Source organism: Uloborus diversus, chromosome 4, assembly GCF_026930045.1.
Source record: "Uloborus diversus isolate 005 chromosome 4, Udiv.v.3.1, whole genome shotgun sequence".
Lineage (NCBI taxonomy): Eukaryota > Metazoa > Arthropoda > Arachnida > Araneae > Uloboridae > Uloborus > Uloborus diversus.
In genome coordinates, this window is record NC_072734.1 from 140,498,988 (window position 1) to 140,571,076 (window position 72,089).

Here is a 72,089-nt window from a genome sequence, read left to right on the forward strand (position 1 = left end):
TTTGCAGCAGTCACCGATATTTACTTTTCAGAAATCTTCGAAATTCGCCAAAAAATTTATTAGAACAAATGGGATGACTAATTAAATTATTTATTTTTATTTCGTACCTTTTTCTGTAGTTTTCACAGTTGCTCAAAATTTATTTTTCCATTTATTTCATTAAACATGCCTCAGAGACTTCTATCAAATATACAGGTCCGGATCTATACATTTTGGGCCTCCCTGTAACAAAATCTGTAGGATCTCTCCCCCCCAGAGGCCAGCAGTGTCTAATTGCAACGTTAATAAGTCTTAGTGCTAGTCTTTTTTTTTTTTTTTTTTCAATTTCTTGAGCCGTTGGGTCCCTTAAGGACTTGGCCCCTCCCCCGCACTGCGGGGTCTGCCAGTACGTAAATCCGGGCCTGCAAATATAAATTTTAAGAGTCTATTCCTTCATTTTACTTAGTTCGAAAATAAGAGAATAGTTTCAAAGTTCTTGCCACCAAAAATTATGATTGATGTCTCAGTTTTTATTGTTTAATTCGTTGCATTCAGTTGCAAGCTTACTGCTTATGTTGACATTCGAATATTTTCGATTTTAAGTAAATGTATGTCGAGTGCTTTATCTTTTCATGTAATTTAAATTATATTATTCAATTTGAAGATAATACATTTTGAATTGCTCTTATTGGGCTATGCTAGGACAGCTAAATTTTAGTTATAAATTGGATAACATATGCACACAGTCAAATCAACCTCACTTCCTATAAATACATGTTATAGAAGACAGTTATGTATATAGAATCATTAGTCTTCGTTACTAGATGCATATACAATGATGACTTGCTTTGTTAATATGCATGCATATATGAAGCATCAAAGGGATGTGAGCGTCAAAATTAAAAATTTTTTTTTCAGTGGTAAGCCTACCTAGGATCTGAACTGAAAACGCGTTTTACTTAAAACTTTAAAATGTTCATTTACACCCTTTTGCTTCTCGCTGCTTTTTTATAATAACTAGTGTTTGTTACTATGCATGTATACATAATAATGACTAACGTTCGTTATTATAGTATTGTGCGGCTCTGAGAAGTTGAGCTCCAACTCTGACAATGTTTACCTCTGTTGAGGGGTAATTGGCGCTAAGCTGAGTTGAGAAACTTTCCTAATAGTTTTTCAAAAATATTCCAACTAAAATCCGAGCCAATAACACGCCTATTTTTCACTAAGTTCCCCTAAAACAGGTAAACATAGTCATGACCACAGCTCAACTAACCAGAGCTGCACTATATATGCATAGGTAATGATGACTAACGCTTTTTTTTTTTTTTTTTTTTTGACGGGGTACGGCACCTTGTTGCCTTTTGAAGCGCCTTGCTGCGTTTTGAAGTACTTTGTTGCCCTTTCGAAGTAACTTGGTGTCCATTTTAAGAAGTGCCTTGGTGCCCTTTTGAAGCTCTTTGATATGCTTTGAAGCTCCTTCTGAAAATAGCTGCTTCAACAAGCGTGCCCTAGTTGAAACAATTAACTATCTGGATCCTTTCATTCCAGAGTAAACACGAAATATTGTTTTCTTTTTTTTAAATAGTAGTTCGTAACATTTTTTTTTTCATCATTGATGATTTAATTTCGAACATCGATGTTTTGTCATCAAAGGCGCATTGCTATTCTTACTGGACAAAATCACTTTTGAATTGTATACACCCGTTGACACCTGGAAAAATTCGAAATGACGGGTCTTTAAGAAAGGTAAAACTACCAACAGTACCACTAGTACTTGACACTGCTCTTGCAGTTGACAATTAGAAAGGAAAAATAAATTACTAAGAGAAACACTGGTGTCAAAATTATCAGCTAAGAATAAACTAAAAGGTAACCATTTAAAATTTAGTCACCATTTTATAATTTTTAATATTTGTGCACGTTAAAATTTCTCTTTGTATTTTTTTTTTTAAATTTATAAGCGTCTTCTACTAATGCATTTTCAACTACTAGTGCGAACGACAACTACTGATGTTTTTCACATTATAGGCGTTTCGACTAAACTTATTATTTTGTTTTAAAGTTATTAAATTATTGGATTTGATTTAAATTATGAATTCTTGTTTTGTTTTACAATGTGAAAAAGAAAGAAAAATATTATTTTTTAAAACTGCAGTTTACTCTTTTTTTAGATATGAATTCTTTGGATTTTGACATTTGACAAAAATTATTAAAAAAAAAAAGTCAAACCATGATAGTTGACTAAAAGATTCTCGGTACTATATTTTAAGAATGATTCATTGATTCGATGATTATGCTTGGGTGAAAAATGATGTTTGCAAAAGAACGTACAGGAGAAACTTATATATCGTTTCTTTACTCATTAACTGTGAAACAAAGGTAAAAATGCACTGAAAACGAAATTTTCCGAAAAATGTGAAAGGAAATATTGTGAACAGTTCATTGAAATCTTCAGGAAGAAGCAGCATGTGGGAAATGTGCCTAAAAATTAGGGCAATTAAGTGGTTTATAATTATTTCGTGGCAGAAACACTAAGCGTTTACACTTCTTAATGCTGAAAGAAACATCAAATACTTACACTGCTTAATGTTTCTGTTTTTCAGACAAAAATTATTTCTGAGCTTTCCTTCATATTCACAAGATATTCAAGTCCTTTGTCTCATTGTTGAAAACCTACGCGCAGCTGAAGTAGGAGGTAATGACACTTCACTCCTCCTTTCACTTTGCATTTGATGTCACAAGGTTGCTCGCTTCTGCTCATGCGCGGCGTGAAAGTGATGAAATGGTGGAATGAGTTTGGAACATGTTATTTTTTAGTTTTAATTGATGATAGGGACTTCATGGTCACTCGCACTACTTTTAACGGATGGGAACAAATGTTTTGAAATGTTTTTCTTCCTCTCATTGCGAACTTATTTTTTTGATTTAACTTGATTAGGCTTCTCAAATAATGAACAATAGTTTAATTAACAGAGCTTATTTTTGTGTTAAAATCTTTCAGCTGAACTCGAAGGCGGATCCAAAAAATTTTCAAGGAGGGGGTGATTGTTTTTTACTCTTCATTTGTAGGAATTTCTAAAAATTTTCGGAGGAATGTACCTACTGAACTCCATCATTTGCATAGTTGTGTTTCTTTAGAAAAATATTCAAGATGAGCCCTCGAATATACCTCTAATGCCGTTTAAGATTGTCTAAAATTGAAGTTTTCGAACTTGAGTTTCGAAAAAATCCTGTAGAAAGTTCCGGTCTCTATTTCTAGAGCAATAAAAGATGGGCTACGGTTTCGTTTTCAAGACTTCAATTGCGGAAGAATTCTGGGGAAGAGCTCTCTTTTTCCTTACACCATCGACGATTATGTAAAATTGCGTTTTTGAACTTTTGTATCAAAAATATACTTAAAGACCCCTACCCTGTATCTCGGCTAAAGGAGGAGGGGGGGGGCACCCCTTCCTTTGTATCAGTCCTTGACTGAACTTGAATTTCAGCTCATTCTGTAGAGTTATATAAAATTACTTGAAAAAAAAAAAGCTAACGTCAGTTTTTGAGGGAAAGGATGAGGAATTGGAGCGTGGAAAAAATTGGTACATGAACTCATGTACACACGCTATAAGTTACACATCTAAAAATCATAGTTTTTAATAAAATTTTTAATTTTTGTGAATTTTCAGTTGCGATGAGTGTTATTAGCCTACTTTCCCAGTAAAAATCAGAAAAAGAAGAAAAAAGCATGAAAGAAGGCTTAATGCATCTTAAAAATATCCTGAAAAACAAAAAAAAGTCAAAAATAAATAAAATAATTAAATAAATATCGAAAAAATTAAAAATTGGAAAGTAGGGTATTGAGATGGGGAAAAATGTCTGTCGGTCTGTCTGTCTGTCCCCCCCTAATAACTTTTGAATGAATAGTCCGATTCGAACAAACTTTTTTTTGTTCGAAAGATCTCGGCAAGGACACCTCATTCCCATATTTCACTTTTTGGTTTGAACTATTTTTGTTCAATTTTGAACAGTTCAAAAAAACTTAACATTAGCTCCTACGGGGAAATTCAAGGCAATTCCGAACTGTGAGGCGAATTTGCTTCAAACAAACTTTGTAGGAAAAAGCTTTTGATGAAAAACTTGTATATAAAATATCTTTTTGATTTGAACAATTTTCTGTTCAATTTTGAACAGTTCAAATACCTTAACATTAGCGCCTACGGGGAAACTGAAAGTCAATGTAGATTCCGTACTTGAAGGCGGATTTACTTCAAACAAATTTTGTTGGAAATAGCTCTTGACGCCGAACTCCAGACTCCGACTCCGAGAATTTAGGGGCACCTGAATCCGAATCCGACTCCTGTGCCCGATAATTAATCGGACTCCGACTCCCCGACTTCGACTATGACTTCCTAGCTTTGGCAAAAATTTATACACGGACAAATGACTGACTCCGATTCTTGGATATTCGACTCCGACTCCTTCATCCCAAAATTAGATTGACTCCGACTCCGACGCTATGGTTTTAACTGTGAAATAATTATTGTTGATGTGATTTGTTTTTATTTTAACGCTAAAGTTTTTATTTAGGTATTCAGTTTTCGGTACTCTCGAACTCGAAGTCATTTATGTTTCTACATAAAGATACGCGCAGACGATTTTTTTTTTGACAATGAAAAGTATTTCTTTACGTTGACATTTTATTGTTTTTTATTTATCTTGATAAGTGCATTAATTCATTTAAAAAATTATTTTTGTCAACAGGGGAAAAAGAAACGATTTTTTTTTTTTTGATATGATGTATTTATTTTAATAAGCTTATTAATTTTTATTATTTTTTTTTTTCGTTTTGAAAGCTGTTGAAGAATTTTTTTTTAAATGGAAAAAAGTGTATTAGCTGCTTGGTTTAAAAGTTGCTGCTATTTTATTTGTTCGTTTTGTTTGTTTTTTTTTCTTTTTTTTTTACGCATCTAATTTTTTTAGATGAGTGAGGAATATTTTATTCCTAGAAAGTAGCTTAAAATATTGGAAAAATATGTTTGAAACAATTTGCGATTTTAGCTATTTTGAGAACATTGATCAGGTACTAGAAAGTAGTATGGGTATACGGGAAAGTAGGCTCGTCTAGTTCTAGACAGAACTTCTTGTTTTAATATGCAACAAAAGTTTTTTTTTTTTTTTTTTAATAAAGTCTACAGCATTATAAAGCTAACTATTTGTCACAGTTTGTAAATAAGTCATGTCATTCGATTTAATTAGCTACAGGGTAATCCAAAAGTCAGCAGACTATTCTGAACCTTATAATTATTGAACTAGTTACAATAAAACTATGTATAAAACGATATATATATTAGTTATCTTTTTGACTATAAGTTTGGTGCTAGTGTTTTAAGTAGAATTCAATTTTATCCTGCGTGAAGAAAATAAACAAATTAATTACATATTATCTAAACTTTCAGGATGTTGATAAATTCCTTTGTGCACGAAAAGTGTAATAAGGAATAACAACGTTTGATTGCACAAATTGTAGATTACTGCAGACACGTGTTTCTGTTTTGGCGTTACAAGGAATGCCTCTTTCAGTGCGAAAGAATTCATCTTATGGATGAAAAGCTATCCGACAAAAGCAATCCGATTTTGCCGGATGTCTTTTCATCCATAAGTTCCAATTCTTTTGCACTGAAAAATGCGTGCTTTGTAACGCCGAAACACGAGCCTACCGTTAACTGCAATCAAGTAAACGTTGTTATTTCTCATTTCACTTCTCAGGATGTTGATTTGATGTTGCTTTGTGCAAGCGATTTTCGAAGTTTAAAAAACTTGAATTTCAAATGAATTTTGTTAAATTTTACCGTGAACTTCTGTGTTTAGATATTCTATCTTTGCTTGAGAAATCTTTATCAGAAAAACTTTTTCAGAAATAAAGAATCCGCAAGAATGGCCCCCAGAACTTACACCTTGTGATTTCTGTGATTGTGGGGCCATTTCAAGTCGCGTGTGTGGGAGTTGAGCAGATCCTAAGTTGCAACAATAATATAACGTGAGTTCCTTATACTGGAGAGGCAGAGAGCTCATGGTCTTACAATATGCTTCTCACTCTTACATTAAATTCTCTTTTTTTTGAGTTTTTAGAATTTTTTGATTTTTAAGCTTTTAGATATTTAAATATTTATTCTTGAATTTTAATATTGTGTTTTTATGGTTATGTTTTCACCTAATTGATTTTTATCGTGTTTATTTGATTTTAAAAATTCTCTTGGTTTATTAGCAAGCGCACTGTAAAAAAATTCCGAAATATTACCAATCATTTCCGTGGAACGTTTCGGGATTTCCCTAATTTTCATCCACTTCCTGTGAAAATCATGTATCTTCGTCAAAACGATTCCTGAATCGCTACAAGCTGCACAAATGCAGAATTCGGACTCCTCTGTGCTGTGAAAAATATTTTTAGTTACCAGTTTAAAGATTAACTGAGCTTATTTATTAAGTGTATCGACTTTTGACTATAGTTCGATTACGGCAAGTCCAGACTGACCAAGCTGCCAATGAGAGCGAATAAGTCTCTTGATTCCGTAGCTTTGCAAGAACTGCAGGTGAGCTTGGTTCTTGATACTTACTTGCAGTTCTGTCTTATCTTCGGCCATGTTTGCAATAATGCTTTTGGAGCTTTCGTGCTAATTAGGAAGGTACCAAGCTATTGTATTAAACTTACTTAAAATTGCTCTGAAGGTTCAAGAGACATGACTGGCTAAAACCGAGGAGGAAAAAAGAGTACTTCAGAAAGATTCCAGGATAACTATAGCGGAAAACATTCCTGTTCGTTAGAAGATAATTATGTTACTTGCGTCAATTGGGCACATTAGCTGTCCATTATTTCCCAGAAACGTTACTGAACTGTTTTTACAGTGCAGGGCCGACGAGAGGCCATGTGTGCCTAGTCGGAAACTAAGGGTCCGTTCGTTGAGGAGACCCGGCTCGGAATCAGAGTGTTACAAATTTGACGAGTTTTATGTGGGGGGGGGGGGGGGGAAGGTGGCGGTGACTGATTAGAAAAAGGGCCTGTGTTGACTTTCCGCTGCCTTGTTGGTAAGGGGTAACTTGATTTTATATGGACTTAAGGTTCCAAATTGCCATATGAAACAACAAGATATTATAAGTTGCTCGGTCACAAATTAATTCTTGCAGTGACGTCGTAGAGCAGTCACATATAACATGTCACAATTATATAATTTTGTAACTGTGACCATTGTGATTTGCAGTGACGTCCCTGTAACTTTACACTATCATTTTGTTTTATCATTTTTGTTAATTTAAAAAAAAATATATATATAATATTGATGAAACTAATGTAAATGTCTACGGTTTTTCTTCCATGCTAACAGCAAACAGCTCTCCATTTTGAAACAAAATCAAATGATTAAGAAGCTTGAAAAGCAATTTTCGAAATGTATAACTTGTTTTCCTCGGAAAAGCTGGACCCATCCTTTTTATTTGTTCTAAATAAAATAAAATAAAAATGAAAAAATAAAAATAAAAAAAATTCTAGTCCACGACATAACATTCTCCTTTTTATTCCTACCGCTACCGCAGTATTTTGACGCCTCTGCCAACTTCCACAATTATGCTTTGGCTGAACCATTAGAATAACATGAGCACAAGGGGAAGAATAAAAATATTTCCGAACGCTCGCATACAAAAAGACATCTCGAACGCCACGTGAATTCCAGAAGGGCCTAGATACAGAGCACAATATGACCCAGATACACGCGGCTGCAAAGACTCGATCGATACTTTGTGCGTAAAACATCCAGACTGCGTTTAGGGGAAAAAGTCAATAAAAACGCGCGCTTCGGAAAGGAACAGCTAGCATGAAAGGATTTCCTCCCTCGTCGCAAGATGAAGAGAAGTGAAAAAGGAAAAAAAAAAGGAAGGAATTTTATTTTGGGATGCTAAAAATGCGAAATCTCTGGATTCTGATGCGAAGACTATGATGCTTAATCGATTAGGGCATGATATCGAAGATATAATTGTCGACCGGCGGTCCGGGTTTGTGGTTCTAGTATATAAAAACGGTAAAATGGTTTTGGAAATTGCTTTTGCACAGGAATTTAAGGATATTTGCTAATAAAGCGACTTAAAACGCTTATGTTACAAAAATAATACTACTAATAATAAACAATACTGATCATTCATTATAATTCTCATTTAAGGACGTTTAAATCTGTGCAATTTCCGTCGCAAATTTATTGGATAAGTTCTGTTGAAGTTCAAATCATATCTGATCACGGTTTTAGATGGATGGCGCAACTAGAAAAAATTCTGGTAGGAATTTTCAAAACCGAAAATTCTCACTTTCGTTTTCATTCATATTTGAAAATGTTAGTCAAATGTTAGCCAAACTGTTTCTATGCACTATTAGACCATTTATCTTAAAATCCCATCTCTTGAAGCCATTTTATCCCTCTTATACAGGTAGAGGGGCCAAACACGGAATATTACTTATATGTTTAAGAATCGGAGAATAATTTGTGACTTGTTTCCGCTCAGTGAGCTACTCCGATAAATCTTAGCCCGTTTAGAAAAGCTTCAATTATTTTCTTTCTTTTAAAAAGAAAAAAAGAAAGTAAAAAAAAAGAGAAAAGATGGATGTGTTGAAGTTCTAAAGTTTTTTTTAAAACCCCAACTCCCCTACCATAGCTGCGCCACTGGGGGTGTGGGGTTGCGCTTTTGGAGATCTGAAATATGTTTCCATTTACATGTGTCCACCCATATCGATGGATTACAAGTACAAAGTGGGACCATTGGGTCCTGGTCGAAATTGCACAATGCATGGAGGAGAGAAGATTGCCAGAGCTTCCAAGGAGATTGTACTGCTTCGTGCTTCTTCCCAGAAGCACTCCATCCCTGTCTTAAACTGTAATCGTGCTATCTCTACAGCCATTGCCAGACGGAGGATCAAACACTTCAAGGGCATGAGGATACATCCCGATGGCCATCGAAGCTATAAGAGCTGTCCTCACTGCACAGACATTGAACTCTCTCCTAACCACATCTTTGACAGCCCTGCCATTTTGGCGAAGCTCTTCAGAATCCATCTTGCTCCCCCACATCAACTCTATTCCTCAGAAGTTATAGATGTGGCCGGGGCTGTTTTGAATACTTTTGGATCAGTTTGGTTCCACCGCACTATTCCACTGAACAGGACAACAACAACAACATTGGGTCCTGGTAATCTGGGAATTTTGGAGCCTATGGGTACCGCAAACTGCGAGTTTTAAAATTCTGAACTTCCACAACTGATTGTACTACATTCGATAGTACGTATATGATCAGATGGTAGTTTCCTAATTCTGTTTTCGCAGAAGCGACGATTACAACGAAATCTCTGTCGCTGGTCTGTAAATCTCTGTCGCATTTCTGCTTTCCTTAAGATTTGAAATCAGTCCAACTTTCGATGCGGTCAATCTTACACTCCAAATTCTCAGAACAGATTGAAACACATGTGGACAATTTTAATACAGAAAAAGTGTCCAGTTTTCTGAATATGCACTAAAATGAGCTCCAAATGTGCTCCGTTAAAAGGAAAGTGCACTAAAATGTTCTCCGATTTTTTCTAAACGTGTCCCGCTCAGGATAATTGTTGGATTTTAAGTTTACAATACATTATAGTACAGATTGGGGACATATTTGAAAGTAGATTGGGTACACTTGTGAAAACCTCGCTTTTTTACGTACAAATATAATTTCAACAGCTTTTTTCAACTACAAGTCAATTTTATCTATCGGTATGATTCTACTAGAAATTTTGTTGCAGTGAATCGCTGTCGGTTGGTGTCGCGAATGCTTCTAAAAATTATGGACTTTCCTGGTCGAAGACCGTTTATTGCGAAGCGGCAGTTTACAACTGCCCCTCGAGCTATCTGTAAAGTTAACAGCAAAAACTACTAGTACAATCAAAGGAGTATCCCATAAGTAATGCAAAAAGTATGCTATAAAGTGTTCTAAAAGAAGAGACAATTGTTAATGTTTAAAAAATTTTCTTACATACGTCCCCAAAATTGTTAAAACAGTGTGCTGATCCAGATAAGTGTTCTGAAAAATGTTCAAAAAAGTGTGCTTAACCAAACAAATGTCCTGGAAAATGTCCGAAAAGGTGTACTTCAAAGAGTCAAAAGGGGACAATGTACGTGTTCAAAAGGTGCCTGAAGATTTGCAGTGTATCAGAGTATACTTTTAAATACCGTAAACGCGGGATACTTTGACCCAAACAGAGAAAAAAATACGAATTTCTCCGTCAAACTACAGAAAGCAATTTTTAAGCGTATTTTAACAGAAACCGCTAGAGAGCATCCCCAAGCACTCAGTAATGTGTTCCAAGCAGTTCCATTGTTCTGTTTAAGGAGCAACACTAGTGGCTCTGCGTTCCTTGTGCTAACATGTGTCTTCATAACCTCTCAAACTTTCCCCATTATCAGTTCTACATCAGCTAAGAGTTTTTTAAGTACATATTCATGAGCAATATTTAGTACTCTATGCTGTAGTATATGGTACTTGTCATTTCTGTTAAGGTTTTTATTTAAAAATTAGACAATGACAACATATCTCTTAACCCCAAAATTACGACCTACTTTGGCCCTGCATAAAAACTTGAAAAAATCCATCAGAGAGGTTTGGAAAAGTAAAGAATAGCTAAAGGTAAGACCCTAAACAGGAAAAACACAACAAATAACCTGGAATTCTCGGCAATGGATAAAGAGAGAGATGGCAGACTGGATTCATCGGACTCAGTTACTAGGCTTTCAATATGAAAAATGAAGAGGAACTGTAATGTGTAGCAGTTTTAGAAAAAGTTGACCTAGTTGCATCTAATTCTTAGAAATTGTATTAAATTTGTTGAAAAGTTGTTGGAATTTCGTTGTTGTAAAATGAATGGGTTCAGGTCTTCAGGGATAACTATTAATGTGAGAGAAGAAGGAGTTTACGTTGAAAGTATAGAGCGCACCAGCTAGTTCTCCTAAGTCAGGGCTAAGGCAGAACTATATGGCTTAGGCTTAGGAGCGGTAACTTACTGCTAAACACCAAAGCTTTGCCTTCAGTTCACGAGTTGAACCGCACCATGCTGCGGACACTAGCTGGTGAGATAAATTCACACTATCTACCATTTTGTTGGCACTCTCAGCTTCAATGAGATGACATCTGCCTCCAGCTCGGTTATTCACTAATCCAGACTGATGAGTTCTAATAAGAACGAAACTGCAGTCTCAGGATGTGATAACCAGGCTGTCTGGTAGACTGCATGTAGTTGTGCCTTAGCCCTGGTTAAGGGGCGGTAACTTACTGCTGGATCATGCGTGTTTATTGCATAAGCATTTTTTGCGCTTTTAATGAAACGTCAGCGTAAACAACCTAATGCATTTTTTCTTATTATTGATTCTGATTCAATAAATGAGTCTATATGACAAGAAGATACACTATATATTAAAAAAATCTTGTTGTTTCACTACAAAAGTACATCCTCCCCCCCCCCCCCAATAATTTTTTGATTACGCCTGGTAAAAGCACCTTTTCCGACTGCACCACTACACCTGGGAATAGTAGTAAAGGTCAATAAGACTTTCTACTTGTAAATTTTGTTGGAATGGTTTCCTGATAGTGCGGTGGATAATGGGTTGACTAGAATTACTGAAATTTCTAATTGTTTCTAGAATAATTATTGCAGCAGTGAGCAATCTCTACTCCATCCTATGACAATTTCAATTCAGAGCAGAATATAACTGCTCGAATTGTTGTGAACTTACAGACAAAGCAGAGCGAAGTTTATTTCCTAAATAAAAGAATGGATTACTGAATAGTTACAAATTTGATGCATTCTCTTTGCACGTTACATGCTACTTCTTTAACTAGTTGTATTTTTTTATTACTTTTGGAAGAAGGAGAAAATGAAGCTACTACCTTCCTGTTTTTTGACAATTCCATATCAAATCGAAAGAAAGTCTGAAAACCCTTTCGTCTCAAAGACTGAAAGCTTTTAGTTCACCTGTAGTATACTGAACCGTGCAACTATTTTCTCATATGCTTTTCAAACCTTTTCCATCCCTAAAGTTTTGAATCGGTTTTTAAAGACATTTCTAGAATAAGTTAAGGAATTGGTTTTTGTTATTTTTATAACACATTTAAGTACATATCTTTACACTGAAGAATCTTTTACCTAAAACCTGTAAGAAAATAAAATAAATTATTACAATTAAAAAGAGTACATTTGTACATTTTCCCCTGTTATAACAATCAAATCATTCTCTGCGCTAAGCTTTTCAGTTTCAGTTTTGTGATAATAGAGAATATTATTCAGTTAATTGAATTATTCAGTTAATATTCCTCCTTCCTCCCCTCACCTCAAGTTCATTATTCCTATTTACGATTTTCATATTTTGAGTGTCCCATTTCATGCTTATACATGTTTTCCTTTCTTTTTTTTCTTTTTTTTTTGCTGCTTTTTACTTCCTTTTACAAAAAAGGAAGTATTGTATTCGCGAAAAAATTTTCACTCAAAAATCGGCCTTAATTTCCATTTTGCTCACCCCCAAATGAATGTTGAGTTTTTTTTTTCGATTCGACCACATGCGGAAAAGTGCCTAAGAATGTATAGACACGCGAAATATCCATTTTGACCATCACCGAGGTAATTACAACGACTTTTCTCGTGACGTCTGTATGTATGTGCGTATGTGTGTATGTGCGTATGTGCGTATGTGCGTATGTGCGTATGTATCTCGCATAACTCAAAAATGGTATGTCCTAGAAAGTTGAAATTTGGTACATAGACTCGTAGTGGGGTCTAGTTGTGCACCTCCCCTTTTGGTTGCTTTCGGATGTTCCTAAGGGGGTCTTTTGCACCTTTTTGGGGGGAAATCATTGTTAATTTCGATGTAAACTCAAGTGGCGTTATAATTTGTCGGACACTTGGCGATATATCGCCAGTCTTTTGGTCACCAAGTTTTGTCGCCAACTTGGCGACAAATTTGGCGGAGGTTTTTTTTTTTTTTTTTTTGGTTTCAATTTGGCCATTGTTGGTGATATTTAGAGAATAAATATTGAATCACATTAAAATAGCGAATAATGGGGAAATGACATTAAATTGGAGTAAAAGGAAGTCATGTGATGCACACATCAGCTCGTTTCATTACAGATTTCTATAAAATACTGAAGTTTCTTTGCTACATATTCAACGAAATGTAACCAGGCTCATTCAGTTTTCCTGTTCGCAGAAGACCATTAGAAACGCGATTCCTTTGAATACAGAACGACGAGATTTTTTTCAATCCTCTTCTCAAGAACAACTAAAATGAACTTGAATACTTATCCCTAATCGATGCTAAATTCCTAAGTATGCTTCAAAATCATACTCTCCATTATCATCTTACTGGCACTCATCCAAAGTATCGTTTCCTAAAAAATAAATTTATTCTCCCTGTTCCGGAAAAAATCAATTAATACTGTTTGAGAAGAAAATTGCGCTTAATTTATCGTTACTTAAACTTAATTATTCGGAACAAGTCCTTAAGTTGAATACATTCTCATTATTACAGACTTGCAATTATTATCTTGATAAATGAATAATGCTCAACGAAAGCCAATGTTCTAAGCTTGTTATAACGTAGTTATTCAATTAACATAAAAACTTTTCAAAATTTAAATAAAAAAGAATGAATGAAGTTCAACTAATGTGACATTTATTAAATTTGCCATAAAATTATTTCTAATACCTTTTTCTTTTTGAAATAATTTTAGGTGAAATATGGCATATGCAAAATCGATTTCCTGCTCTAGTATCTTTATGGAAATGATTTTAAATTGAGTAACACATAAAACTAAACCCTGAGATTTGATCTAAGTAACGGACAATAATCTATTTTGCAATTCTGTTAAAGAGTTACACTTTATACTTCTTTCGCATATTAAAAACATTCATGGATATTTCAAGATAAAATGTTTAATTTGTTTAACTTAATGTGCACATACCTCAACTGAAATTTGGAATAATCATTTTGAATACGAACAGGGTACTGAATACAGTTACAGTAAAACCTGTAAAGTTGACCATCTTCGTAAGTCGACCACCTTTGTAAGCTAACCACCTATCTGCGTAAGTTGACTCCTTTTTTTTCCAGTACAGAAATAGTTCTGTATCATATAAATCAACCTCTATAAGTCGATCGCTAAAGTAGTGCACCGCAAATGGTCAACTTATGCAGGTTTCATTGTACAGTATATCCTCGAATTAACAATTGTCCGGTGACTGGAAAAAAGTTACCGTTAAATCAAGGATATCTTTAAATCGAGGAATAGATAGATAACACGGACCAGTGAAATACATCATTAAATTGAGGAAATAGGGTATAGTTAAATCGAAGTTATACTGTATTAGTAATGATTGTCATCATTCACACATCATCAATATTTAACTAGCTAAGAGTCACAAATAATGGTTGACTTTATGCTGCTGATTTTATATTGTTTAAAGTCACAAACAATAGTAATTTTTTGTGAAGTATTTTATGATGAAGAGTAATACCGGTCTAGTAGTAAATAGAATCGATAACTGCGTCGTTATTTCCTATATGAGCTCGATGAGGCATTGGGACCAATGGGAAGCTTGACGTATCTTATACTCCTGAATAATTCACCAGAATTTGAGAAAATTAGATGAAAGTCAGTCTGGGGGCTTAAATATCTATCTCAGTTGCACTCCAAAAGTAATTCCTTTCAACGAAGTTGGGCGACTCTGATAACTATGAGATTTATATCCAACTATGTGGATACAATTCCACGGCCCATTTTCTTGATAAATGAGTCTTTGCAGAAGGTTGTTGAAAACTGACATGTGTTAACAGGTGCACAAGGACATGCCGTGAAGAGTCTTACGTGAGAGATGATGTCACATGCAGAAGGGGTCCAATTTTAGCCGATATGAGCAGTATCCAGAGCAGTATCCCAGCAGTATATGACGTTTGCCACTTCCAGCTACAAGTAGGAAGATTCCTTCACTTGTAGCTTGTCAACTTTAGATCACTTCCTTCTGCCATTGATAAACAACAGGGTGAATCTTGACTCATAGCTTTGGGCATCACTTTTACATATCGGAGGTTTATTCCTGCACTATGCTAGTCGGCAGAGGGATCTCAGTGGGTCTCACATTAGTGGCGACTTTGTATCCTACAGATCACACATGGTTTCCGAGTATGAGGGAGTTTATACGTTGTTCTGCTTCTGTTTCAATAAGTTGACAAGTGATCTTTTTTGACGCATTCCGTCTCCATGCGTCACAAAAACGTGGCTGATCCAGAAGTGCCCACATGCTGTTGTCCACGGCAACCACCGATGACCCCCTCATCTACATACTGTTGTCTGTGGCAATTGCCGATGACCCCCAACAGTTCATATGCTGTTGTAATCAACACTGACAGGAATAGTGTTACCAGAATCTATGTACTTACAATGCACGCTTGGCATATTGATTTCCAAGTGCCTGCACTACTTTTACAATAAAACGGTTCACGGTTCAAGTTTACATAAAATCAGTTGTTTTTAATTCAATTGTAATTCAGTAAAAATGTAATATATCTTTTAATTTGGAAGTTTTGTTTTAAATTGATTAAGTTCTCTAAAATTGGTTGATTCCATTCTTGCAACTTGTTCAAATTATTCAAATTCATGAAGAATGCCATGAAATAATATTATTAACTCGTTGGGCTAATAGTTCTGACTCTGAGAAAAATACTGATGTTGCAGCATTAAAATTTTAGTCACTTGGACTTAGAGATTTGAATAGCAATCTGTTTCAAAAATGTTTAAGTTTTAATATATAAATCTCTTAAATTAATATCGAAGTGACTTAATTTGCCTTATAAAACACTTCTCATAATTATATTTTTTATTTCCTTAAAAAAAGTAGAAGAAGAAGGAAAAAAAAAAGAATCCTACACTCTCTGCCCTTTTTTTTATGTAGACAGAATTTTCGAGAAAGCAGGGGAAGAGGAAGTGTTAACCTTTATGTCCATTCTATGGGTTCCTTTTATGGTATGCGTTCAATTATGAAGACAAATTATGGCAAAGATAGTATCTTCTGAATTTTTAATGGTGATCTTTCAAGATGGTTATGAAAACCCAATGGTTTTCAAAGTCGTGGTTATGCTTTCATTATAATATATCTATTTTATTTCTTGAAAGTAAAAAATTTATACAAAAACAATCCTAATTCAGTCTGTCGTAGAAAAGGCGGAATTCCACTTCTATTTATATCTAGGGAGCATGTGCGTACCCATCAGTATTAAAAAATAAACTATAAACCATGCAATGATTGTTCCTTGAATTAAGAGCTCCCTATTTTAGACAAACACAGTGGGAAAAATTGAAATGGTTACAAGAGTTTATGAAAATGACTTATTGGAAATTCGTTTTTGAGTTGTAAATGATGACTTCCGAGAGTTGATGATCCAAATGATTGCTTTCCCGTTGTTGTTCCACCCTTCCATTACCGTCCGAGTTTGAAACCAATGGCACTTATTTTCCAGGAGGCGGTTCAGGTCGGCTCATGATCTCTTCTATCCAGTCGGCGAAGTAGCTCACCCTGGTGTAAATGTCCGGGAAACCTTCTTTAGCACATCCAGAACCAAAGGAAGTGATTCCTGCAACGTAGTAGCGTCCGTTCATCAGGCACTGCAATGGCCCGCCGGAGTCACCCTGGAAATTTTGCAAGATTCAACATCAGAAAGGACAGAAGTGGTAAAAAAAAGCAGAATTTTAATGTTTCAACTTTAAATGACTTTTTCTCTTTTCCATAAGTTAAGACATAAAATGTTGCTCATTTTAGCATTAAGTGTAGTCTTGAAAGTGTGTCCAAGTCCAAGACTACACTTTCTGAGAGTAATTGTGTATGAAAATGTGACTTTATGACTGAAGTTGATGTAGGTAAATAATCGTACTATAAATACTCAGTTAAGAAGCTAAAGAAGTTCTACACCAACAAATACTCAATCTTTGTAAATTTAGGTTTCATTCCAACATTTATAAATCGATTGAATTTAAGAAAAATCCCATACGCTTTTTTCCCCATAAAACTTTTAAAACTTGATCCGATTTAACTAAAAAAAAAAAAAAAATCGATCAAAGAGACAAATATCAAATTAAACTTTTGTTCAACATTTTAAACTTCATTGAAGTCACGAATTAAGTCACTGCTTGGGAGCTCACATTTTGAGAGCTTTGTTCGGTCTACTTGAAACAATGTTTACTTAATCAACTATTCTAATGCTAATTTAAAATTTCAACCATTTTAACTCTAATAAAGTAACAATTAAGTAATACTTAGCTTCAGAACCTTGTTAAATTCAATTAAATCATATTATTTCACTTGATAGGTGCCATAACCATTATTTGAATACCAATTTCTTATTCTGGTCATAATCACAAATATGCAGTATCATTTCAAACAAACATTTTTAATCGATCAAAGCTACAAATATTCGAGGAACCATGTTTGTGCAGCCTAAGTCAAAACTTGTAATGAGTGCCAACACACAAGCATGCGAAGAAGATACCAATTGATTGTGGATCAATATTAGGGCTCTCCGTGTGAAGTATGCTAAGGGACACCATAACTTCTGTTGTGAGTATGGTGGGCTGATGAAAAGCCACATACGTACTTTCCACTCATGCACATGATTGTCATCACTTCCCAAATTCAATCTAGGTTCGTTGCTGAAGATGACTTGGTTGCATTTGATTGCAGTTCAATCCCGTAAAACCCGATTCTCCAAACAGGCGTGACAATCTGAAAGCTCAAATCATGCATTTGTTTTCAACGACAAACCGCATCTGTAGCCCTGGTGTGTTATGGGATGCCATCACATGCGATGCACGATCACAAGCAGCGTTGATTCACAATACTATGACAGCTCTGAGAAGCGTTCGTCACATGCATATGTTTCAGTCTTGTAGGGCTTCACCCATGGTAGGGCTCCAGGATCCATTTTTCAGCAAGACAATGCCTGGCCAGACACAGTGATGGTGTCACAGGACTTCTCCCATCCATAATCATTTTCTCTGGCCAGCTCGATTTCCTGATTTGTCACAAATCGAGCATATCTGGAATTACTTGAAACGGTAAGTTGGACAACCTGAGATTTGATCAAATTAGAGACGCGTTTACTGTAACTGTAGAACGAGATGACGGAGGACATGGAATTGAGCTTTTATGCCTCAATGCTTGCCATTATCGCCTTACAAATGACCCAACACAGTACTAAAACTCCTTTTTATTTGTGATTTTTCCTGTAATATATGATCATTTTGTTTTCATTTTGTAATTACTTTCTCATACTAACGTCGGCCTTACATCTGTAAAATTTCATTTCACTCTGACATTTAATTCTTGATGCGTCGATTTTCTTGTTACAGAGTGTAATATCCTTACACACTCATCGGATAACCAACTTGGATTTCTAAGCTTGTACTCAGGACTCTAACTAAAGAAGTGGGGAAACCCAGTAGTTTTCAAACATTTTTTCCTTCTTAAGTAGTCTGAATATCATCGAATATGTAAACATTCACATATAATAGAAAAAAAAACGAGTTGACCTCCCTTGCAAATTAATCTCTGATAATTCTAGTCATCGCAGTTCAAAAAACAAGCTTAAGACGAAAGGATTATTATTATTTTTTTTGTATTGTATAAAGGCAATTAAAAATTCCCCTCTAATATTACAATCAAGCATTTACTGTTCTTTTATGACCAATCTTTCAAATTCAGGAAAAATATATTTGAGATCACACGGTCAAACCTTGACCAATGCTCAGCAACTGGGCTGATTATAAATCATCTGTCGGTTCTCGTCGCCCTACTCTCATTAGGGCCCTCCTCATCCCATTCACGCGACACCGGTAGTAACAAAGCAGACGATCTCAGTCGGAAATGACCTTCCCTAAATCGATCTAGCGTCGGGCAGAAAGGGCCAGTAGTAGTACCAATCCGGCCTTAATAAATGAGTTGTTGCCATGAGGCGCTCGCTTTCTGGGAGCTGTTATCGGGCTTGTCCGGGATGGCTATGAGAAAATGTTGGAATTTATTAGTTTATTATTGACCACTCTGAATTTCGATAATTTTGAGAATGATTATGTTTCTCTTTAATAAATGAAATCTCAAAATGTCAAATACAGATCGTACTTATAAAATTTAAAATTCCATAAGAGTAATAATTATAATAATTATAATAATATTTTTCAAAGACATTAAGGAAATAGTCATATTTGTGTGAATTTATGAATAAATAGACAAATAAATAAATTTCACAATGACTGACAAACTCTTAGTCGGAAGCTATTTACAGATAATTTTCTTTTTACGGGTTTTAAGTGAAGTGAGATAAAACAGTCAATACAAAAATAATAAATAAAAAAAAAAATTAATTTGAATTTTGACATATTGAATTCAAATTATGTTTTTCGCAATCACGAGTGTGTGTATGTAGGCGTGCGTGTTTGTGTGTGGAGGGTATGTGTGTTTGTGTGTAGAGGGTATGTGTATGTGTGTAGGCATGTGTATTTGTGTCTGTGTGCTGGCATAAGTGTGTGGGTAGTTGTGTGTATGTGTAGGTGTCTTTATGTATGCATGAATGTGTGAATAGTTGTGTGTATGTATGTGTGAATGTGTAGGTGTGTGTAGGTGGGTATGTGTGAATGTTTTTGTGTGTGTGTGTGTGTATGTGTAGGTGTCTGTATGTATGCGTGTGTGTATGTGTGTGTAGGTGTATGTGTGTGCATGTGTTTGTGTGTGTGTGTATGTGTGCGTGTGTGTAGTTGTGTATGTATGCGCGTGTGTGTAGGACATGGATGCAACCTGGAGACGGTTTTCGCTATAGGAGCAGCATCGTGAGGAGCCCGCCGGCGGTGAGGTGCAGAGGGTGGCGGTGGGAAAATAAAATCAAAGGACATCAAACCAGTCAAATGAGAACAATAAGCAATCGTGAATGCTCAATAAACATTTAAAATGATGCAAAGCCCTAACAATACAGGAAGAAAAAGGATAAAAAGTGCCAACTTTTTCATATCCGCGGAGCAAAAAAATTATTATACCTCAAGAATAAAATTTTTTAAGAAAAAATAAAACTGTTCGAGAGTACAGAATATTGATGCAAATTGCCTACTATATTTCGTCAAGATCAAAATTGGCACGAGACGAAAATTTCAGAATTTTTTTTTTATTTTACATGGAATGACCCTGTAGCCTGATTGCATGAACCTCCTATAGGAGAGAGAAAAATCCGAAGTTCTCTTGAGTGTAAACTTTTTGCAGCGAATTATGTTGATAGAAAAACTATTTTGTTTTATTTTTTTCTGCTTGAAATTTGTTTCAGCAATACAGGGTAATTTCATATAAAATTAAGAAATGTTGTAAAATTTTCATGCTGTATCATTTTTGTCATATTGATGAAATTTAGTACGCAATCTGCATTAATATTCTGTACTCTTAAACATTTTTTTTTTCTTGAAAACATTTTATTGAGATATCGCTGTTTTTTTGCTACACGGAAGAGTAAAATTTGGCTTTTTTTATTATTTTTCTTCCATATGGACCAATAAAAAGTAATTGGTTGCTGAAGAATCAATATGTATCACCGAGAAAAGTATATTTTCTATACATTTTAATGAAACAAACCCACTTTTGCCAAATAAATCTTTTGAGAGAATACATTTTGATGGAACATGAAGTAGAGAACATGCGATGTAGAGCTAAGCTTTGGACAGGTTTATCGTATTAAGTGTAATTCCTAACAAAATTTCTGTAAATTTAGTTACACATATTTTTACATATTTTTTGCATTTATTTCATTTTTTAAAAAATGCTTTTTTAAAGCGACTTTGCTTCAAAAAAAATTGAGCAGTCAAAGATTTAGTTTTGAGCTATACATCAATGACAACGACAAAAAAAAAAAAAAAAAAAAAAAAAAAAAAAAAAAAAAAAAAAAAAAAAACAGTTATATAAAAAGAGAAAACCCGATAATAAACAAAATAATGTTCGAAATTTCATTTTCTAAAACTATCAATTTGAAAAGTGAATGTGCGACTATCTTGTCATCTTCTTTACTAATAATAAAGCTGAAAGTCGCTCTGTCCGGAGGATGTCTGTAGGATGTCTGGATGTCTGGATCTCTGTGACGCGCATGGCGCCTAGACCGCTCGGTCGATTTTCATGAAACTTGGCACAAAGTTAGTTTGTAGCATGGGGGCGTGCACCTCGAAGCGATTTTTCGAAAATTCGATGTGGTTCTTTTTCTATTCCAATTTTAAGAACAAAAATATCATAAGATGGACGAGTAAATTTCGAAATTATCATAACGTGGAATCGTAACATGGGCACAAGCCAATTGGCGAGATACAAAATTATCATAACGTGGAACCGTAACATGGGTATAAACCAATTGGGGAGAAAATTCACCATACATTATTTGCAAATATACAGGCGAACCAAAAGACCTTTTAATTTTTCTATTACGGGCAAAGTCGTGCGGGTACCACTAGTAAACTAATACAGAAAATATAGAGTCACCAGGGGTAATTCCTGATCAGCAAGTTTCTGGGGTAATTTCTGGCCATAGTCCTTTTATTTCGCTTTACCAAAATGAGAAAAATCATAATGTACTCTGAACTATTCTCATTGGAATTCATTACTTAGCTGTGAGCTTATTGGGAAGATACAATTACAATAACTGCATGTAAATCAAAACCTATTTTTTTCTAATGCTCTAATCTTTCTCGCGACCAAAGTTAACTCGAGTGTCACAAATTTCTCACATTTATATTGTCCGATCTAGCATTGGGCAACTCAAGCAAATAACCTCATTATTTCATTATTTTTCTCTCAGTAGTTGCATATATGAAATGCTGTAAAAATATGTAAGATTTAGGATCATCTCAAAAAAAAAAAAAAAGGACTTCAAGGGTAAACGGGATTTTGTTGCAAACAAGGATTAAATAAAACGTGAAAACTTGGGTAAAAATAGTGTAAACCTGGGAAAGAGCATTCAAGTAAGGGGAAAAATCGATGTTGTCAAGATTGATCCCTTCTCTCATCTAGCTAATAGGAGGAAAGAGAATTGAACAAGAGTTTTAGAAACCCTGGGGAACTGATGAACACTGGGAAGTTAGAAGAAAGCGCTAAATCTTGTACTAGTACATGCGCAAAAACCGCTTTATTTCTTGCAAGCACTTAAACAATGATTTTGAAACTAAAACTCTATATAGTATTTACTCCGTATAGTATAATCTGGGTTTACTTCAAAAATACCATGCTTGAGTAATAAATTTAAAAAAATATTTTATTCAATTTATTTTTTCTGATTTTTTTTAAATACGTAATAACCTTATTATTTCCGTTAAAAATTATTATTCTTACTTTTTAAGCTGATTTTGAAAGTTAAATTAGTGTAAATGTATAAGTTCGCTTTTAAGTTATAAATAATAGTATTTTCAACAGTTTTTGAATACAGAATGGTATGTCCGGTTCATATACGGATATATAAACGGATGTACTTGGATTTGGATGTGTTTGTGTATGTGTGTGTGTAGAGGGGAGGGTTTGCATATGTACCTTGTGCAATATGCAATTCTACAGATTACTTTGGATCTTCACCTCACTCGGTACGATGAAGGTGCTACTTTGATGCCCATTGATTCACAGAAGAGGTTCCTCGAAATTAAAAAAAAAATCACTGAGGTTTTAATTTAAATTTTGTCATAAAAATTATTAGATTCATAATTTGTTTTCATTATTATTTCACTTTATTTATAATTTAAAAAGATGTTTTGGAAAATATTAGTAGAATAAAAGAGATTCCTAAACTTGGGAATGGTCAAACGTTCAGTCAGAGCAGAAAGTTCGGGAAACCTAGTTTGAAACAACAATCGAAATGTTTTGTAAAAAAAAAAAATCATCTTAATTTATAAAATTTATGTAGTACAGGAAAGTCTTCTACTTTTCTTTTCATAATTGTAAAATAATCTTTATTCTTATTACTAGAGGAGTCGAAACATAGATACAACCAACAATGCCTTAAATAATAACGCAGTGAATGCAAATTGTACATACCTGACATGTTCCTTTGCCACCTTCTAATTCACCAGCACACAAGTGCCAACCTTTGATAGGAATTTGATACGTTGGATAATAAGCTCCATGGCACACATTGTTGTCTAAGACTTGAATTTCAACTTCTCGAAGAACATTGGACCCTCTTTTATCTGAAAAAAAATGAGGTATTCAGTAACATTTCACAAAAAATGTGCATTGCTTACACAGAATTTTGCATTTTGTTCTTCGAAGATGACAGGGGCAGGAATGTTGTTGCGAGACCAATTTTACAATCAATGACGTCGATTAATCTCTACTTAATGCAGTGGTTCTCAATTAACGCACCCCTTATTGTGTACACCGTAACACTGTAAAATCGAGTCGGAAACATTCCTGGAAAATAATAGGCAGCTGAGGTGCCCAATTTCTGCTAGTAACATATCTTGCAAAAACCAGGAACGTTTTCCGATAAAAGTCAGTAACCTTTCTGAAATTATCCTTGAAACTTTCTGAAGAATTGTGAAATATCCTCTGTTAAAGTTAGTCAGGTCTCGGGAACCTTCTTGAAAAATGAAATAGGTTTAATGCAAGTAATTGGAACTTTCTTAATTCACTAAGAAAGCTCAAGAAGCATTAGAGCAATCATGATCAATGCTGAGAGAGAATTGCAAGTAAGAACCAAGCATACCTTTTGCCTGCAATTTCTGCCTTGCAAAGCTGAAGCTACCCAGTGACTTTAGTAGCTCTCACTGTAAGCTTCGTTAGCATGGACGGACCGTAATCGAACTTCAGCAGATACATTTAATAAACACGCTCACTCAATCTTTAAACTGATATCTTAAAATACTTTTCATAACAGTGAAAAGTCTGCATTAGTGCAACTTGTACCAATTCAGGACACTTTTTTGTGAAGATACTTGATGTTACTGGGAAATAGGTGAAAATCTGTGAAATTCCGAAACGTTCCACGGAAATAACTAGTCACGTTTCGGAATTTTTTGTGCAGTGTATCATTAACAATGCGTATATCACCAAAAAAAAAGAATATTAGCTTTACTAAGATGTGTTAAATTAGCAAAAGTTTTAACTTTTTAACGGCTAAAAACTAATTCGAAATAATTAAATTAAATCAAAACAATGTGTTCTTATTCAAAGCTTTAATGATGACATGCAGTTAAAAAGATTTCAGAAAATAATTAGTGATAATGCTGGGCATTTTTGTTTACAAAGTACATTAATACTTGGCTCCAACTTGGTCAAATAAAGCTGCAGCGGTAAATCATTCTCGACGTAAACTTGTTTTCATACATATTCTTCAAGTGGATATAAGTTAAGATTCAAAACAAAGCAAGAGCGCCTGCTGGGCTACGTGGAGGGGTGTTAGCTTCAAAACGCACTCGATCTCATTCTGCTGTGAGCTGCCGGAGAGTCAGGACGTGCGTTTCCGTCAACCCCGGTTTGAGTTTATGTAACATGGCACAATGGATTTTTCTGTGAAGCAACGATACGCTATCAATTTTTGCGTTTAACTTGGGATGTCCGCTGCCGAAGCGACATCAAGGAGGCGTGGAAACTTCATCACGACAACGCTCTGAGTCACAGCGTGTTTATTGTAACGACTTCCTGGCCCGGACCCACACCCCATCCGTTCCCCAGCCTCCCTACAGTCCTGACATGACTCCCGCTGACTTTCTTTTTTCCCTCGGTTAAAAAGAGTCATGAAAAGGAAACATTGGATCACGATTGAAAGCATCCAAGCGGTCTCATCCATCCATGTTACATCGGCTCTAAAGGACATTCCAGAAAAGAACTTCCAGGATATCTTCCAGGCATGGAACACCGCCTCCAAAAGTTGATTCTTTGTACAAATTTATTCAATAAATGTTTTTTTATGAATTTGGTTGCATTACTTATGGAAAGCACCTTGTACATTGAAAAAATAAATAAAAATGTAAAAACGATAGGTTTTGAAAATAATAGAAAATAGCACCATTAAAAATATAAATAATTTAAACCACGTTAAAATGCACAAATTTGCGAAAATCTGTAAACACGTGTTTTGGGGTTACAAGGGCAACAAACCTCTTTTTCGACCATAAGATCGGAGCTTATGGAGGAAAAGACATTCGACAAATGGAACGAGTTGAAGCAATAAACAGTGTTAGGATAAAAATAGAGGGTTAATCAAACTGCCAACAAGAACATCATAAACCATCGAAGCACCAAGGAATGCAAACCATGTAAATGAAATTAGACGGTTTATATCTATTGAACATTTAAAATGTAGCTTTTAAGCTGCATAGAGCAAATGCATGATAACTGATTGTCTAAAAGATTTATAAATTCCGTGGAAAATAAAGCATTATTTTTTGCGATCCTGTTAGTTACATCTTAAACAAAAAAAGAAGAATTTTGTTGAAATGTTATAAGTTATTATTTAATATTTTAAGACCTATTTTAGATCTTAAGTCAGTCAACCCTATTTGAAATTAACTTCATTTAAACCAGAATAATAAAAATGAAGTATTTGTTTTCACTTTATTACTGTAATTAAAGTTTATATTGTTTTTAAGGCTCTTTTACTGTTATTCATGTAATTAAAAACCTGCAGAATGTTAGTTTTGTTGCACTTAACTAATTAATCTCTACAAATGTTTTATCTAAAGAGCTGATGAGTTTAGTCAAACAATAATCATATTAATAATGAGCGAATTTATACTTAAATAAATAGTTTCCGAAAACAGCTCTGAATGGCAAATATTCATGAAGAAAATCTCCGTCTTTTCACGAAACAGTTACCCTGTAACTAGTTTATCTAAGGAAAAATCAATGGGTGCCTGTGGTGTGGTGCAAAGCTGGTCTCCTTTAATGTGTGTGTCGTTTAGTCTGGATGGCTACTTGTAATGCAGACGCTCGTGCTGTTATTGATTTATTGAAGGCAGAGAGAAAGATGGGGGTTTGGGAATTCGGATACTTTGACGGCTGCTTGCTTCATAGCTTTTCGTGAGGATGGGAAAATGATATATATTTTATGAGTTGATGCTCCGACGTGAGATCAAATATTCTTTTCATCAATCAATTTCGGGTTGTCGTTGTCTCCGTTGATCTTGTAACAAAATGTTCTATTTCATAGTGCAATTATTTTTTTTTTAAATGTCTGATCGATGTCGATTGCGGATTTTTCTCGTTAAAATTAGATGATTTGGCCAAAAATGAACACACCCCAGTGGATGTAAAATTTGAACTATACATGTACATTGTACATGTATAGTAGGGTGATTCAAAAAAAATAAAACAAAAATTTGAATTTTGACATCTTGAATTCAAATTATGTTTTTCGCAATCACGAGTGTGTATGTAGGCGTGTGTGTTTGTGTGTGGGGGTATGTGTTTGTGTGTAGGGGTTATGTGTATGTGTGTAGGCATGTGTGTTTATGTCTGTGTGCTGGCATAAGTGTGTGGGTAGTTGTGTGTATGAATGTGTGTGTGGGGGGGATGTGTGTAGGCATATGTGTTTGTGTCTATGTGCAGCATGAATGTGTGGGTAGTTGTGTGTATGTTTTTGTGTGTGTATGTGTGGGTGTCTGTATGTATGCGTGGGTGTATGTGTTTGCGTATGCGTGTAGGTGTGTGTATGTGTGTGCGTGTGTGTAGTTTTGTATGTATGCGCGTGTGTGTCGGACATGGATGCAACCTGGAGACGGCTTTCGCTATAGGAGCAGCATCGTGAGGAGCCCGTCGGCGGTGATGGTGCGGAGGGTGGCGGTGGGAAAAATCAAAAGACGCTAAAAACAGTCAAATGGGAACAATAAGCAATCGTGATTGCTCAAAAAGAAAAACTTTTTTTAAGCTAGAGTCCAGCACACCCCCTATTTTTTTAGACTTACTAATAGTATTATGTTGTAAAAGTTTTAGCTTCTTACTCAAAATTTTAAGAGGGTGCTCAATGACCCCTTAATTTAACATCAACCGTAGCTTAGAAAATGTCACAAATTTAGAAACAGTTAATATCTAAAGCTGTTTTTTTTTTGTAAATAATTATTTTATTGCAATATATATACATATTACTCGTTAAAATTATATGTAGCGTTGTTCTTTCAGTTCAATGTATTTTTTTAAAGCTTCTTCCCCATACGTTTGAAGTTTAGGGGAGGAGGTTGAGCACCCTCTTTCAGCTGAAACAGGAAACTAAAATTCTTCCAGTATATTACTATCCAAAAATCTAAAAGTATTGAGGGGTGTCCTGTTATCTAGAAGAGACTTTTTTTTTTACATGCATTTTTAAACCACCTTAAAATGTATATTTAAATTTTTTTTGAATTAAGGTTTCAAAAGTCCTATCTTTGGAAAAAGTGGGAAAAAGTTGCAGTTTTAAGCCTTTACATGAAACTAAAACAAATTTAGTGATATTTCTGCGATAAAAGTTAGTCATCATACTTCCTCATGCATCTGAGAGGAAATAAGCTAAGCTTGGAAGTGTTGATGTAGGCATAGGCAGGGGCGGCAAATAAGAGGGGTGAGAGGGGGTAGTCGCACCCCCAATTTTTTTGAGCAGAATGATAAAAAATGGGTAAATTCAACTTTTGTAAATCGCAAACCAATGTTCATTTTTAAAAATCTCTTTAATTTTCAGTTATAGTTGATGAAACTCGAAGCATTTCCAGGCACAAGCAAATGTTTTCCGTTTTATTTCAAAGATGACTTATGTAAGGTGTTTTACGTAAAATGAATTTAAAATTTGTCATAAATTTCAATTCATTTTATAATAAGTTGTCATGTTTTTAAACACTATTTTTGTTTGATATTAGACCCGTTTTATGACCATTTCCTGGTAACCAGTATGTGTTTTGTTTTTTACCATACTGAAGAAACTCATATTTAAGAAACTCGACCCCCCCCCCAAAAGAAGTGCTGAAATACCGCCCCTGGGCATAGGTACCTATTTGGGGATCAAATGGGGGCTCAAGCACCCCCCCCTGCCTAGAAATTAGAACTTCTCTTGCTTTTAGTATTTTTTTTTTTCTGCAGAAATGTAAAACATTTCTTCTCCAGCCATTAATGAATAAGTTATTAAAAATAACTCTAATCTGTACTGAAATTGGTTTCCATGGGGAAAATATCCTGCTAAACCATGGGGAAAATATCTCAGCCCCCTTTAAAATTCCGTATATGAGCGCCTATGGATGTAGGAGAATGTGTGGCAAAGTGCAATAATAGTTAGTCAGCATACTTCCTCATGCATCTGAGAGGAAATAATCTGAGCTTGGAAGCGTTGATGTAGGAGAATGTGGGGCAAAGTGCAATAAAAGTTAGTCAGCATACTTTCTCATGCATTTGAGAGGAAATAGCCTGAACTTTGGAAGTGTTGATGTAGGGGAACGTGGGGCAAAGTGAAATAGCTAAGATAACTTAACTTTTTCAAAATGAATAAATAGGAAATTCGTTTTGAAAAATACAGTTCATAAAAAAGTATTTTGCTATAAAACATACATTGAAAAAAAAACTTTCTTGGCAGTAAATTTGCACCTTCAAAAATTAATAATTAAATAAATAATGAAATAAATGCCCCTTTTTTCATGGAAAAAAAAAGAAAAGAAAATATTTTTCGAATGAAATATTTTCTATTTGATTACCAAAAATATTTTTGATAAATGAATGAGTGAAGAAAAGAATGAATAAATAAATGAATAGATAAAGAGAATAAGTTACAGAAAACAATTAGCGAATAAAGTAAATAAAACAATAAACGAATAAATAAGGAAATAAGTGAATGAATGAATAAAGAGAAGTGAATGATTAAATGAAGGAATGAAATGAATGATTTAATAAATGAATATGTAAGAGATTTAATAAACGATTGAATGAGTAAACAAATGAACTTGTTCACTTTGTCCCATCCACTTTGCCCCGCAGTCACTTGACTTTTTGAACTAACATTTAAAATAAAAGTGAGTTTAGGAGTAATAATTAAATAAATACTGCACTGAATATTAGTAGGTCTCAATTCATATTTAAAATGTTAATAAAGCAAGACACTTGTCATTTTATAATGACAAAAAATAATTTGTGACTTATAGCAAAATATGACAATATGAGTCGCAATTTTTGAAAATTTCTCGTATTATCGTATGCTTTGATCTTTAGATGTGGACTGGAATGTGTTGCTAAATAGTGTCACAAGATAGTTGAAATATTACCAAATAGGTGGCTCTTTAGACAAAGTAAATATTTCAAAATTTCACTTTGTCCCCCTAGTTCACTTTGCTTCACATCCCCCCCCCATAATTATTCTTTTATGGACTTCTTTCTCATCCATTGCAAAATGACGGTTTTGTCCCATGGGTGAGTCAGGACCGTCAGTTCACCGATTATAACCTAAGGCTATAATGCAGAATGTAGAATTTTATCACTAAGCTGAAATATAATGTAGGGGAATGTGGGGCAAAGTGAAATAGCTAAAATGACTTAGCTTTTTCAAAATGAACAAATTAGAATTTTGTTCTGAAATTACAGTACATAAAGAAAGAACAATCTTTTTTTTTTTTTTTTTTCATACAACTTGTATTGAAATGCCATTTTTCATTTTTGGCAATAAATTTGCGCTTTAAAAAAGGTGGAAAAATTTCACTCTGTTTTTTTCATGGAGCAAAGTGAAAAATAAAACATTTTTGTGATGAAATATTTTTTATTCGATAATTAAAGATTTTTTTTGATTAAATAAATGAGTAAATAAAAGAATAAATGAATAATAATAAAAAAAACTAGTAAATAAATAAATACACAAGCAAAAATAAATAAGTGTATAGATGGGGAATGAATAGGAATATAAACGAATGAATGAAAAAATAACTGAATTATTAAATAAAGGATGTGAGTAATTTAATTAATGAATGAATACGCCACACCAAGCGCCACATTCTATTGCAAGACGGGCCCCAGGTAGGCCCAGGAAGGGCTGGTTTGACCAAGAAACCGGAGCAGGCCTTTGGCCTAATCCTTGAGGAGGAAGAAGAATTTTGAAAGTAAGCTATCTCCTACTTTGTGATTTTTGGTGGTATACACCACACTACAGGGTTCTTAGCACAGCACGTGGTTTTACCGGTTGTATGGGGTCCTGAAGACAGCTTTGTTTTAATGGTCCAGACCAACAGTCAAAAAATCCCTGATTTAGTACCCTCAAAGGTACTGATTTAAAAGGGGAATTTTTGTGATTTAATGTGTGCAAGTGACCTTTAGCATACACGGAGAGTCCTAGACAGGTGGCATCGAACCAGTGCTACTTCAGCCATGATTCGATGCCTCACCGATCGGGCAACCTCGACTCCGATCAGTTCCTGATTTACCATTAGGCCCTTGAGGCCCGGCCTTGGGGCGCCCTGGCTCCAGCGGTCTCCAAAACTAACAGATGTAGAAAATTGTACCGAAACATGATATTGTGGATTTAACTTGCACGTTATGTAGTTTAAAATGAAGTTCGATAAATAAAGTGCATATCAACATCAAAACAGCCAATTTTTTCTATTTATTTTTCGCGCTTAGGTAGTTCCGCATATGCCAGGGGTGCCCACCTAAGTGGGGTCCTGGCGCAGACTGCGCCATTGAAATTTTTAGGGTTTGAGGGGTATTTTTCTCATTTTTTAGGGGCGCTCTTGCTTTTTTTTGAGAAAGGGTGGGTCTTCGCGAAATTTAGGGGGGGGGGGGCACCCCTGCATATGCAATTGGCTGGGCTACACGCTTGTGTACCCCAGCCTGATGCATATGCGTTAAAGGTCTACAGTTGTAACACAAATGCACTTTCGTCGGTTGTACTACTCAAGGAAGTTCCTGCAAATGCGTCTGGCCTACTATCTTAAAATTTTTAATTCGGGTCCGGCCCCGATATCAGATGTACACAGCAGAGTTCGGTGTTTTTCTTAATCAAATTCACGATACACAAAGATTCTTGTAATTTCTAAAAATGCAGCTACTTCATCCATTATCAGTATAGGAATATTTATTGCTGATCCACTTTCACTGTATATTTGTGCAAATATAGGTCCAGCTCAGCAGCTAGAAGAAATATACTTCGGTATAAAATCGATTCGTCAATCTTAAATTCTCAATTTTTGATGAACCGAAATTTTGAACTATTTTTCTTTTTGTGTTATGCATTTTCATTACTTAAAATTTTTGTTTCAAATTTCATCTTGGACGGAGGAAAATGTATTTACTATTATGCCGTGCTAAGCGCAAAAGTAGTATCTGCAGCTGAGTTCAAAATGAGAGATTGCCGTTTAAAATTATGCTGCTCCATATATTTGATTCAGATGGATTTTTTTTTACAATTCTTTAAAAAATAATTCCCTTTGGCGTATGACTATAAAACATTGTATTTAGGTGAAATATGTAATAAAGAGCCACCTGGCGACCGTAACTCAATTTTGATAAAAAGTGCAGACATGACGTTTGTGCTTAGCACGGTAGTATTGCTCTTAAAATTCAGGAATTATACTTCTTTTGGTGCTTGTAGTAACCAAAAGTTTGGCTCAATTAGAGCGTTTTTTAAAGAGTATATTGCATTTGCCAGAAAGAAAAACTCATTAACTAAGCTAAACCTGGGTTGTGAATTCAGTGATCAAGTAGAGTGATCAAGGATGAATACATTGGTTTTCAGCATGAAAACGTTTCTGACCACATTTACGTGACCAGTTTGGGAGCTGAAAGGTCTAAATTTAAGCCCTATGATTTTCCCTCTTTCAAATTTAATGAAACGGGTAACTTCACTAAAACACAGGGCATAATTCCTCTTATTTCTTGACCACAATCAATTTCTTCCTGAAAGGCGATACCTGCCTTACCGACAATGAAAGGCGCGCTCTATATCATTATTGCTCTGAAGCTGCAACAAAGTTCTAGCAACATTAAAATAATTTTTAATTTCGGTCAAATATGAGTTATATCAGCAGGACTACATGCAATATACCGTCTCAAGTCCAATCAGATGAAATGTACCTCCAGCTCAGTCATTGTCAATTCCAGGCTGACGAGTCCCGAAATTGCAGTCTCTGAATGACACAAGGGGGCTATCGATATATAGCAGAAATTATGAGTCAATTGTATAGGTTACGTACTTTCTCACCTAGTTGTCATACTTCGTAATTGACTTCCTTTTTTATGTTGGTTTTCGTTTGATACCTCTATTGTATTTAAACGGACATGAAAAGCTTGAATTGTTTTTACAGAAAATTTAGCACAAGCCTGTCATTTCAAAAGTTTTCAAGGAGTGTGGGGGAGCCAATATTAAATGCCATTAAAATAAAGTACTTACACACGTTTAAATACATTGTGCCTTTAAAAACTGGGACGATGAAATCAATATCTTCCAAATGACAGAATGACAGGTCTGACTTTTTTACTAATTATGATTCTAAAAAAAATTGCCTGAAAACAAATATTTTTTTTACTAAAATTCCTTTTTTTTTTGTTGAGATTTTAACGCATAATGTAACATTACTCGAGGGTCATACGAAAATATTCTCAAAGTTATAAACGCAAATTTATCTGTCGTCATTGCTGATTAGATTTTTCTGAGGAAGTGCCGGTGAAAATAAATATTGAAGACTCAAAACAAAAGATAAATAACACAATTTCCATTAAAAAAAAAAATCCCAAAAATTTTGATCAGAACTTGGAAGCCGCGTTCTTTTCTTCAGTCGGCAGCCATTTTGTGTGTAGAAATTTGGAAATCTACAAATTTACTTTAATGCTGACAATATGCGCGGAGTATGCGCTACTTGTCACACAGGTTGTTCGCCAATATACAAAAAGTGAAAATTGAAACGCACAGCCAAGCAACGTAATTTCGAATTATAGCGTCTTGTTGAAATCTCTAGCAAATAGTTATTTGTATTTATTTAAATACATAATATTTTTTTTAAACAGCAACGCCCCAAGATTGAAACTTATTTTGAAGACTTTATGTTGATTGTCGCTGTTTTTTTTAATGAACCTATTGGGGGAACTAATGTTATCTATTTCTATATTAGTAAAATTTATGAATTTTATAAGTTAATTGAAATATTAAAACTATTTCATGAATGTAGGTGGCAGCACGTTTTATCTATGGACTAGGACTTGAACTACGAGGTGGAGGGGGAGTACGAGTAACAAGAAAAGCTCAGAATAAATTTGCAATATTATGCATTACGAAATTCAATATAATTTAACTGTGAGTGGCAAAAGGAGCAATCCAATTTTCCACAACTGGTATGCATCTATGATGTATTTAAATTTAAATTAATGCCTGCTATTTCTTTTAGAAAATTTAAAACGGAAATTAAAGCGTATAGAAATGCCTATTGATATTACGAAAATTAATATCCTATGTTTTAGTTACTTTAGAACCTAGAATTAAAGTAACATTTGATTTTGAGAGAAATATTTTGTCTCAAATATACGAAAATACAGCTGATTTTGAGACTAATGAAATCTATAGTGCTGCCATCTGTTATCACTAAACTTACATTACCATTTAAGTTATCTAATCAGATAAAACATCACAAAATTTAATTATCTCCCCCCCCCTTTTTTGAAGGTTGTTGCTATGAAAAATGCTGCAGTTTCGAAGAAAAAACAGTAGTTTACAAAAGCAAGTTTTTAAAGAAATGGATATTTTTTAAAAATTTTATAATCGATCAGTCGCGGATTCACAGGTTTGTTGGCCTATCGCAATACATTATTGGATAGCTTAGAGATGAACAGAAATACTCAAAATATTTTTCCTGTGCCTGATAGATCCCCTTTGGAGCCCCTCGCAATCGCGACAATAAACCGCCACTGTAGCGAATTTTGTCCTTGTAAATAGGGGAAAAAGAATGCAAAAATACACAAAAATTTTGTCCATAGTTTTTAAAATGATGAATGGTTACCTGTTTCAAGCCAAATATCAATTCATTTAAATTATTAAACTTTTATCGTACAATGAATTACTTTCTACAGCTGCAATCACTAAGAAGAGATTTTGCATTTTTTAAAAGTTCCTTTTGGACACCAGATTCAATGGTTATGTAAACAAGAAGATAAAGATTTGTGTGTGCAGAATTTTAGCATTTGTATTATTGTAAAACGAAAAGGAATGTCTTAAGTACAGCTTATAACATTTGCTTACGTGTACTTCAAATTTCACAGGGAGAATTTTCTTTCCCCGGGGGAGGAGGCGTCAGCTATAACAAGCCTTAAATGTACATAAATCACCATTTTATGACTGACAATATGGGTTAAACTAAAGAATTCTTAGGGGAGGGAGTAAACCCCCAAAATCCTGCATTGCGCCTTTCGTAGGTTTAACTATGACTTAAAGGTTTTGTATATAATTTATATATTGCACCTTCTACATTGCAACCAGGTGTGTCAAATTTTTCCTGGAGGGAGGGGGAGGGTATATTCAATCCATATTTCATTGTAAGACAACAAAATCCACGCCCACTTTTATGCAAATACATTAACTTTTCAAAGCCAGGGTGGCAGTTGATCCTCATGACCCCCTAAATGACTGGCCTGATTGCAACTTTAGAGAAGCTTTTAATAAACTTAGTTTAAATAAAGAAACAACCACTTCATGGTTTTAACTGTTTTGTTCTGTAGAGTTTCACATCAGTGTAGTGGATAAGTAGTTTGAGCTTAAAAGTTTTACCAAAGAAAATATCGTAAGCTAAAAAAAAGATCATTTAAATACTGAATAAATTATGTGCAATTTTCGGATTAGTAAGATTTTCAATGAAAAGCTTTCGAATTTATTTCATTTAGCCTTGATTTGAGACAGAGAAAAATTCTTACTAAGCTTAAATTGTTATGTTCAAATAAAATTGTGAATTTCGGCTAATTTCCGGCAATACTAATATGTTGCTCTCAATTTTCAAAACAGGGATTGCATTCTAAGAGCTATTCAATCGAGTTCTCAAGTATGTCGTCATTTATTTCTTCATTTTCACGTACAAGCTGTGCAAAATTATCAGTTTAAGAAATCATTTAAATAGTTAATAGTGCTAAAAACTTAATGCAAATCATGACTACTTTCTAGGGGTGCGACATCGATGTCGATGTTTTGGAAACATCGACGTTTTTGTTAAAATATCGATGTTTTCAACATCGATGTTTTACTTTCGATATATTTGGAACATCGATGTTTTGGGTTTGATGTTTTTTCGATGCTGATGTTTTTGTATTTCAATTAAAAATAAGAATACATTTTCTCACAGAGAAGCGACATCGATTGAAAAACATCAATGTTTCAAAACATCGATCTTCAAAATGAAAGAAAAAAAAAAAAAAAAAAAAGAAAAAGAAAGAAAAAAAAAAAAAAACGATGGTGTTGATAAATTGACATAGAAACATTGAACTCTCTGCAACATCGACATCAATGTCATACCCCTTATGCTATATACAAAAGTAATTGATGTCTGACAAAAGAAGTACTGAAGCAATATAATTCTGAAATGCAGATCTCATTTTCACACGCTCGCTGCGAAATTATTCCTATTAAATTTATTCTTGATTTGAGGTATGTAATACATTAGTCGGGTATGTATTCTATAAATACATATATAATTTATTATTGGCTTTACTTAGAAATTTCTGAAATAATAACTATAATTCAACGAATTGATGCAATGGCAAAAGAATTCACTGATCGAATAAGAAACTTATGTTAGAGATTATCATATATGTAAATCTGTAGTGTAGCATATTCAAAAATGTATCTAATACAGTCGGACCTCCATATATCGAAGTAGCAAATTGCCGGAAAAAATTCGATATATAGAAATTTCGATATTTAGAAACGATCTTATTTTATCCTAAAAATCTCCTAAAACATTAAAATCAAAGCTAATTTTCGTGTATGAAACCTAATTTCTAATTGATACGAGCATCGAGTTAAACGAAAGTTAATAATTAAAAATATAACAGAAATTACATTTTTGCGCCTTCATACATCTTCATTCTTCTGCAATTCAACTTGATCCGCAACATGAGGGGATTTTCGTTTTGACAAATCGAGAGAAAAGTAAAAAATTAATCTACTTAACTTGAATGATTTTTACTGCATCTAAAACGATTACTAACGATAATCAACAGACAAAAGGGATGACTTGAAACTGATTTTACTATGTTACTGGTTACAACTAAGATATTTGAAATAAACTTGTGGGAATTTAAAAATTCTAGAACGAAACAACGACCTATCTACACACCCCTGAACCCCAGATTCCTTATGAGTTTCGCAGCAACTTTTAGTGAACATAATTTGCTCCCTTAAATTTTATTTTTCATGAGACAAACAGTCTAAAGAGAGAAAAAAATCTACGAATGTCTCGAAATTTTTTTTCGATATATAGAGATTTTTTCGATATATAGAAACAATTTTTCTATGTAATGAACATAGGAATTTGCTGGGATTTCGATATATAGAAAATTTCGATATGTGGAAGTTCGATATATAGAGGTCCGACTGTACATTGATAAAAAGTTGATCTCTTGTATCTTAAAAACTATCGTTTGGTGCAGTATAGCCTATCTAGGCTCTTGCACCATTAGAACCAATCAAAAAGATCGATGTTTTAAAACATCGATGTTTCTTGGTCGATGTTTTAAAACATCGATATTTGAAAACATCGATGTTTCTTGGTCGATGTATCAATACCATCGATGTTTTAATTTTTTACATCGATGTTTGAAACATCAATGTTTTGCCATCGATGTCGCACCTCTACTACTTTCCAAGTATATATAGCAGCATAATTGTAAATCGTTCTAATTATTTTCTTGTTTTTCCGGGTAAATATAAACAGTTCTTTACTTGCATTTGTATTATAGGGTTGAATAAAAATTAGAGTTAATTGCCCAACACTTGCCAGAATTGTGGTTGCTACGGAAGAACAACTTTGAGACACGTAATTTCAAAACAAAATCTACCAGTTTAGTCGGAGAGTACGTGAAGCATAGATAAGAATTTAAGATTTAAAAAATGTCTTAATTTGTAAGCGATTTACATTCACTGCAATTCTCTACTGCCCATTTGAGCGATATTTCTGGGCGTTTAAAGGACATCTTTAGATCTTCCAGATCTTTTTCCACTCGAATGCTCCAAAGATTACTGAAGATGTTTGTTTTTATTATACTTTTGTTACACCATGCATAAGTACGTCAGTATACACAACAGAAAGAATTAATAACAAGAGAAAATACCGTTTGCTACTTAAGGAAGGAACTGAAGTAACTGATGGAATGTAAATTTGCTGCTTAAATTCTCTTATTTAACAAGGTTATTTTCACTGTTATGATGATAACAAAAACTATCCTTGCTTTGAAAAAATGTGTGTCACAACCTTCAAAGGCTAAAGATATGCTAATGAAAAATAACACCAGAATTTAAAAAAAAAAGCCAAAAATTCCTTTTTGTTTGTTTTTCGAAAAATAATACTAGATTTTGTTTAACTAAGAATCAAACGTGCGTATTCTATTTCTGCAATACATTAAATAAAAGCATAGTATGCTTGTTGACTTTTATCATAAAAAGATTACCGTAGTGCAAATGGAGAATCCTGGCAAAGTTTAACGTCAACTGTTTCTTGGCAGTTTCCTATGATGGCCCGTCATTTCAAAACTTTACATGTTACATAAGAATTTACTGAAAATTAAAGTTTTCTCGTGGGAACTTTTATTTTTTTGAGCTATTCAAAGCTAAACAAAACTGTTAGAAAAAAAAGAAAGAGAGAAAGAGAGAGACTGAGCTGTTGGCGAGAAAAGATCTTTCACATAAAGATATTGCGTTAGAACTTGTTCTTTTGAGGACTGTAACCCCAAAAGTTATTGCGTTTAAAGGGGAGAGGGAGAGAGATCAGATGGAAAGAAAGATGCTTTCCCATCTCAAAATCATACTTTAATTTTTTTTTCTACTACGTATTTAATGAATTCCATTAATATTGACTTTTTAGGGACATTTTTTGTGATGCACTGAGTTTTCTTTCATGTTTATTTAAAGCTTTAACGGGATTGAATGAAAGAGGGGCGTAATAACTTCCTCGAGAGTAAAGAATCGATGGGTTTCACTCACTCACTGAAACTAACTTTGATCACTGGATCTAGTTAAGCCTTGCACTCACTATCAGACCAAACTTTTACTGGCAGAGCATAACAAGGACAAGATCACAAGATGAAGGATTGAGAGGGTTAATTTCAAAGAGAAAGGTGGAAATCTGTATGATTTTATGAACTTTTTTCATACTTGAATAAGTACTTTACTTGGTCACTTCGCCTTGCAGTAACCCATGGTAATTCCAAGGCTTCATACAAAATGTAAACATTAGAATCCCTAGGGACAAGCTCCTTTTTCATGTAACAATTAATATGAAACAGATGTATTGTAAAGCAGTTTTGAAAAGCGAAAAATTCTTGTAGGAAGACTTAAAAAGACGGTCGCGCGAAACTAGAGCAACTTCAGCCTTCATCAATCATTTGGTGCAGTATGTATCATCTACTCAACCCGGCAGCAGAATGTCTTTCTGCATTTTGCGACTCAAATTGAAAATCGCAAAAGTCATCTGCAAGGTAAAACGAAATTAGATTTTTAGTTAAAAACTAAATGAACCTCGAGAAATGCTTAAAAATGAAATACTTAACTTTAAAAACACAAGCAAATGCTATCGGTGGACTATATTCCGGAAAATACGGTATAAATTTTCGCACGCTTAAGTTTCAGATTTTTTTCCCTTTAAAAATTTTAGGTTTTTTTAGCTACTAAGAAACTACTAAGTCTACTAAGAAATAGTATGCGGAAATTCTCAAAAATTCTGCGATGTACGTTGCAGCGTTACGCTGTTTCTCCTACAGGGCTAGAAAAGGACTGAAATAGAACTTGACGCTTTATCGAGCGCGAACTGATAACACTAGTCAACAAAAAATAATTTTTTGTCCGCATCCTGATTTTAAATAATCACTTCCTACTAATTTTGAGTCGAGAAAAACGAATATGACAATTGATATTTTTTATTAGCTCTTGTTTTCAAGATACGTAAAAGCCCACTGAAGAAAGATACACACACATTGATTTAAATCACAACACCACACATTGATTTAAAGGTAATGTTAAAAAAGGGAAAAAAATCTTGTGTAATAAATGTTAATAAATATGTTCTGTTTTATTAAACTATGCTTAATTTTAGGGAAAGCAGTGGTTGCTTTTCGCTTATTGCTGTAAACCCTTCATTTTCGAATACTTTTTGTACGTTAAAAAAGGGTCATCTCTTGTAATTGTTCAGCAGCATTTGGTGAGCATTAACGCAGCCCAATGACCTTGATATCTGCGTTCCATTTAAAAAAATATCTTGGGGAAACCTTTCCTCATGCTCTCTGCGCATAGCTTTAGTTTTTAAACAAAATATCCTGGAAGAAGTGAACAAAATCGAGTTTTAGAGACACATCATTCATAAATGATCACGGAACTTCCGTAGGGATTGTTTGACCAACTGATTTTAGTTCTCGTCTTCTCTGCTGCTTAGAAATACTTGTAATACAAGCCTTAGAGGCTTCCTGGGTGTTTTCTTTCCCTCGTTATTTTTTTTTTCAAAAGCAGTGATTTTCATAAATGCGCGTATTTGAAGGGCCGTTAAAAACTCTCTCCTTAACCTTAGCTTATATATCTTGGAAATTTCCCTCTAAGGTATACAAAAATTGTTTTTGTTCACAGCTTTCACGAAGTTCTTTATTATCCCCAGCAGAATGAGCATAAGTAGGAGCAGAATAGGTTGGATCTACTGGAGGCTGATTTTGGGCATTTCTCTTCCCAGAATTTAAATTTCTTGAAGTCCATTTCAGTTTTATGTTGTGAGATTTTCTATCCTAACCATGGGTCGAAGTTTAGAAGACAGTCAGTCCTATGAGAATTGTTTCTATCTGACAGGAAAAGATAACATTCGTGAGAATTCACTATCCTAGTTGGTTCTATATCTTAAAAACTAGAGCTAATCTCAACTTTTTATGGTGATTTTCGTATTTAGTAGGGCAAAATATTTAGGAAATAGCTATTTTTGAGCCGGATGCATTTTTGGTATTGACTAGTGAAATGAAAGGTGATCTTTTCGATCCTGAACTAATATCTCATTGATTAACTCCCTCCACGCCACCATAAATCTTCTTCAATCAAAATGTTCTGACATAATGAGGGTCTGAAAGTGTCGGACATAATGAATCCCCGAAAGTCTCGGACACAACGAGTCTCTGAAAGCGTCAGACATAATGGATTTCAGAGTCTCGGACATTGTGAGTCTCTGAAAATGTCGGACATAATGAGTTTCCGAAAGTCTCTGACAAAATGAGTCACTGAAAATCTTGGACATAATAAGTCTCTGAAAGTCTCGGACATAATGAGTCTCTGGAGTTGACTGGAAATCCATGACATCAGATCACAACATGCAGGAGAAATGAGAGATTTATTCAGCTGATGATTGATGATGGTTGATATTGATGATGATAATTATACTAATAACGATGGTATGAGCACTTATAGCAATCATTTAAACCACCACATAGAGCTTCCATTTGAGTCTAAGTGACCATTTTAAAAGCCCAAGAATATTATTCCACCACGAGTTCACCATGATGTACCAAGTTGGTGGTGCTTTGAGGATCACTTTAACCCACAACACGTTGAAAGGAAACGTCGTTAAAGTGATTGATGCGTTTTGCTTTTCTTCACTGACATTAATTTCAATGTTAAACACATAACATCTAATTCGGGAATGACAAATTCCTCTAAGCACTGATCCACTCAACAACATAATCACCGGCTTCACACCGCTGATGTTACAAAAGCAGTCATTCAAGTAACTTTCTGCTAATAGCTGGAAGAATAGCACGTCGTGGCCTGACATGCATTATAATAGGTTTCAGCTTTTATGTGTAAAAAAATGCAAATAAACAAAAGAAATCGACCCTCAAAATGTGCAGATAAGGTCAAGCAATGCGCATGTATCCTTGAAATTTTCGTGCCTTCTTTTTATAACAACCTCTAATTTTCTCACCCGTTTGAATCGCATTTTCCTGTTAAAAAGTATCGGATAAGAATATCAAGTAGAGTTTTTTCTTTTCACAGAGCTGGTTTTCCTTTTTGTCAACGAATAGATAAACAAACAGGTGAAGTTTTTCACTTTTGCTTAACCTATCTTTTTGGTAGCATTTTGATGACTTCTTCAGCATAATCTCCATAAATTAATGATCTTAAAAGTAAGAAAATATTCTAAATGACACACAGGCGATAGAGATTTTTTTCTATCTTTTTTTTTTTGAAGATTAAACTTGAAATGCAGTAAGATAAGAAGTACATCTGTGGTTCAGAGAAATAATGAGAGACAACTAGAGATTCATCAAATTTTGGTTGTTTTGAGGAGGAGGCCTTCCAGTAAAAGTGGTTGCTTACAAAGACTTTATTTTGTTTCTAGTTATTTTATACGGCAATTCGAAACTTTGAAACCACTCACAAAAAAAAAAAGTATATATATGTATATAAAAGAGCAAAATTAATTAATACAAACTTGCTCGAAATAATTTAGAGTAAAGTTTATATAACTAAGTTTACGGGTATGAAAACCGAGGTACATGTGCTCTCCGAAGTTACATTTTTGGGAAGGTGGATATTCTCAATTTGCCCAATGGAACTCCAAATTTCGCCGAATGATGACAATTTTGCAGAACTCCAAATTTAGCGGAATGAAGATCATTTTGCTGAATAAGGAAATTTTTGGGAAGTCACAGTGACCTCCTATCGGGAAGCCCCTGCCGAGGGAGCAAATTGAACAAAGATTAACCCGGGCATGAGCTTCCTTACCTTCCTATAGGAAGCATGCAAATGTCCTCTCTATTGCAAACTAAAATCTAATTCTTAATCTAAGTTGACCAAAGCCTGTTAACGTGTCTTTTTGACTCAATTTTTCTAATCATCCTCAATAGCCTTCCACATTATACCCATCAAAATTAATGTTAGCATACGATGTCATGCGTATGTTTTCCTAAAGTAGTTAAAAGGAAGGAGAGAGTTCACTGTATTAGGCGTAAATTTGCAACGATATTACATAAGATATAGCAGATTAGGTGCCTTTCTCCAAAGAGCGATGTCCCTCCCGCCCCCCCCCCTCCGCCGTCAAATCTGATAGACCACTCTCAAAAACGAGAGCCTCAAAAAAGTCTAACCTAGAAATCATACAATTGTGTAATAATGAAAAAAAAAAAACTAAATTAGTAGCGATCTAAAGGGAATGTTAAAACATGTTTCTGGATAAGTAACTTATTTGCTCTCGCGTCCCCGCTAACGAAATATGAGATCTTAAAGTCTGCTGAAATTTTGAGAATAGTCGCCAAATTTGGCAAGTTTCGGGGGGTAAAGGAAGACATTTTTCACGCGCTTTACAGACGGAGTTCCTGCAACATGTAGATGGTGAAATCGCGTGGTACATTTCAATTTCTTACCAAATCTTTAAATTTGGCACTTTTATAAAATTTTTGCAGGTTTTAAGACTTCATATTTCGATAATGAGAGAAAGAGGCCAAATAATTTGTGCGTCAAAAATTGTCTGAAATTGATCTTTCGATTACAATCTATTTAATTTTTTTAGCATTCTTGTGGTTCTCTGGTAAAACCCCCGTCAAATATCTGTGCCATGGCCCCCACCCTGATAACTGCTTATGAAAACCTGGGTAATGGAAGACTACAAATGTGTCCTTTCAAAAACATATAAGGCAGTGAGAAGCAAAGGAATGCAAGTGGACATTTTCAAGTTTCGATTAAAACGCATATAAAGATTACGTTCTAGGTAGGTGTTCATTGATTTTTTTTCTAAATCATGCTGTACAGCAGCACCAACCAGGGTTACTAGTTCTATCTCTTGCCCCAAGACAGAGGAGGGGTTACCATTTGTACTATTTATTTCAAAATTTTTAATTTTGCCACTTGCATTCCTTTGCTTCTCACTACCTCATCTTTATCTTCTTTACTAATAATAAAGCTGAAAGTCTCTCTGTCCGGAGGATGTCTGTGACGCGCATAGGGCCTAAACCGTTCGGCCGATTTTCATGAAATTTGGCACAAAGTTAGTATGTAGCATGGGGGTGTGCACCTCGAAGCGATTTTTCGAAAATTCGATGTGGTTCTTTTTTTATTCCAATTTTAAGAAAAAAAATATCATAAGATGGACGAGTAAATTACGAAATTAACATAACGTGGAACCGTAACATGGGCACAAGCCAATTGGCGAGATACGAAATTATCATAACGTGGAACCGTAAGATGGGTACAAGCCAACTGGCGAGAAAATTCACCATACATTATTTGTAAATATACAGGCGAACCAAAAGACCTTTTGATTTTTCTATTACGGGCAAAGCCGTGCGGGTATCACTAGTATGTAATAAGTCACAACGCACATTAATCAAAAATCCACTCACCAAAATCAACTTTTCCCCAGCCTGTGGCGGCGCATCTCATGCCCAGATATCCGGCATCCTCATCCGGCAGGCATATGGCTCGAACGTAGTCGTTGAATTCCATTTCTTCTTCCAGTTTCAGCAGGGCGATGTCTTTGTCGTAGGCGTGGTACCAGGGATGGAAGTGCACCTCGGACACCTGTATCGTCTTCTCTGGCCCTTCCGTCAGCTTGAGGTTGTGTTCACCGACTCGGACCTTCCAGAACACGGGCTGGGGTAGGGAGAACAGTGGGCTGTAACGGATGAGGGATCATAGTGGGGTCAGGCCTACATCTAACGCTGTGCTGCCTTCATTTCTTTTTTTTCCCTTAACTGCCTCATAAGAATCCTATGCATGTTTTTTATGTTTTCAAAAATAAGCTGAGTTATCTTGAAGTGAAATGAGATACAACGAGTTAGATACTGGAAGTAAGACTTCTTTTAGTGTGACATTAGTTACAGTGAAAAAGTAATTCTCTTTTACTATGCTCAAAGTTGCACGTAAATATTTTTGAACTTTGCATCGATTCTAAATTTCGGCCTCATAGCTCCCTGTGTAAAGGGACTTATATGGCTTGGTCAAATCAACAACAAAACGCAGAAATATTCAAACAGAAAGCAGAACTATTTGGAAAGTTAATGCAGGAATGCTTTAGATAGCGGTAAAATTTTATAGAATGTATACTCGTCTCCTTTTTTTTCCCTTCTTCTTCTTTTTAATTTAAAAAAAAATAAATAAATAAAATGCCGATAATTTTGTAGCATCTTTAACTTTTATTTATTCATAAAGAGCCTACATCAAACATAGTTTATATGGAATCTGGCTAATTTTGTTTTCCTGTTCGTGCTATACAGGATATTTAAAAATGCTTTTGAGAAAATTAGAGATAATTTTTCATTTATAAAGATATACTACGTTAGATATACAACAAAGCCTTACATACACTCAAAATCGCAGAAAAATATGCGATCTAAATTTAACGGTCAATAAGTAAAATGGCAGCAGAAGAGCAACACCACAATTCACAAATTATTGAAATTATAAAAATGATTAAAACAGATACTCAAATCAACGTCAGAGGGATTGCACAATTCATTAAAGCCAGTGCTGTAATTGGAAAAAAAAATGGGGGAACGCTCCTGTTTATAAAGTAGGAATCAGGGTTGGCGGATTTTTGTTTGACCAAAAAAGCTCAAAACAGATTATATATGAAGGGCTTGGGGTAAGAATCTGATATGCCATATGATGTGAATTTTCTGTAGGTCAATTTCCAACTTGTAAAAAATATTTGTAGAATTTTTCAAAGGCATTATACAATCTATATTTTGCAATGCTAAAACCAGATATGTTTTTCTCCAAATGACATAATCCATTGTCATGTTTATTTCAATTTTAGTTTTGAGAAGCAAAAAATTTGATTGAAAAGTCACTCCTTGTATCTTGTCACATTTCTACCCCGACCCCTACAAATTTAATTCTAAAAAAAATTTTCCAAAAAAAAAGTGGTGGTTTGTAACCCATTAAGCTCTGGAGTTGCGACTTAAACGAGTAAAACTATCCTTTTCAAAAAGAATTATTTTTATTCTTTAACTCTTAGAAGCTTTAGAGTAGGCTTGCCAGACGTCCCGGTTTGACCGGGACAGTCCCGGTTTTCAAAGAAAATCTCGGCCTCCCGGCCGATTTACTTCATGTCCTGGAAAAAGATGAATTTGATTACAAACGACCAAATAGGTCGTTATAATTAACTGAGAAGAATTGTTTTGGATAATTACTTTATCATTTGCAACATTGATTTGTAATATTAATACCGGATTAGCTTGTGAAGATTTTTGCAAGACTAAAAAAAAAAAAAAAAAAAAAAAAAAAAAAAACTCGACTGTCTAAAAAAGTTCTATAAAGTGAAAAGTCTATTTAAATGTTGTACAACTTTTTATTCCTCATTCAAATATTTTTTTATTTAAATAAACTGTGAATTTTTACCTTATTTAGTGAAATGTTCCAATTTTACCTGCTTATGTCATTTTTTAGTGCCCCTGTTTTAGATTCACAATTAGTAACCATTTATTCATAGCATTGAGATTTAACTGTCCTATAAAACGTTCCAAAAATCAGGAACCACTTTGAGTACTAGAGTCGCTGGGGAAGGGGAAGGGGGGTCATTCCGGTGTCCCGGTTGAACGTTTCAGAAATCTGGCAAGCTTACTTTAGAGTAACTCTTAGTAGGTAAGAGTAGGCGTTTACGAGCAGTTTAACTCCTTGACGCTTTAAGAGTAGCAACAATTGTAACTATCTTTTCAAAGAGAATAATTTTGATTCTTTAACCTTAAGAATGCACTTTGAAAGTAGCAAAAACTATAAATATCTTTTTCAAAAAGAATAATTTTGGCTCTTCAGCTCTCAGAATACGCTTTAAAAGTAGCAATAGTTATAATATAACAATCCTTTTTAAAAAGGATAATTATGTTTCTTTAATTCTCAGAATACGCTTGAATTGTAGCAAAAAATATTACAGTACTCGCGAGAATTAATTGTAAATAAAATCTGATTAGGTACAAACTTACTTCAAAATGCAGTGAGCTGCTGTCATGACCCACTGTTTGTGTATAACGACGGCACCACACCAGTGCCCCACTTTACCATACTGGGGATGCGTTAACATGAGAGAGGCCTGAAAAATGATCCGTAATTATACACTCGATATTAAAGATGAAATGTATTAAGAACAATTAAAAGAGACTCGTGTTTCTAACGTCTCTGATTTGGGATTTAAGTGAATACTGTACCCAATCTCTGAAGTCTAATTGAAGAATTAGGAAAGAAATTAAAAGTCAATACTGAATTCTTTACTAAAAACAAAACTACCTGTTTATAATAACATTTTTACATACGTTTCTGATTTTGTTCCATTTAATAATCTAAACTCATTACAACCCAGACATGTCATCAATAAATTTTAATACTACCAGCGTAGATTTCGGTTAAAACCTGGAATAAGAGTACTAAATTCATGAAGAAGTAAAGTTGTTTTTTCACTCTTACTACCTTTCTTAGGCTGACACACCACTTAACAACTTCATAAATAATCTTAGCTTCAATGGATTTTTTTTGATGAAAGAATGAAAAATTTATCAAACTTCGGATCATTAGTGCTGTATTTTTTTTTATTTATGACTATCCGTTGCTGCACATCTCTGCAAAAAAAAAAAAGAAAGAAATATTTTGTGTTTCCAATGTTGTCATTATCCTTTCTTTTTTTTTTTTCGCTATTAAATTATAGCTAAGAGAGACGATCTAGACAGGGAAGAGCTTATACAGATAATTTTAACTCTCGTTGCACAAAATAATTGGTCAAAATTTTTGAGAGATCATTTGAGGATGGCGGGGGTCAAATGTGTCATTTTTGGGCCTTACTAGGGATTCTGGGGCGAAATTTTCGAAATTTAAGTGCTTAAAATACAGAATTGGGCTTTCTTTGGTCCTTTGGTTTGGAGGATGGTGCTGTCATGACCCCCATGGATCCTTTGGATCCGCGCCTGACTCTCACCAGTACAATGCATAAAGAAACTGTCTTTCATTGAGTGTAAGAAGTTATCTAAAAGTTCTTCTGTGCTTCTTGGTTAGCAAACAGGATACACAAAGCGCCCCAGCTTGTGCGAACGGTGCGATTAGGAGAAGAAAAATAACTGGATCGAAAGAGAGTTTGTGAAATACACTAAAACTTGAAAACAGAAATGTAGTAAAGGAAACTTTGGTAGATTCTAATAAAGTTTTATTGCATTCCCTTAAAATCACGTTTGGATTGATTGAACAATTTGTTTAAGCTTTGTCAAACGATTAAATTTTAAAATATATCTAGGCAACAAGTTTCCAGAGTTTTCGGAAGCAAACAAAAAGGAATAGGTTTTGTAGGTCTTAATACTTGGAGAAATTTTTTGGAGGCGAAATGCATAAAAGTATAAAGGGAAAAAGAGGCTTGGCTCTTTTAATAAAGTTGTTCCGAAATTGCTCGGGAACTTAAATGACCCCTAATTGAAGCTATCGTGAAGGAAATTTCAATCAAATTCAAAGATTTGGGTTGTTCAATGAGTAGGAAAGAGTTTTTAAATTTCTGTTTGCACTACGTTTCCTAAAATCTTGAAGATTAGAAAGTCACTAAGGTATCCAAGAGATGGAGCGTTGATGGAAGGGAAGCCGAAGTAGGTGGAACGTCAACTCACTACAGACTACTATTGGATTAGATTTTACTTAGAGGACTTTTTTGGATTTTACTCAGAGAAAATTCGTGTTCTCCGGGATGTATTAAATAATGGAAACTGCTCTAATTTAATAAACGCTTAATGTTTTGAGAAAGATAGCCCCAGAATATGCAAAATAAGCTTTCGTGCAAGTATATTGCAACCCATTTTGTCGAAATACTTCAATGATTGAGAAAAATTACTGCCATGTTTGGAGTCAGTACACTAAATAATACAAAAACCAGTCATTATGGCACAAACACTTACATGATGATTCAAATTTTGCAGGGCCGTGTTTTCCCATTTTTGCCATGGCAATGCGAAATAATACTTCAATGACTTTTAACCATTTGCAAGGCCGTTTTAAATCTCATTTGAACCAAATTAAAGGTTTGATTAAGCTCACCAAAAATTAAATTATATAGACCTTTAGGTTATTTAACATATTTAATTCAAAATTTACACCTGCCTTTTTTTGGAAGGGAGGAAGGAGGAATATTTTTTTTTTTTTTGTTGTTTCTCAGCAATGATAATTTCATTTCCCTTACCCTTAAAAAAGATTTTACTAATTAGAGAGGGTCAAAAAGTTTATTGGGAACTAAGATTTGTTAAACTTGATCAGAAATTATTTTACAGATTTTTCTGATACACAGAACAGCTAAAAAACCTGGATAATGAGGTAATTTTCTATCTGCACGGAAAATCCAAACAAACGAATAATACACACACGGATAATAGAAAGTGCAGTTCACTTTACTTCTCACTAAATATTACAGTAGTTCATCTCAAAGGTCAACCTTGTTATCAGACAAAAGAGATGTTTTATATAATTTATTGTCACAACTCCTAAATACTTGTCGAAAAGACTTTCTTATCATTAAACGATAAAGAACTCCGGCTAAGTAGTGACGATGGCTTCCATAATATTCTCAGGATTTGCTTAAATTGTTCTCAGAACCCATTAGATGGAATATATGAATAGAATCATAATGAAAGAAATGTACCTGCCAAGGCCATTTATTGGGCTCCGTTTCATTGCCACCGACGATTCGCCCCGTCAAAACCGGTCCGATGCCACATCCTGAAAAAGAAAAAGCGGGATTTTTAATTCTGTTTTAGTTTTGGAGCTCGTGATCCTATGATTTACTCTCAGCATTTTTTTTCAAAATGGATGTTTGAAACGGTGATAAATTGCTGTTTAGTTGCACTTGTCTAGAATTTTGCGTGCACCCCAGGTATTTTTGTCTGCCATAAATTTGAAAGTGGATTTGTTTGTTTATTTCATCCCTATATAACTCACCACTCTTTGGGACACTTGGAAAAACTCTCGAGTAAAATTCAGTTACTCCCAAATAGAAAATGTTCGCTATGTTCAAGTGCAAATGCGAATACGTTTTCGATTTATTTCTAATTCAAAGCTAACTCCTCTCCCTGCCCCTCCTACGCATAGTGCTAAAACTCTCTGATCTTTAAAAGTTTTGCATTATTTTAAAGGTTTGGAAAAACTACGGGAGATGAAATTAATTCCTTACAGGAATTCCTACAATGAATCAAAGATTAATTATCCCCATGAAGAACAAAACCGTGAAATCAAGATTAAAAAAAAAAAAAAATAAATAAACCTCTCGTACTAATTCTTTTACGAAAATTATGAAGATTAAATATTTATGACTATTAATTTTTCGTTATTATTATGTTTAGATCATGTGATTAGAATTTTATTTTGAGCACTATTGGTAATTTTGCTAAATGATGTGACTCGTCCTCGCCCCTGCGTGGTGCAGTCTGGAAGTCCATTTTTCACTCTTTGCTGAAAATTAGGCAGTCGGCTTTTGAATCTCTTGATCAAGAAAGAATAGGATAACAAAACTTTATCCAACCAAAATTTTAAATTAATTTTTGCATCTTCATTTTATAAAATTCCAAACAGATAAAAAATGGTATGGAAGAAAATTCTTTCTTTTTTCTAAAATACTCGTGCATTCTATGAGTAATAAATAAAAGTAATAATTTTTTGAATTGTAACAACTTGGTAAAAATACGTTATTTTCAATGCGTGCTGTTAAAATGTGCACTGTGCAGTCACAAATAATTTTTTTGAAACTCATGAGGCAGTAGTAATTCTAAAAATTACAAAATAACGAAAGTAAAAAAATATTAGTTAACAATAATACCACTAGCAATAATTTTGAAATCACGTCACTGAGTCTTAACTTATGCCGATTCATGAACCAAAAGTTTGTGCCGATGAAAATATTAGCTCTTTCCAACGTTGGGTTAGTTCGCAATATTACAGTTGTCTGTTGTGAAATAATGAGAAACGCTAATAAATGTTAACAAAAGATTTGAAAAAAAAAAGTTTTTTTTCTTGTGAGTGGAGAAAAAAAAGTTTTGTCAGGAGACGAACCCATATCGGTCCGTTTAAAAATTTGACCGGTCCTCGGAGACTTCTTCCTGTCGGTGGGGGGGGGGGGGGGAACCCTCATTCAAGAAAATACCAGTAAACGTGTATGTGATTGTTTACGTTATTTTTGTGATTATTTATCTGCGTTCTTTCCAAAGGTTAATTTACGTAAGAATAACAACTTATAAATAATTTATCATTGCATTTAAACACTCACTGTACTTATTTTTACATTCATATATTGGGGGGGGGGGTCAAAAAGTAATGTCGTTTTTTCTCCAAAACACACTTTTGAGACTGTTTAGTTTTAATCAGCAACGTTACTACTCTCGTTATCAACTACCTTTTGTTGCGTAGTGCACAAATTTTCAATCTCAGATGAATAAAAATGATTCGGTTTTTGAGCAAAATATCTGGAGATGGCAATCTTATTACTAGACAAATTTTCAAGTGTTTTGTCACATAGAGATCGGAATAAAGGTAAATCAGATTTTGCAATGTCAGGTGAATTTTGTGAGCAAAGCAGCTCACCACAGCTTATATATTTTTTAGTGGTTCACCTTGAGTAGTTTGCTATTGCTGTATCATACTTCAGGATCACTCCTTTTCTGCTGATAATAGACAATATATTCTCGTTACGAATTGCACCATCTGATTTTCCTTTCTTCCGATCACTAAAACATGATGTAAAAACGTGAAAATCTGGCTTTTATCAAAGATGGCTTATATCCATATATTTTATTCAAAAAATCAATTAATTTGTATCTATCGAGGATTGAAAATTTGTGTACTAGGCGGCAAAAGGCTATTACACGTTAAAAATCAAAAACTTAAAAAAAAAAATGTTGGAGGAATTTTTTTTTTGGGTAAAAAAAAAAAAACCAAGAGCAACAATAATACTTTTCCGCATCTCAATTATTGTAAGTTCACCATGACAAACACATCCCAATTATTATTGTGTTTTTGCATAGTAAAATTTATTTATTTATGTGTTTGTAGGGGAGTGTATTTGTAAGGGGTTTTTACCACCAAAAAAAAAAAAAACGAGAGGAGGAGGGGGGAAACCCACCAAAAACAACAATACTTTTGCACTTCCTTAAAACTATTGTAAGTTAATCACAACAAAAACATTCCCATTATTATTGTGTTTTAATGCATAGTAAAATTTATTTATTTGTGTTTTTGTAGGGGAAGGGAACTAAGTCCGCCCGCAGGTTCGCGAAATTTTAAAAGTCCGCGGGTGAAAAAAAAAAAAAAAAAAAAAAAATGAGAAAAATTGTTCAGATAATTAATTTCAAACGATTCAGAACGTATCAGTGGTTAGAAAAAAAAATAGTTCAACTTACGTTCGAAGTCCGTTCCGCTGTCAGTGATAACCAGGGATAGGGAGATGAGGACTCCGCAGAGCGAGGGTAAGAAGCGACCCAGAGGAAGTGCCATCGTTCCTTGGGCGACACATGAAGAGTGGCCGTCCGAGAGCGCGAATCGGAGAGGAATTTATAAGCTTGGGGCCAGCACATCCCAGAAAACCGGATCCCATCTTCCTTTCCCTCTCGCTCGAGTCATCCTCCGTAGACGAGAGACAATAAAATCTCGGATGGAGAGTGAAACCGATTGACCGCTGTACGGAAGAACAATAGGAACAGACAGGGGGATATAGATACGGTTTTTTGAAGGCGTGAAAATATTGTTTGATATACATATATATATATATATATTATATATATATATATATATATATATATATATATATATATATATATATATATATATATATATATATATATATATACAGTCAATTCGTGATAACTCGAGTGTAAAGGGACTGACAAAAAACTTCGACTTATCAAAAGTTCGACTTACCGCTAGTTTTGGTTTTGTTATTTTAATATTAAAAACCATCGAATATTTTAATTAGTATGTAGATATAACAGGCAAAATTACAGAACTTAAAAGTTTTTAAGCACAATATAACAGTTTAATCAAAAATATTGAGAGAAAAAAAATCAAACGCATGGTTTTGATTTCGATACTGCTGGAACCACTTGAATAGAACAGATTCTACTTCAGGAAAGGTGCACATTTTCATTCGTTTCGAATTCGGGTTCATCGATTCTACCGCTTTAGAAGTTTCTCTCTTTCTTTTAATATCATTGACAGAGTACTTCCTTAGACTTATTTAATAGTAAAGAAAACTCACTCTGTCTCTCAGGAACTTATTAGCAAATGATCGAACTAAAGAAAGAAGCATCTTAACTTAGGTCAGCTTTTGAAAAAAGGTACAACCAGTTGACTTGACATCTTGACAGCTTAAAAGCATATTCGTAGTCCAGCAACATGTCAAAGTGTAAACAGTACAGTACAACAGAAGAAAACAAGCGAACTCATTTCCGCACGTGCAACTCCTTTATCGCGCATTAGCTAGGCACTCTTCTTTCTTTAGAGGTCTATTGTGCAGGAATTTCAAGTGAAGGTGAATTAATTTTTTACTCATAGTCACTTCTTTCTTTCTATTTCCTTTTTTTTTCGTTCTTTCAAATTCGTTAACTTCGAGACATTGAGAATAATTAGCATAAAAAAAAACAAAAGGGTCAGGACTTGAAAAAAATTTCGAGTTATAATAATACTCGAGCTATTGGACTTCGAGTTATCGCGAATTGACTGTATATATATTTGGAGAAGTGAGGTATACAAAAAAGTGAAGACCGAAATAGTGATTAATTCTACAGTGAAATCCTGTTATAACAAATACCCTCTTACCCAGCATTAACTGGCATGCCGGAAAAAAGCGAGGTTGGTCAGCATGCCGGGAAGTTCGAATTTTCCAGCATGGCGGATAATTCGAGGTTTATTTTGCAGCAAAACTAAAGAAAATTTCCCCATTCTGTTTCAATTAGAAACCAAACCATTATCACCGCGGTTCGTTCATAATTTTGTTTGAATAAATTATTTTGGTTCCTTTTAGAGAGGTAAGTTTAATTTTTATGTATTGAATAGCTATGGTAAATTATTTAGCACTGTCCAAGGGGCGGTAACTTACTGCTTAAATGTTTGTTTAGTTTTAATTTATTTTCTAAAAATTATTCCTTACTGAATAATATTTTTCTTGCTAAAATAACAAATGACATTGTTAGTTAATATTTTTACGAAATTAAACTGTTTATTAATACTAATACGACATGTAACGAACATATATTATTTTTTTAGCTGAACACATATTTTTATAGTTTTATTTTTTTTCCAAACCTCGATTTTCCCGGCATGCCGGAAAGGACCAGGCAAGTGTTATTTAAAATCTGGTGACCCCCGAATTTTGCGGCATGCCGGATAATGCGGTGTAATACGGTAACAATGTAACGAAATATATGTTACAACGAAATAAACTTTCAATTCCGATTTATTTTCCGTTACTTTGCTTGTATTCCAATGCAGCGAAATTTCCGTTACAACGAACACAATTTACGGCCCATTGAAGTTCGTTGTAACGAAATTTCACTGTACCTATATGGGAAAAAAAAACTATTTCAGAATAACAAGAACTAATATTGAATTAAAAAACTAATTAAAAAACCTTCCCGCCCGTGATTACCGATCTCATATAAAAATGAATCTCGCGGGTCTGGACACAGATGAAATTTAATTATTTTCATTTTTTCTAGATAACATGGAAAAAATGGAAAAAGAAATTCGCAACTCCAACAAACTATAGGGAGCACTGCAGCCACCGTCTAATGGCGGATGAAAAAGGTAAAATAAACGCGCGCCGTAGCGTACAAAATGCTCACAAACCTAGTAAATTTTGTTCGAATGCATGATTTTTTCGCTTTATTCTTTTCAAATTAATTGCCAAAGTCTTGTGGATATTCTGGCCCACGTAGAAAGAAATGAGAATTCAAGAAGCATTACTAAACGTCAAAAATTAATGCAAATTACGTAGTTCATAGTTCTAAGCAACCATTTCCACGATGTTGAATTCGATATTTATCAATTCTTGATAAAACTAAGTAATAATTGTGGCCTGACAAGAATAACAATTAATGCTAGATAATTTAATTATATGACATTACGAATTATTATCAAAAGGAGATGATACTTCTTTGCCTTGCTTGGCTAGCGCTAATTGTTTTGCATTTGTAGCTGAAATATTTTCACAAATTGCCGAATCGGTTAATTATAAATTTTTCTGTTTCGGATTTTTCTAATTTCTGCGTTATGATTTAATTATGTCATGCCATGCATATCATCAACAACATTCTCACGGATATATGGTGATAGTTTTCTTTTCAATTGATCTAACATTATTTCTTTAAACTTATCGAATTCTGTAATCTTTCTACGATTTTATTCTACTCATGATAAAAAATAAATATGATTTAACTGACATGCGAAATCTCGCCAAATGTTCTTTGCTTGCACAAGACTAAAACTATAACCCTAAACTATAATCCCACTATTTTGGCGAGGAAAATTCTCAGGGTTAAAAATTTTTCATTTCGTGCTACAATAATATAGTCAAGAAGATATTTTGCATACTGCCCATTCCAACTAAATGCTGCAGTAAGATTAGGTTGATTAAATTAGTTATTTTTAAACTAGGCGGAGATGAAAGCCCTTATTCTTCTGCTAATGTTATCAAATCCTTCTTTCGAACTTAATATTAAAAAAAAAAAAAACGCATATTCTTACAAATTCACACAAAACAATTTAAAAAAAAACTTACCTGGTATACCGTTATCCTCTTTCAAAAAAAAAAAAAAAAAAAAGCATCGAACAGAGCAAATGCGAAGTTTGTTAACCCAGAGTTTTCTTGTGTTTACGCTTTAGCCATACAATCATCACACTTTTTAGAGGGAAATAATGAAAACTAATATTATTTTGAGAAGATTGAGAATACCATTAAGGGACGAAACAATTTCTGTTTCTGAAAGCAATCTAAAACACATCGAATGCGTTTATTCGCAACTCCAGGGCTCGAATACGCTACTTTGCGGTGATTCACAATACAACTGAAAAAGGTAAAACATTCCGTTCCACGTGTTTTCTTTGGGGTAAATTAGAGGCTTCAGAGAGTTTGTGGTGTAATGTAATTTCAAGGAAAGAGAAAAGAAAGCTTCCCACAAACGCAACGAAAAATTACTGTCAGTCACTAAACTTCAAAGTAAGTTATAAGTTACAGCATTGGTTTGTTTTACCTTTTTCGTCCGCCATTAGACATTGGCTGCAGCGCCCTCTTTAGTTTATTGGAGTTGCGAATAAATACTTCTAACAAACTGCCTGTGTTTACGTCAACCGACACGCAATGTGGCAATGTTTTAGTTTTTTGAGCAGTTTTGTAAATCACCGCAAGGTAGCGTATTCGAGCGCTGGAGTTGCGAATATAATCACAACTACTAAAATTTTCTAGTCGTAAAAGCAGAATCAAGAGAGAGAACTGAAAATCTTTTTAAAAGCCTTTCTTACACATCAAAATGAACAGCAAGTATTTTATTTATTAACAAATAGAAAATGGCAACAGTGAAATTGACTGTCAACTTCATTCCGTATTTAAAAATTAGTTATATGTTTCTGAAAATGAAAACGCAAACAAAAATGAATAAATAATTAAACCAATCAAAGAGAAAATGTAAGTATAAATAATGCAGTTTAAAAATATTAAAAAAAAACTACTAAAGATTAAATTTTAATAGTTTGAGAAAAGTAAATATCATAATGCATTTTATCTACACATTAAATGCAAATTGAAAATGTGTCATGTCCATGTTGTCAATGTAAAAATGTTCTTCCAAACCAATGCTGGACGTATCACTTTTCATTTATCAACAAGACCTGCTGAAAAAAAAATAAAAATAAATTTGCAGTATTTATATGACAGTCATCAAGTAACTGGTTTTTGGGGTGGACTTGAAAAATGAATGCAACGTTATTAGTCTCTTCATTAGCCACAGTAATAAGAATGTTCTTAGTTCGTAATTACTTTTATGAGTACTCTATTGAGAACATATTTTTTTTATTTTGCTTTTCTTTACACTTTCTTTCCAGGAGAACTTTCTTCGGAAGCTTTTATTACGTAGTGCTAATTAAACTTTCTAAGGGTCATCCATACTTAAAAGCTTTCAGTGTAATAGATTTATTAAAGCTTTTTGCCAAACGCTGAGATTTTTTTTTTTAAGGTTGTTGTTATTCAAGAATTTAAATATGAGTCGCATGCTCTTAATTTTTGTTTATGTCTGAAGCATTTAACATTTTGAACTTTATTTAGAAAAACATATGAATTACGTTTACATTACTTACATTTCGAAACAATAACTTCTAATTTTAAGAAGTGGTAATTTGACTTTTGAGAAAAAGAAGTAAAGATTATTTTATAGAATCCTTGCAGACGATATTTATATAAATGCCAGAAGTATTTTTTTTTTTCAAGAAAAATAAAAGACCGCTCTTCAAAATTCCCATCAGACGATCTTTTCGTGTCTGAAAATAAATGAATAATAAATTATTTTGCCCAGATTTCTTGAAATTGCGCAGACTTCTTGCAAAAATCTAATTCATTAGTAAAATCATTATTTTATATATTTTAAACAACAAAATCTAATACTTAAAACAAATGTCTAGTAATAGCTTCAACTAATGAGATGAAAATCTATTATTTTTTCTCCATGTCATGAAATAAAAACATACTTTTCTTCTATGTTATCAAATAAAAATCCTTTTATTTTAATTGATTTACGCATGCGCCTAAAAAAAAAAAAAAAAAAATCATCGTATTACCAAATACCTTGCTCTACCGTTCTTTGCAATAAAACAGGAATTATTGTTATTACTTCTTTGTTGTGTTTTCTTTTAGTTCGTTGCTACGATATTTGACCTCCAGTGTTTCCTGAATTTAGCTTAATGGTTTTTACGCCTCTCTTGTTCATTCTGTGGCCGCAAAGCAACTTCTCATCATCAAAAGAAACCAAGGTTAAGTTCAACACCCAAGTAGTACCTCGATAATTCTGGTTTTACGCAGCTTTATAAGTGGGAAGGAAACATTAACAAACCATTCATCACGTGTCAGTTTTTTCTGATGACGTAGAAGGTGTATTGCCACAAATTATGTTTCCTCTGCAGCTCTTGATCATAGCTGTAACTGGTAAACTTAATTCAAAAAAGACAAAATGAATTTCTATTTTTTCACAACTCTTTCAAATGGGGTTGTTTCCTTCAGTCAAAAGTAGTACTTTTTGTCAATGAAATTGATAGAATAAGCAAAAAAAAAAAAAAAAAAAAAAAAAAAAAAAAAAAAAAAAAAAAAATTGGACCCAGAAAATACTTTTATTTTCAAAACATTTATTTTTTAATTAATTTTTTAAATGTCCAATTTTTCAAACAAGGCGTGATCTTGATGACGTCACAAATGATACACTTTGCGCATCTTTCTATCACATTTCCACGTTATGATAATCAAGAAGCGAATTAAAATTGCGCTCTACGCTTGCTATCAACCATATCGTTGCCAATACACGTGAGTAAAGATACGAATTAAATATTTTGTTCTGTAAATGGCAACACTGAATGGCATTTCATCATTTGTGATGTCATCGGTAAGAAATGTAAACAATAGAAGATCACCAATTTAAGTTTTTTAAAAAAAATATTGAACTTAAATAAATTATTTAAAAAATGTTCAGATCCTATGTTTTTAAGCATACTCTTTCAGAAAAAAATACTTTTAAAATTTTGGGAACGACCCCATTCTTAAGTGCAAAAAGGCTTTTTTGTTTTCGAGATGTTCTGAAACTAATGCTTTTTTGCTTTGAGACTTTTTTGCTGCGAGACTTTTTTTAAAACTAGCACAAATTTATTGTTTTCAATTTAATTATGTTGATGATCTAACGTTCTGGGATTATGTAATGTTTTCATTCACTGTTGAAATAATATTTTTTCTGTTGTTGTTTTCCGAAAATAGAGATGCAGATGTCAAGTCCCCACGCCAGTGGTTTTCAACCTACTGGCCACTGGCCAGCGAACAGATTTTGTCCAGTCAGCGAGAAGTTTGATAATATATTTCCTTTTAGGCATTAAAAAAAAAAAAAAAAAAAAAAAACTAACCTCAGAAAATCTCAAAACCTATCAGTAAGTGCTGAATTAAAAAAAAAAATCGAGGGTGTATGGGGAGCGATGGGATCGCCCCGCTTCGCCTCAAAAAATTTGCAATGTGGCCCTTAAGTAAAAAAGATAATAAACCCCTCCGATAAGTTTTGACGCGGCAAACTGCTGTTTTCACCAACCTGGCAAAAAAGAAACTTCTCGAGAAGTGAGCAAAGAGCATGAAAAATTTTCCAGTTTAATAAAGAAAAAACTTCCACGCACTATCCTCCAGTGTAATCTCTCTCTTTATGTTTGTAAATATTTTCTGTCTTGTACTATCTGTGTATTTGTATTAAATTAGGATGTTAATGAAACTATTTTCTTTTTTTTTTTTTCCAGCAGACGATTTTTACACCATTTTTGAAGAAATTGTTTCAAAGAAATAATTATCAAGTGATCAGTTGCAGTATTTATCATATTTTTTAAGATTAATAATTGGAGCAGCTGTTACAGCACCCATTTCAAAAAAGCAAATAAATTTTTAAAATTATTAGTTACGTGATCTTGGGACTTCTTGCCTTGACCTTGAGAATTTCATGAGCTCCATCTTCGGTTTTGTGAATAATCTTAACGGTTGCCCACAAATCGAACAGCATGCTTTTTATAAGTGGACCATGCGACGTATGTCGATATCAGACAATATTAAGTTTGTTGCAATGTTAGTTTTTTTTTTTACCGACATTACTTATTTTTTTTCATAAAACTTGGTTTAGTAAACTTTTCTAAGTTTCACTTTCGCACGATTCTGCATAATCAGGGAAACATGAATACAGTAACAGTTGCACTGCTCTGATAGGGTTTCTGAAATGGCCTACATATGTAACAAAAAGTAACCTTCAACTTAAGGTAAAAACTAGATGCATTTCATATTAGGTATAACTTTTAGTTCGACTGGATTTGATTACTGAAAAGTGCAAATATTCCTTTCTTTTCTTTCAAAGACAATTAGCGTTATTTCCTAAAAAGAGGGTAAACATGCGTTTTGATTTAAAAACGAGAAATGAAAACCCTTTTTGCATCTTCGGTTTTTTTTCCGCCGTTGATCTAATGAAATCTTTTTTTTCTTTTTTTAAAAAACCTTCGCTCTGTCATATAAAAAATAAAATTTGCGTAAATGTGAACTAAATGTAAACTAAATGAATTAAATAAAAATGTCTTCATAAATTCTAAACATTTCGCTGCTTTTTTTTTTTCAATTTGAAGCAAAATCCTCTATATTGTATACAAACATTATTTGTAAATGTATCTTCATGTTGTATAAATGGTAGTGTATTGTTCAAATGTGTCGGATAGGAAAAAAATATTCATAATTTCCATATCTTCACAATTTTCTTTATCATTTAACTCAAGATCCTTGAATAAGAATTAATGTTCTCATTCAAAGCAAAATCCTTGAATAAGAAATTGCGCTTCTCTATGTTGTATATAGACATCATTTGTTAATGCATCTTCATGTTGCAAAGATGGTACATTGCTCATATATGTCAAACAAAAACATCACAAATTCCGTAAGTTCACCGTTTTCTTTATAATTTAAAGCAAGGTCCTTGAAAAAAAATGAGAAAAAATTTAAAATAAAACTTGATTGAAGAATGCTTTAAACTATTTAATATAAAGGGCAGTTTTGTTACGTCACTATACAGGGTTTTCTTCTATGGCTTTTGTTACACAATTTGTTTGTGTTTTAATAAATACATTCTCATGCCGAATGCGATAAATAAAAGTTTGGATCTGTGTCACATTTTCAATGGGGTCGTTTCCAATGTTTTAAAAGTATTTTTTTCTGAAAGAATATGCTTAAAAACATAGGATCTAACAATTTTTTAAATAATTTGTTTAAGTTTAATATTTAAAAACAAATACTTAAATCGGTGATATTTCATTGTTTACATTTCTTACCGATGACATCACAAATGATGAAATGCCATTCTGTGTTGCCATTCACGGAGCAAAATATTTAATTCGCATCTTTACTCACGTGTATTGGCAACGATATGGTTGATAGCAAGCGTAGCGCGCAATTTTAATTCGTTGCTTGATTATCATAACGTGGAAACGCGGTACAAAGATGCGCCAAAAAGCATCATTTGTGACGTCATCTAGACCACGCCTTGTTTGAAAAATCGAACATTTAAAAAAATTAATTAAAAAGTATTCGTTGGGAAAATGATAGAATTTTCTGGGTCCATGTTTTTTTTTAGTTATTCTATCAATTTCAGTAAATAAAATTACTACTTTTGACTGAAGAAACACCTCCATTATTTCAAATGAAATTTCTTTTATCACCTGCGAACCAAATTCCACCATTCTTTAAGTAACTGTCTTTGCACTACCGCTTAGTTGGTTAAATGTGCTTAGTTTATTCCCTTTTAAACAATTTCAAAATTGCACTGTTTCCCTTCTGAACTCAACTTTTTGTAAAATCATGTCCTGTTAAGTACATGATTGTGGGTGCACATTTCAGTTGAAAGAAAGAGGAACTTTGTGGAATGCAGTATTCCACGGAACTGCGACAAGGACAAAATTCAACCATTTTCAGTTTAATACTTAGGTAATGAAATGCCATATTACTCTACTGCTGATGTGAATGGAAATCTTGTACAATGAAAATAAAATATCAGTTTTTGATTTGGATGGGTACAAGTGACATAAGGCAAAAGTATAAAGATATTCCACCACTATATATTAAATACCCTTAGAAAACACCTTTTCGGTTTAATTTGTATTGGCATAAATTCTGATTACTTCCTTAAACGCACAGTTACTGGCTTTGACATTTTCATCTTTTTTGGCCCATCATTTCATCTTGTTCAGAGTAATGTCAAAAAAAAAAAAAAAAAAAAAAAAAAAAAAAAATAATTTATTACGTTATTTTTTTAAGTTCTTGAGTTTGGGCTTTCGGAAATATTACAGTAGGAAGTTTAAATTTCTACTTCTCATTTTTCCTCCAAGCGTAAAATAAAATATATTACTTTTATCAAAGGCAAAGAAAAATGACATAAGTGAAAAATTTTAGTTCATAAATTACTTCAGAACAAAGTGATGTATTTTTGAACTAAGGTGTGATGATGGGTCAATTTTCGAGCATATCTATGTACTTGGAAGATGATTCACAAGTTACAATTTGAAATTGTATCACAAAAATAATTAAATTTCATTTTACTAAAAGAGTAACGCTTGGTTTAGACACGTTATAGATAAGTGTAAACCTTAAAAAATTACCTTAAAAAATTTACCTTAAAAAATACCAAAAGTTACCTTAAAAAATTCAACCAAATACCGCTAACAAGAGAATAACGAAAAATCATCAAACTTTAAGTATAGTCGCCTTTGGCTAACTACGTACCTCATTGCAAACTTCTTTAATGAATGAATTTAGTGTTTTGAATAACAACGATCTTTTGCTTCTTAAGTTTGAACGGAACAATCGAAAGTGGTTTGGGACCTAAAATTAATTGTTCGTAAAACCGTGCATACTTTAAGGACTCTAAGGTCACACTGTGCTCTAGGAAAGTAAAAATACAATTAAATACTTGCAACACGAAAAGTACCTGGAAACCGGACAGGTTACTAAACCCTTTTACCTGTTACCCTTAATAACATACGTGAGGTTTGCACTAGCCGGCAATCTCAAGAATAATTACTGCAATAATAATAATTTGCTACCGTAACAAAAAGAAAGGTACTCTAGCCCTTAAGCCATCAAGCCAATTGATATTTTCAACCATGCTCCCATGGTAATTAGCATAAATGATAAGGCATTCTTTTGCATATTGCTTTGCATGTTGAAGACAGTGAACTAGCTCTTGCTCTTGTCAGGTTCTTGAAGCTAACGCAATTTTTCTCTTCCAATTTTTCTTTTTTTTATGGTTTTGAAGAAAAAGAACACACAAAGAAAAAGGAAAAAAAAGTAAGCTTTTGGAGGGCATTGATCTCTAGTTCGATAAAAAATTCTCATCTCATCCCAGAGGACATATTGCCGCAGGTTCCTTCGTGATTTAGATCTGGAGTGAAAGTTGGAGTGTTTGACGTTTTTTAAGCGGATTTTGACGATGAAGCTTGTTAGTAGAAAGGTGACCCCCGCCTCCCTCTTCGAGTGTTTTCTAACGTTACCGAAAATTTACAGGTTTGTATTCGCAACAGAATTTAAATTACTTGGTGCAACTGAACTTTTGTTGTTTCCTACTCGAAACGAATGAAAAACAATGAAACACATGTTTCATTGTTTTTCAATGCCTGTTTCATTGAGCAGGCATATGTTTTGAGATTGTTATCCTTATTGAAATGGAATATTTAAAGACCAATGATCTTGTTCTAATAATTATTTATAACGGGACTGATGATGGCCATTTAAGAAATACTGCCCTAAAACTAATGGAGGTTTTTAAGAGCTGCTGTAGTTGGCATTTTGGAGAATTTTATGGAACAGTTGTTTGTTTTATGATGGACATTTTTATGGGTCTCTTACTTTTATTTTAAAGAGGACTAGTGAATCCGTGTAGAACTTTGCATTCTAGTATCTGCACCTCGGAATAACGACAATAATGAAAGACAATAAATAAAGTTCCTGCAGTGTTTGAAGATTTTGACAGAGTTTTACAACAAATTTTACCGTCAAAATAGCACTGTCATATATTTTTCGTTTGAGTTCATTTTCCTTTTCCAAAATGCATGACAAAATTTACTTAAAACTACATCATAGTAGTAGTATAAAAACTATGTATATTCGGAAAAAATTTCGATTTCTGAAAACATTTGAGCGATATTTTTTTCTTGAAATTGTTATTAAGAAACTGCCAAGAGTCCCAGCTATCGAATTATTCCATAAAATCAACGACAAACCATTTCTTACCCAGCAAATATATGATAAAAATAGGTAGGACTTTTTCTCAATTTTTCTTGGCAATCTGTTAATAGCGATTCGTTCGAATTGAACCTAGTACCGTTTCTCTCCTTAATAATGCTAACGTTCGTGTTTGTGACAACTCAAAATATCAGTCGCCAACACATGGTCCTTATAGCTGCTAAATATCAAAGTAATAACGTATGTAAATAGAAATAATTAATGATATGAAAAAGTTGAGATGATGTACCATGTTTTTAAAATGAACTCAAAGTATAAAACAATTTATCTATGCTTCAAATCAATTTAAAGCAAAATTTCTAACAGATTGTCTAGAAAATTCGTGATTGGGGAGTTTTAATAGCTATCAAAATATTTGTAGGTTTTAGAAGGAAAAACCTACAAATATAAGGCAACTAATTATATTAACTATGCAAATAATATAAACTGAAATGTAAGTTTTTTATTGATAGCTACCTTATGGTTAAGTAGTACATGAACCCCTTTCCTTCTAAAGCTTACAAGTATTTTAATAGCTATTAATAACACATAATCACAAAATTTCCAGACAATTTGCGAAAAAAAAAAAAAAAATCTGCATGGGGTTTTAAATCTGCATGAAGCTTGAAGAAAATAATTTTATATCTTAAAAACTAATTTTTAAAACATAGTATCATTAAAATTTTTATTTCATTAAATGTTTTGTACTTTTTAGAATTGTGTGTTTGAAATGTTTCATTCGATTTTAAATACTTCGATCAGACACTGACAGAGACGGTTAAATTGATGATGACAGAGTTCGGTAAATTTATTCAGTCGATAAAAATAACTTAAACAGTAAACTGCATGTTAAATAGCATTGTAACCCAAAAGACAATTCCCTGTATTTAAATTTCTATGTACAGCAAAAATTCAATACAAGCAGAACATCTTTAATTTGGAAATACGCATAAACACATATACATATATGTATATTAATACATATATATCTGCGAACTGGAAAAACATAGATGATTACAAAAGTATACCAGGAATGAGCCAAGCAGAAAAAAAACCCATATCTGATAAAAAGTTGCAACTCATCCTAACATTTTACTTAAATTTTGTCTTTTTCCAACATTTACACTGAAAGTTCTTCAATCTGTACTTTGCCTTGCATATACTAATTTGATATTGTTTCAAATTACATTTCCCTATTTATCTCATAAGACTGCCAAGTTCGCGCCTTCCTGGAAACCCCACGCAGATTTACATCAAATAAAATGAAGAAACGAAATTTTAAAATAAGTGAAGCTTTTTTTCTACATTAAAAAGTCGTTTGTTGGTGACAATTATTCAACACAATTTTACATTTGACATCCTCAGAGACCTCCGCACCCACCAATTGCTTGGTTTATCGGTTTTAAATGCTCAGATAAAGTTGAGTAAGTGCAGCCCTGAGGAACTTTATTTGAAAAAAATACATTGATTATTAGTTACAAGTTTGAAATTTTTACATACAGAATGGCGTTATCATTATTTTGCATTTTTCATGCGTAATGTAATGTTATTATATTTTGACATATCACGCAGGGTAAGATGCAAGGCATACGGTTACAACATGATAAAAACCACAATATTTTTACATTTTATTCTTTTACAAATATTAAAATTTGATTTTTTTTCAGAAAAGAAAAAGTCAACGAATAGAAATAAAAAACGAGAAAAAAAGAGACTAAGCACCTTGAACCACATATATTTCTTTTGAGAGATACATAATGGAGTTGTTCACTGGAAAAAGTGTGAGCATTGAGAATATTCTGAAAATAATTTATTGTAGTTTTAAGCCTAATATGATAATTCGATGTTATAGGGCAATAGAAAACAAAGTGTTTGGGAGATCCAATTTCTCCACAAGCACAATAAAGTTAATCTGATAAAGAAAGTCGAAACAAGTATTCTGGAAACGGACCATCATCTGTGATAAAAATGGTTTTAAATCTATGGTTAATTCTAGGACTGAATTTATATTGGGGAAGAAATTGAAAACCCGTCTTCCAGTGTCAGCATGCATCCAACGTTCAACGATATTGCCAATCTTCTTTCAGAAAGTTTTGTAAAGTAGACAAGAGAGCAGATTTATAGAAAGGTAAATAATTTGAGGGTAAAAAAGAGGGACCTTCGGCAGCGTTGCGTGCTAAAAAATCAGCTCTATCATTATCTGCGTTATTTGAATGGTCCTTAACCCAATTAAGTGAGATAGAAAATTTTCACAATAGAAGGTTTTGAATAGAAATGGTGAGAGGACTTTTTTAAGTAAATTCAAAATAGAGAGCAAAACCTATCGACTATCTGAAAAAATTTGTAAATTTTTAAATTTATAATTTGAAATGTAAACTAAAACATTTTTAATAGCAAACAGTTCGTTTTGAAAGACTGACTCATTAATGTTAAGACGCGAAGACCATTCAAAAGCAATTGCGTCTCCTTTAAAACAGACAAACGCTGAACCAACACCATTGATAGTTTTAGAACCGTCGGTATAGATTCCGGTGTAAAGTAGTAAACTTGGATCAAAATGAAGAGAAATATTATAGTCAGCAATATGAATATCTGATGTAGTAAACCACTTAGGGCTAGGTAATTCGCAATCGTTTGACGAAAATAAGTGTTTTTCTATTGTAAAATCAATTTCCTCTATAAGTACTAGTTTCGAAAGCCAGATTTGTTTCCGAATTGTCAGATCAATTGGTGGAATTTCAGAAAGAATATGCAAATTATTATGTGAACAGGTACGATAAGCATCTGTAACCGTGAGAAGAGTCACGACGTTGCATGGTCAGTAATTTTCTAGTTAATCTCTGATAGATAGTTTTACTCCAAAGCCCAGCAGCGTATAGTATATTAGAGGTTTCAAAAACTTGTTTGTAAACTAAAATTCAATGCTTTTTATATGCGTACCTCAATTATTACCTGCAATTCTTTGGAGTGAGCTTTGGAGAAACAAAACGTTATTCTCCCTTTACATGGTCAATATGAGCTTCCCAAGTCAAACGTTGATTATAAGTGACGCCTAGATATTTTAGGGTTGGATTACGTTTGACCAAAAAGTTGCCAAAAATTAGAAAAGGGGTTCGCCTGAGATTTCGAGTTACTTTATTCAATACATTATATTGCATTGAATGAAATATATAGCCTTCAAGCAATTTCGCTAAGAATCAGTTTAAAATAATTATTCCAAGCGTTATAATTGTCACATATATTTCGAATTAACATCATCTGAGGTAGTTTTTGAGAGGCTAAGTTACAGGCTGGTAGCTACATTTAAAAAAAAAATGTATAAAAAATATTTCATTGGGTAGTCTGACCACCGAATGAACAATTAAACCATGTCTCATTACTAGAAATCAATAAAATTCTCAATTAGTATAATGTATACGTCATTAAAAACAGTTTTACTGATAAGTACGTGTAATTATTAAGAAAAAACTGTGGTAACTTTGATGCTTATGGTTCCAATTGTTAGGGGCGTTTAAATGACAAAGAAAGGGAAGAAACCCAGTCAATGAACACGTCTAGCCAGGGGACAAACATGTCATTTTCTTTTTGGAATTGTATAGTTGAAAGTTACTTTTGTCAGTTCACCCAATTAAAACTTTTGAAACTTTGCTAAAAAATGAAAAAATTGCGAACTGTTCATTCACACGGGTGTGTTCATTCACTAGTCGGGCTTGCCAACTCTAACTTTTTTCTTCAATAGCCGTGCTCTATTTGCGGAGAACTCTCGCAGGGGGGCTAAACTATTTTTAGTAACCAGTATGAAGGTGCTTATCTTCTTTTGCCTTCAATTCTGGTATAGCTATTTCCGATTAAATATCTCAAAAAAAAAAAAAAAAAAAAAAAGGAGAATAAACACATAAACAAAGAGCAGAAGTTCGCACGAAGAAAAAAAAACACAATCATTAAATTCAGGAAACTATTCTGAAAGACTATTTTTTACAGGAAAATAATGAATCCCGTGAAGTCTCCGAATATTGTTGAAAATAACCTGCGACGTTCTGGAAGTATCTTGCAGTACAGAAACTACCTTTTTAACGTCGAAGAAGTCGGCAAAAAGGTTTAACGTACAGAAATAAGGAGGAAACTATCTTCTCTACAAGGAGCAGTATATAAAAAGAACAGTAATGTACAATTTTCATTACTAAAAATTTCAATAACTGTCCAGGTAGTTCACATTCAATCAACCCAAGACAGGGATTAATTTCTAGCACAAAAAGTGCCTAACTTTTAAGCCTTCAGAAATTGCACAAAAATGGTCTGAATTACATGCAATAGATAAAATTGTACTGTACAATAAAAAGTGCACTACAGGAGTTGCCAGCTGTCAAGTAAATTAAGTTCTGCAAAAAGTGAAGAAAAACACGGTTATTTACTATGGCCCTAAAACGTTAAAAAATTGAAAATCGTAACGAGTGATTTCAATCCAGAAGGAAAAAAATTGCTTTAAGGATTCATTTCTCTCTTGCTTAACTTCCAGTTAGATTTGGGGCAAAAAATGAATAATTAAAGTGCCTCCATAGAATTTAGCAATGGTAAATGTGCTTAAAGGCACAAGTAGCAATATATATATATATATATATATATATATATATATATATATATATATATATATTTTTTCATCAAGAAAGCTTGTGTACACAAAGAAGTGTGTGTGTGTGTGTGTGTGTGTGTGTGTGTGTGTTTTTTTTTTTTTTTTTTTTTTTTTTTTTACAGCTTCAGCATAACACATTGACTTTTTTTTATTGATCTTCAACTGACAAAAACTAGCTTCTTTCTGTTCTAACTGCAGTGTTAGATAGCGACTTTAAGTGTCAGCAGCAGTTCGTATTTTTTGCTATTTGACTAGTTGAAACAGAAGTTTTGATGCGTGTTACTTAAAGTTATTAGTTGGCATTTAAAAACAGCCTGCTTCAATGAAGCAGGGCTATTATTGAGGATTAAATTCATTGTCTTTTGCAGTATTTACCAAGAATATCAACGAATATCTTTGTTTTTGCGTTCAAATGATAAAGAAAAGGTAACATGGCGTTATAGGGTGTTTATGGTAACCACGCCCGAAAACTCTGAGGCTCCACGAAAGAAATCAACAAGTTTTATTTTTTGTTTAGATATATTGGTAAAACCGGAAATCTTATAGTTATATCAAGAACCAAATAATTGAAAGAAAATAGCTCAACAAGTAGAAGTTCTCCAATTGTTGTTGTCGAGGGCATGTTTCATGTATTGTGGCCTCATTTAATGATGGACTCGCAATTTGTGTTTTCTGTCACATGAGACGTGCTTGAAGTTTCCATTGTACAGAAATGCACATCAAACGCATTATTGACTCGTCAAGTTATGTTTGGTTCTTGTGAGGAGTCCTTGAGTGAGCAGGCTTAACGGTCTTTTAAGTGCCGACGCCCATCCTTTGGGGCAAGTAAAAAAATAGTCTTAATGGCCCTGGCGTTGCGAAGCTCCAGAAATAATTCAGGACCCATCAGACATGACCTTGCTTGTAAATCTTGACATTCACCGAAAAAATGAATGGTTCACAGTCACAAATATTCAATCACTGTTGCGGAAATATGCAACGACTTTGAATTTGTTACGTTGATCACATAATTGGGGAAGATCCACGCATATGTAATACTGGAGACAATTAAGGAAGAAACCTTCTCATAATGGATGGTTTCTCTAATTATGTTGCAAAGCTAATTAACTGTTCCTCAAATTATGAATGTGAAGGTTGGTTGAGTTTCAGGTCACAAAGAATTTTACTCTCCCCCCCCCCCCTCGTCATAAAGAAACAGAGATATTTTCAAAATTCAGTTATAGTCAGAGATGAGAAACCAAATTAGAGTATTAGATGTGGTTGAAATAATCACACGTTTGAATTGATTTAATGGGTAGCGGGGAGCCAAGATGGGTCCTTTTTCAGTTTGGTCATTTCCCTCCTCCTCCATAAAACCAATAAATACTATACTACTCCGATTCCGATCCACGCCCCCTCCCGTGCCTTAAATGGACTGATAACTTGCACTTTCTGTCACATATCGCGACTTTGGCCTAACCGCTAGTACCGGTATTGCAATCACTAAACAGGATAGGCAAGCGACATCTCTAGAAATGTCAGGAAGAGCCCTTCTATCATGGAAAGCAGGTTGTAGACTTATAACAATGTTGTCAGATTAAACATTTTCAAAAGTAATCTTTGCATGTTATACGTTGAAAAATTGCTCCGAAATCGTTCTAAAAATGTGTGATAATATCTGTGCATTACGTAGTACAAAAATATGCTTCTTACATTTTGTTCTAAAGTTAAAAGAACAAACTTTTATTGAAATCTACATCGCGATCAGTTTTATACAATTGGCTTGATTACTTCTTTGCACGTTTGAAAAAGTAAAATTTTGGTGCTGAAATCGTTTTACCATTGATAGTAATTAATTCTTTTTTTTTGCATAGTATTTTTCTCTGGTACACATCTTTGAACACCCTTGTTCTCAAAGTAGCAAGCAAACAATTTCGTTTTCTTAGAATGATGATGACATAAAAATGCGGAAACAAAATCACTTCTTTTTCAGAATCAGGGCGTGATCTTTGAAAAACCTACGCAGTTCAAGGACATTGATGGGTGTAATGCTTTGAACTATCAACCAAGGTACAGTGACTAACTTCTTCGACACGTGAGTCTTCCGAAATGTAGCATAACACTTATCACTCAATTTGCATTTAGAGAAAACTAATTTGTTTTAATAAAAGTTTACTATTAAAAAGCATATGAGGATCTTGCTTTCCACGTATCGAAAAATAGACCCGTGAAGTGCTGGACAGGTTACATTGACAAACAATTAGAGATGTAAGTTTCCAGAAGTGTAACAAAGCATTGTTCAATCAATTAGCACTTGGAGAAAACTAATTTTAGTTGCAAAAGGTCATTATTCCAAAGTATATAAGGATCTTGCTATTCACCAATGAGGCGGTGAGAAGCAAAGGAGTGTAAGTTGCAAAATTAAAAATTTAGAGATAACCAGTACAAATGGTAGGTGAACCCTCTCCTCTGTCTTGGGGCAAGAGCTAGCACTAGTAGCTTCAGTAGGTGCTGCTGCACAGCATGATTTAGAAAAAAGAAATCAATGAAAGCCTACCTAGGGACTTATCTTTTAACGCGTTTTACTCAAAACTTGAAAATGTCCAATTACATCCTTTTGCTTCTCACTGACTCATATGCGCTCGAAAAATATATGCGTGAGCAGTGGCGAATACAGGGGGGGGGGGTCATGGTGGTCATGACCCTCCTTCCCAAACCCGCAACAGTATTTGAATTTTTGCTTGAAACAATAAAAAACTTGATCGAAACCGCAAAAAGTGGATACAAGGAGGGGGGATCATGGGGGTCATGACCCTCCTGCCCCATCAAACTCATCGACAATACTTTGTAATCTGTTTTAAGGTTCATTGCATTTGAGCAGTGAAAATGATTGCTTGAAAAAAAATAAATTGGAAAAAAAAAGCCGGATCGAAACCATAATAAAAAACAGTAAATAATTTTAGAAATTTTTTTTAGTGGGGGGGGGGGGTATTAACTGTCACTTTTCTATTTATAGTATATGTATTTAAAATATGTAGGCAGTAAAATAGCTTTTCTTGAGACAGTTCGTCAACAGCACTGTGTTTAGAAACCAGTATACAAGAAGTAACAAAAAGTAACAATGAAGTATCTGACGCCCGATCTCTTTTTATGCAACTAATTTTACCGACGATAGTTGTTGTAAAACTATATCCAAATCTGCAGGCATCGCTTCAACCGATAAAACATTTAAGTGCGCAAATGTTTTTTTTAATGTAAAGTGTCTGTAGGTTATAATTTCTTTCTCTTGTAATTTTCAGTAGTTTCGCTTTTTTGTCGTGCTGAGTTTATTTTTAAATGTGATGTAAATAGTTAATTAGTTTAAATCAGTGTTTTGGATTTAGTATCGTGCAAGAAATGTAAATTTTGAGTGGCGTGTTAGCGCAAAACCTCATGTTACAAAGGTTCTCGTAAACTAGCCCACCGTATTAGACGGGAACCCTGTTGAAAAAAGTCGCGTTTGTTAGAAAAAACTACATATAAAAGGGGTTCCCAATTTTTTCCGACGCACGGCACCCTTTGACGTATTACAATTTTTTCACGGCACCATAATCTATTTCAATTATACATGTATATTATACATGTATATTGAAAATATGGACAGCTCGCGGCACCTCTCACACCTCCTTGCGGCAACTCAGAGTGTCGTAGAACCCACTTTGGGAACCCCTGACTTACAACAAAAACAATGAAGCGTTCGGGTGACAAAGCAGTGTAGTCTCTTTTTTTGGACTGTTGAAAAAACTGATGAACGCAAAACCGATGGAAACATATCTGGAGTTCCTGTATCAGACTCTGAGACTGCGACGTCTTCGTCAACCTCCGATTTTCTACAGTTAGAATTAATCAGTCGGTGAGTAACTTGTCAAGTCCGAATTATTTTTATAGAATATTTAATTTTTTATTAGATTTTCGCCGCAATTTTTACAATTATTTTAAGCGATGTTTTACTATTATTTTAAGTGATGTTATTTTTCTGCATACAAGATGGATGTGTCTAGTATCATGCAAATTTATAATCGAAGATGGATATGTGTCGAGTATTATGCAAATATTGAATCAACCAGGGGTTTTGTGATCCGAAATTTCCGAAAACTTTGAGCTGTCGTTTCTGAAAATTTTCGGCTTACATTCTAAAACAGAAAAATTATTTTAAAAGAAAACTTTTTAAAACGATTTTTATCAATGATTTCGATGATTTTTGTAAGCATATTTGATTAGCTTTAATGATTTCAATGATTTTTGTTTGTAT

The 72,089-nt window shown here is 33.7% G+C and overlaps 1 protein-coding gene across 1 annotated transcript; it reads right to left on the reverse strand.

Annotated features, from left to right (window-relative positions):
* Positions 1-16,106: 16,106 nt before the first annotated feature.
* On the reverse strand, positions 16,107-51,681 carry LOC129221196 (trypsin-2-like). The gene is made up of 6 exons (XM_054855648.1): positions 51,563-51,681; positions 48,817-48,893; positions 46,139-46,245; positions 43,559-43,830; positions 23,105-23,256; positions 16,107-16,701 (listed from the first exon to the last, which is right to left on the reverse strand). The coding sequence occupies exons 1-6, from the start codon at positions 51,654-51,656 to the stop codon at positions 16,522-16,524; spliced, it is 882 nt and encodes a 293-aa protein (XP_054711623.1). The 5' UTR covers positions 51,657-51,681; the 3' UTR covers positions 16,107-16,521.
* Between the last annotated feature and the right edge of the window lie 20,408 nt (positions 51,682-72,089).

Excerpts from the sequence above, each read along its gene's own strand:
- LOC129221196 (XM_054855648.1), bottom strand. The coding sequence starts at position 51,656 with ATGGCACTTCCTCTGGGTCGCTTCTTACCCTCGCTCTGCGGAGTCCTC. Across the intron at positions 43,831-46,138 it reads GCAGCTCACTGCATTTTGAA|CCCACTGTTCTCCCTACCCC; the intron begins GTAAGTTTGTAC and ends CATCCGTTACAG. Across the intron at positions 16,702-23,104 it reads GTGGCAAAGGAACATGTCAG|GGTGACTCCGGCGGGCCATT; the intron begins GTATGTACAATT and ends CAAAATTTCCAG.